The 72,089-nt window shown below is 40.4% G+C and overlaps 1 protein-coding gene, 2 long non-coding RNA genes and 1 pseudogene across 5 annotated transcripts; 3 read left to right on the forward strand and 1 right to left on the reverse strand.

Annotated features, from left to right (window-relative positions):
• Positions 1 to 672: 672 nt before the first annotated feature.
• LOC114409560 (general transcription factor IIE subunit 1-like) lies at positions 673 to 20,086 on the reverse strand. Of its 2 annotated transcripts, none has more exons than XM_028373051.1 (11): positions 19,821 to 20,086; positions 19,569 to 19,691; positions 19,085 to 19,205; positions 17,413 to 17,541; positions 17,120 to 17,229; positions 16,847 to 17,030; positions 5,583 to 5,777; positions 3,350 to 3,586; positions 3,025 to 3,220; positions 1,111 to 1,233; positions 673 to 1,022 (listed from the first exon to the last, which is right to left on the reverse strand). In XM_028373051.1, the coding sequence occupies exons 1-10, from the start codon at positions 19,838 to 19,840 to the stop codon at positions 1,139 to 1,141; spliced, it is 1,410 nt and encodes a 469-aa protein (XP_028228852.1). In that variant the 5' UTR covers positions 19,841 to 20,086; the 3' UTR covers positions 673 to 1,022; positions 1,111 to 1,138. The 2 variants fall into 2 exon arrangements, with proteins under 2 accessions (XP_028228852.1, XP_028228853.1); XM_028373052.1 differs by having other exon boundaries at positions 732 to 1,022; positions 17,458 to 17,541.
• A 2,350-nt stretch (positions 20,087 to 22,436) lies between these two features.
• Positions 22,437 to 23,953, forward strand: LOC114408152. Its single transcript, XR_003665832.1, has 5 exons — positions 22,437 to 22,610; positions 22,726 to 23,387; positions 23,533 to 23,598; positions 23,688 to 23,763; positions 23,912 to 23,953. It is a non-coding gene; the product is annotated as an uncharacterized LOC114408152 (long non-coding RNA).
• A 736-nt stretch (positions 23,954 to 24,689) lies between these two features.
• Positions 24,690 to 26,683, forward strand: LOC114409561. The gene is made up of 2 exons (XR_003666116.1): positions 24,690 to 24,975; positions 25,998 to 26,683. It is a non-coding gene; the product is annotated as an uncharacterized LOC114409561 (long non-coding RNA).
• A 4,106-nt stretch (positions 26,684 to 30,789) lies between these two features.
• On the forward strand, positions 30,790 to 32,500 carry LOC114410708 (annotated as a pseudogene). Its single transcript, XR_003666320.1, has 5 exons — positions 30,790 to 30,888; positions 31,185 to 31,402; positions 31,530 to 31,741; positions 31,819 to 31,907; positions 32,271 to 32,500. The product of XR_003666320.1 is annotated as an uncharacterized LOC114410708 (transcript).
• Positions 32,501 to 72,089: the final 39,589 nt, after the last annotated feature.

Consider the following 72,089-nt stretch of genomic DNA (forward strand, 5'->3'; position numbering starts at 1 on the left):
TATTATATTAATTAACATCAATAGTTAAAATAAATTGTCTAGTATAAATTATTATAAAATAAAATAAATTTAACATTTATTATTATCAATTTTGTAAAGTATATTGTTAAAATAATAAAGTAAATATTATAAATTGTACAATAATTTCGTAAAATAGAATGATTAAAATAAATAGTATAATATAAAAAACGTGTAGGAAGAATGATTAAAAAATAAATTAATAATAAAATCTTATTATATTTAAAAGGGATAATAAGAAGATTGATTAAATATTTTAAAAATAAAAAGATAATAAAATATAAAAAATTAAAAACTATTAAAAAATATAAAAAATTACTAATAAATATTTGTTTACTCAATGATCAAATAAGTTTTTCAATTACTTAAAAATTAATTAAAATATCTTACCGAAATCTATAAATCCTTACAGAAGAACATCATACTCTAATGGATAAGATCATATGAACAAAAGTACTTCTTTGTAATATTAAATGCAACCTTTTTCTCACGTTAATTAATTCCCGCATTCGGTGTTTATTTTTTAAATTATACACCATGAGATCCGGGCTTGGTTTATAGTATTTACCAGTACAAACATAATCATATCAATAAATCATGAACTAAGAATCTAACGCGGCAAACCAGCCAAACTACAGTTTTGGCTACCAGGAGTGAAATAAGAGAGAATTTCTCCATGAATGAAAAATAAATCTTACAGTGCATTATTTAAATGTGTATGGTAACGATTATTGCATTGATGAAGTATTTGAATTGGATAAGTGATGCCTTAGCCAAGTGTAGCACACATTCAACAGTACAACAAAACATTAGATTTTACTTCCCCAGAAGCACCAAATTGAAGTTCTGGTATAAAAAAAAAAAAAAATTGTAATGGAGTTTCCCACCGTTGAGGCCGCCGGAAATGAAACTGAATACTAGCATTATTGCGGAGATATCAGTTATATAACTGCTTCCATTTGTTGAATATAAATTCATGCCTTCAAAATTTATATTTTGTGAACCTGGAATAGAAGAATGATGAACCAAAATTAAAGGGATTAGCATACACATTATTTTGCAGAAGCATGATTGCAGTACGAGTCCTCTCACCTTACTGTGCTGAGAGATAATCTTTTCATCAACCTTCTTCCCAGTCCACATCTTCGTCGTCATCTGCTGGAGCATCATCCGCTTGAACATTCAAATCGACCTTGTAATTTTCATTTCCAGTACCTGTATGAAAGCACCCATATAAACAAATGTAGGAAACAAAAACAACATATTGTATACCAAGATGTCAAGCACAGGGGAGTAAAAATTCATAAAAACGAAATTCAGACGGGGACAATCAATGTTAGTGCTTCTGGTGACACATTCGGAAAAGTGAGAGGAGAAACAATAAACAAGCTTATATAGACCATCACCAACATTTTAACATTTGGCTCTAGAATATATATGATTTCTTGGCTTGGAGATGAAGAGGAAGGTTAGAAATTATAATATAATTCAGAGTAAATTACATTACTTTGCTGGAGGTCATGGGTTCAAATCCAAAAACAGCCTCTTTGCATATGCAAGGGTATGACTGAGAACAATATACCTCCCCCCATACCTTCGCATAGCAAGGAGCCTTCTGGCAATGGCATATGATAGTTTTAATTAACATTAAAGGCAAAGAATACTCTCCTGTGTGCTTTCATGATTTTATATTTAGATCGACTAAAAACATTTTTAAGTTTAAAAATCAATTTCACACATAAACAAGGAAAATTATTTAGATTCTCACCATACAAATTATTATTTTTCAACATGTATACTTTGATTCATGTTCAACCTATAATTACAGTCATTATCACCTCTATTGCCATCATCATCCGTAGCTACCTACCACTACAATTGTCTTGCCACCTCTAATCAAAACCATTAACAAGGATTGTATTACATCATCCCATTTTTATAGATCTGAAGTTTTCCTCTTACCTTTTTTACCATAGCCACATTGCCATTACACCATGCCAATGTTGCAACTGTCAATGTCACTTTGGTAATTCATCAACCCCAAAACTAATAATGAAAACCAAGCATAATAGTAACCCAAACCCAATAGGAACATTTAATTTTCACATTTACGAGTTCAGAAAATTGATACTCTTTAACCCCAATAATTCATGAATGCAAGCCATAAAATTGGTCCTCAATTGAATTAGCAAAGTCTCTTTTGTCCAAAAACAAAGAAAAGATTCTTCTATATTGTCCCATGCCCATCCTTAAAAGTGTATTAACAATTTGGGCAGCCTAATAAAACAAAGTCACAGCAAATTACAGCAATGCATCCCCTTACATAATTTATTAGACCACACTGGCAGGGTTCAACTGGTTTAGAAAACCAGCTACTATTATACAAGTCCATCTAACACCAGCCAGATGAATGTGGTCCAAAGTTCAAACCAGGAAAAGATTGGTAACCAACTGATTCAAAGAAAGCCAATTAGTTCTTTGGTTGACCCTGAGAACATGGATTGGAACATTGATAACCAACCATTGCCTGCTCTTTAATAAGGATTTAAACTATTCTAAAAAATTTATAAAAAGGGGTACAATAAAATAACATTCCAAATACACACAGAAAAACAGTTTGGCTTTTAACAGAACTGTCCTCCAAATTTTGAAGTTGGATAACCCTATTATTCTGTCATTGTGGTTGTCATTTGCAGTGTCTAATAATCTTAAATTGACACATAGCATAAAGGCCTGAAAGCTAAACATGAATATAAGGTGATAAGTTCCATATGAAGCACAAAAGGGTAGTTTTTTTTTTTTGGTATATTGGGAAAATATAAAAGGATAATCAATTGAATCAAATTTTCAATCAACAATATAATAAAAATCTCAATAAAACAGTCACGAAATCTCACAATGTAAAGTTATTCCTTTTGTTTTTACCAAGCATATATTTGTAGAAGGCACATATAAACTTTATTGATCCAAGGTGTTCTCTAATAACATTGAAAAGACACAAATTACCTGCAACTGGAGCCTCCTCCCATTCAGTACCATCATCATCTTCCTCAAGTTTTGATTTCATGCCAACTTGACGATTAGAAGCACTGCTAGAAGGATCATTTGCAGTGAGTGTATTTGACAATTCTTGTTTACTAGCAGCTTCCAATTCATGTTGTTGTTTAAGCAAAGCAGCATAATAAGCCTTAATATACTCATCCTAAAAATACACAAAAAACCCAGATCCTTAGTGAATATAATTTTCAGAACCTTCAGATAGAAAGAGCAAGTAACTGAAGTGAAAAAGATAAAAGAAAAAGAAAACAATTGCTCATCATATAGTATATGCCTGTATATTTCTCTTATCATCATGGTCAACTGTTGATTTCTTGTCGTCCAAGTACTGTGCTGATGTGGAAATTGAAGTCCCATCCATCTTCATTTCCTCCTTCACCTCTCCACGTTGTTCCTTTGTAAGAACCATCCCTGATTTAATCATCCATGGTGGCAAAACCTTTAGAGATGTACTTCCAGTTTCTGACTTAACATCCTTTGTGTCTTCAGTTCCATTGAAGTCCACCACAACCTGTTCAAATCCAGCAGTAGATTACAAAGCATTTTAGGTTAGTGATGCTCAGTGCCTAAATTTGAAATTCATATAAAAGATCCATTATAATCAACTTGAGAGCAACCAGGCATCACCCTTCATATTTGTTCATGTATCACTTATTTTTGAGAGAGCTACACAAGTGTTAAATAAACCTGTGATAGTGATATACTCCCTCCATTCCATAATAATTGTCGTGTAAAAAGAAAAAATAAGTCCCAAAATAATGGTTATTTTAGTTTTTCAATGTAATATTAATTAGTGTTTCCCACTTATATCCCTTATAATATTAAAGATGGGCAACAAAAACTATAAATGAATTAAAGATAAGAGGGTCAATTTTGTAAAATTCTCACTCTATTTCATCCATTTATTAGTGTTTCTTGATCTGTGTAAAAAAACATAGGACGACAAATATTATGGGACAGAGGGAGTACTTCATTAGAGTAATGCTACATATACAAAATCTAATGGACAGATCTGTTTATACATTATTAGATTTACCTATGAATGTCACATCACATTTTTTCTACACATCAATACACAATATAAACCTGCCTATGTTGTGCTTTGCTACAAATCTTTACATAGTCGATCCCAAAGCTCAAATATAAAACCAAAGAGGGTTGTGTTATGCAATTGACAGCTAATGTAGAACTTTGTTGAATTTCTATGACACGGATCAATGAGGTGATAGTGTTAGTGCTAAGTTATTTTATTTAACTAAGGACTCAGGTGGAAACAGTGACCATTGACCTAGCATCTCAACTGAGTCGATCACCAATCCAAGTTTAATAACATTGCATGGAGGGGTATATACTAATGCTGATTATACAAGATTAATTATTGAATGGAGATCAACTTCTAGGTATTGTATTCTTTTGATGGAAATTTAGTAACATGGAGGAGTAAGAAACAAATTGTGGTTGTTTACCCAAGCTCAGAGTCTGAATTTTGAGCTATGGAACAAGAGTTTTGGGAACTGCCTTTGTTGAAAATTATTAGACAGTTTTAGGAAGTAAGAAAGGCCTATGAGCTGTACTATAATAATAAATTACAGTTAGGATTGCTCATAAGTCATGAGCTGGTTCCAGAGGATGGAATAAAACACAATTAGATTGTTCGTCACTTCATCAAGGAGAATTTGGATAGTGAATTGGTTACTACTTCATATAAAGACATTAGATGGAAGATGTGTTAATCAAGAGGCTACCAACAAAGAGATTTCAAGACATCAATAACATGGTGGGAATTATAGACATCTATTCACCATCTTGGAGGGAAGTGATGTGAATATAAAATGAATAATTATGCAACTACTGTAGATTATTTTTATTAGTAGGACACATTTGTAGGACAGATATATTTCCTATTAGTTTCCTTAGATGCATGTACAGGCATAACTTACGCAAGTTAGCATTGATATAGGTCTATATAATGTACATACACCATACTGTTTATCGGATATAATTTTCAGAAATTTCAATCTTTCAATTACATATGAAAAAATTATGAGAGAAAAAGAAGGGAAAGTATAATTATGTGGATGATAAGATATCCTCTAGAAAAACAAGATAAAACAAAAATAATAAGAAAAAACAAGAATAAGAATTTTTTTTTTTTTTATCTGCAAAGGTAAATATATATATTAATGGGAGTACCAGAGGTACTAAATACATAGTTAGTCACCATAAAAATGGTTCCTCAATCAGACAGCATAAGTCTGATTGGGAACCAAGCTATGGTTAGAAAGTGTACATGTTTGTTGCACCTAAAATGTATTTCCTACTACTGCAAAAAATGATGTGGGAGATTACTCGACCATTGATTAAAATGCACTGCAAAATCCTTCTCTAAATTGTGAAGCCAAGTCCACATTAGGAAAAGCGCATCTTCAAACAATTTGTGACCATCAAATGTTGCATAGTTTATTTACATGCAAGAAATGATAACCCTTAAAATAGGAACCCCTTACCTTAGTATCTCCACTATAAGGCATTGCTGCTCCATTATATCCAAGCTGAGACATTTTAGAATCTCCAGAAATATCTCCGTTGGCTGCACGCCCCATAGCACTAGCCCGAGCTTCCCACGCTAGAAGACTGCCAAACTCTGGAACAGGCAAATCTTTCACCCGGCTGAGTTGGTCCATTAAAGGCTTCAGCTGTGCCTGCAACCAGTTCAATTTTTTTAACTCTTCGACACTAATGGAATTCAATCTATTGATTATCAATTACATGTAGTTTAACCAATATAACTAAAGAGAAAAAAAAGGTTCGAGTTTGACACACGGTACACAAGAAGTTTCAAAGTCATTGTTAGCAAGTAGTCCAATTGGGCTGAGCTTTTACCAGTTGTACTATCTAGTACTGATCTAGATATTACTTATTGGTATAAGTAGGTATACAAGGTTAGTGTTTTACAACATATCCCAGGGCTCACATCAATATTATTATTCACTTTCTCCTTTTTTACCCTCTATAATTTTAAAGATCATCAAACATTACATAGAAATTAAATCGCAGACCCGAAACACCAATAAATAAAGGCTAACACTGTTTAGTGTTTAGTAAAACTTAAAGAAATTCAAATGAGATTTGTGATACCTATAAGATATCTAGATGGAATTCATGAAATAGAAGATATTTGTATGGACGCTGAAGAAAGTGCATCACATCTCTTTCTGAATTGTGATTTCTCTTTCCAGTTATAGAATAGAGTGTTTCAGCGGTTGGGTGTTTGCATGGTGCAGCATAATTGAAGAGGCATTGTTTGCAGCATAATTTGATGTTTTCTGGTAAGAAGCTGCACAGATTTCATTAGTTTATATGGCATTTGACTAGTTGGAGTTTTTTTGCTTCATAGCAATAAGGTGATTTTTCAGAATGAAGCAGCTGATCTCCAGAGAGTTCTGGAAACTATTAAAGCACTCTCATGGGCCTGGTTTGGCTGCAGAAGTACACTCTCGGAAGGACTGTCATGCGCAAACTGGTGTACCAATCCTTGGCATGTTTAGGGATTTACATTTAGCTGTTGTTTGGCTTTATGTATGTTCTGTTTGTATATTCTTCTTGAGGTCGCACTTCATGGCTCTCTTTTAATAACATTCCTACTTTGCATTTCACAAAAAAAAAGAAATAAAAGATATTTTATAAGTCCTACACAAGAGGACACAAAAGCATAACATCCAGCCATCACTACTTTTCAATTTTTTAATGGATTTAAAGGACTATTGAGCTTTTATTACACAGTTATAACTGCGGAAAGATTTTCAAACACATTTTTTTAGATTAGAAAGCCACTTCAACTCTTTGAACACGAAAAGCAACAGGTTTGTCCGGGTTATTTATTTTAATTCTGCACCTTAAATTTAATTGGTGTAAGCAAAACAATTTTCATTCCATTATCTAAACATAAAATCAATTATAATTATTAAACATACTATCAGATGACAGTTTAAGAACCAGAAATAAGGATTCAGGTGTTGGATCTATGTCCCACATCGAGTTGGGATGCTTGAGGGAGTATCTAAGTGCTTGGTTCTCCCCCCTTAACAACTAGGGGTGACAGCAATTAAGGCGGCTTTCCAACACTCCCCCTCACGCTCAAGGCTACTCGCCTGGAGCATAATAAACACAAGTGGCCCACCAATGGATCTAGGATAGGCACTGATAGCAATTGATAACTTAAGCACTTGGAGAACCCGCCCTTAAAAACTAGATGATAAGGGGGGAGAGGAGAACCAAGCACTCAAATACTCCATCGAGCATCCCAACTCGATGTGGGACTTAGGCATCCCATAATACCTAGGTCCCAATCATAGCACCACTCGAGACCCGACATCTCAGTGGCTCACACTCTATGACACTTCACTCGATGATACTTTACTCAATTTCCATATTGGTCAGAACCTTCCACCGGTCAAAATCCTCCTTAGGTAGCCTTTTCCATAATACCGACAACCAGCTTCGATATTAATTGAGAAGCACTTAAGCACTTCAGGAACCCACCCTTAAAAGCTAGTTGTTAAGGAGAACCAAGCATAAATACTCCATCGAGCATCCCAACTTAATGTGGAACTAAGGGCACCCCATAATACCTAGGTCCCTATCAAAGAAACCAAGAGATGAAGCATGCAAATTATCCCTGCAATCACCACCTTCAACCTCAAGGGAAAAAAATGGTTTGGCATACTGAAAAGAAGAAAAAAAAGTTTGGTATATCCTTCCATCTTATACCTATAAAAAGATTTTGTCTTGACATTATTGATCAGTTAAACATACACATATGTCATTGTCAATATGTTGCTAATGTGAGTGGTATGTGATACATCAACATATGTATTAAAATAGATCTCTAATACCCATGACAGAGTGATGAGAGAGAGACAGAGAGAGAGAGAGAGAGAGGAAGAGCGAGACAGAGAGAGAGAGATAGAACCAGAGCTAGAGAGAGACAGAGAGAGAGCCATAGTGAGAGAGAGAATCAGAGAGAGAGAAAGACAGAGAGACCATCTGAGAGAGAGAGAAAGACCGAACGACAACCCTCTAGCGCACGTGTTCAACAAGGAGTGGAGGCCAGCAAAGTCAACCACCGTAGTCGGAACGATCAACACAGATGTGGAGTTGCGGAGGTCGCCAACACCGAGCTTATGGAGGACGATGGGCAACGAAACAGTCACGCCAACCAACATGAGGGGCAATGGATTCAGGTGACGGGCAGAAGAAAAGCATCTTTGAAGAGTGGCTCAACTTCTCGTGGGGGCAGTGGAGTTCTGAAACACTCTTACCAGCGCACTGAAATAGGAAGGCTCCACAGAGTAATGTGGCGGGATAGGTTGGATATAACCTCCTTCTATTTCTCCCACTTCCCCGATGGCACCAATGAAAAGGACCTCTGGAAGAAATTCCAGGAATGGGGAAGGGTGAGGGAGGTATTCATACCGCAGAAGAAGAACAAAATTGGCCACAGATATGGCTTCGTGCGTTTCAAAGGGGTGGAAGACGTAGCTTCACTAGAGAGACGGCTGGATAACAATATCTATATTCAGGGGATGAAGCTGTTTGTCAATCAGCCTAAATTTCACAGGGGTGGTAGCAGGGCAGCTAAACCATTTTCGGACCCTCATAATAGATTAAAAATCAGCCTCAGGGTGCCGGATGGGCCAGAACAGAAGGCACATCAAGTTCCAACGTCTACAAGACTGAAATCATTTGTCGAGGTTGTGAAACAGAGCAACAATGTAAACAATGGTAGCGTTCACTCAATCCCCGGGAAGGAGTTAAGAGTAGACAATGTGGAACCCATAAGCATTCAGACGTCGCCGGAGAAACTCAAATGGCTTGACAATGCGTGGGTCGGGGGCTTAAAGAATAAGGGTATGTTTGATAGGGTAGACATGGAGGTTCAGGGGGCGTTTGGACTGGAGCTGAAGACTGCGTATTGGGGAGATGACAAGATCATAATCTATGACATGGATGATGACACAGCTAACCAGCTTATCCACGACGAACAGCAACACGGAGGGACCCCTTTTTACTCCCTTCAGAGATGGTCGCCAGCGATGGAGCCTTCTCATCGTCTGACGTGGGTTTGCATTTGGGGGGTGCCATTAAAGGCATGGGACGCGGAGAATTTCGCACGTATTGTTTCGACTTTTGGTGACTTGGTTGAGCTTGACGCCATGACGGAGGAAAGGTCAAGGGTGAACATAGCGAGGGTCCTAATTCGCACAGAGGTTAAACCGGTCATAGATGGCACTGTAACGGTTGTCGTAGATGGAACCCACTACCGTATGAAGCTAAGAGAAGAGTTTGGGAGTCAATGGGGGAATCGCTCATGGTCGGAGAGGCTGGATCGGCTGCCAACCTCACCATTCTCTACGGAAATGGCAGGGTCACCCGGCGATGGCCACATGCATGGAGCGCGAAGCTCCATTTCCGGTAGCCCACTCAGCCTATCGACCACCTGGTTATCGCCGTGCACGGAAGAGCGTCGGGGGAGCTGGCGGCCAGCGGAATCGTACCTACGGTGCGATCGCAGTGTCAACCCCGAGGACGCACACGTGTCCCATCAAGTCTGTCAACGGTCACTGCCAACCTTTGAGGAACTGACACCTGGTATCGGGGGCCAACAGGGAGGCAACGGCTCTCAGCCTAGAATCTTGCACGAAAATGGTAGGACAGAACCTACCTCTCCTCACCCTAGACAGCAGCAGCATCCTCTTAGGGAAGAAGACGTTGGAGATAAAGCAAAAAGTGCTTCAGACCATGTACGGCCAAAAGAAGGTGATCCCCTGGACAATAACTCTCAGACTTTACTTGGAGTCAAACCTGGGTCATATGAAGGGGACTCTGCAGTGTGCAAAGGAAATACCTCTACCCACATCTTGGGCCTGGGAGGTACTGGCCCAAACAATACCAGAACCAAAGTAACCTCACCTCTCAAGGTCTACGTTAGAAAAAAAGGCAGGTACTCCAGCAACTTACGTGGGCCGTGTAATTAATAGCCCAGATCATCATGGGATAGAGGCTGACTTACGGAAGCTGGACATAGTTGATCATGGGAGGCACTCTCAGTCACCAGCAGCACAGGGAATGAGTCTTGAGAGGCCATGTTTGGATCATAGCCCTAATTCCAGCAACAGTTTCAAAAAAGGCCTTTTCGAAAATGAGGAGGCATTCCATAGGGATATCATTAGAGACCTGGGACTTTCCTTTGCTGAGATAAATACCTGTAAAGACCACACCGTGGCTGGTGAAATTCACAGCAGCATCCCCTCTACATCAGCAGGAGTGATGGGTAAAAAACCCAAGGAACCATGAATATCTTGTCTTTCAACTCTAGAGGTCTGGGAAGTGGGGTCAAAAGATCAGCCATTAGGAAGCTGACCTTGACTCATAAGGTTGATATTCTATGTATTCAAGAAACCAAAAAGGAGATTATTGATAAAAATCTATGCCAATATTTATGGGGGGACGCCAATGCATCATGGGAGTTTCTCCCCTCCATTAATGCAGCTGGAGGTCTTCTTTGTATCTGGAATAATGAAGCTTTTGTGGTGGATAGAAGGGTAGTAGGTAGAGGTTTTATTTTGCTGGAAGGTACCTGGATGAAAGATAACAAGAAGGTGTATGTCACTAATGTTTACGCCCCCTGTGACATTCAAGGAAAAAGAGACCAGTGGGAAGAGCTTAAAAACCTCAAAGCTGTTTATCAGGATGGCCCATGGTGTCTTTTGGGTGACTTTAATTCTATAAGACACCCTCAAGAGAGGATCAGCTCTTTTCAATCAGTGAGCAGTTCCAATAACTTTTCTGAATTTAATTCATGGATAGACGACATGGAAGTTGAGGAGGTTAGATCTGTTGGGAGGTGCTTCACTTGGTGTAGACCCAATGGAACTATCATGAGTAAATTGGATAGATTTCTATTGTCTGATGAATGGCTGTCCCAATGGCCATATACTACACAATTTGTTCTGGACAGAGACTTTTCAGACCACTGCCCCATCCTCTTGAGGTCTTCAATCATTGATTGGGGGCCCAAACCTTTCAAGGTAATGGATTGCTGGTTGAAGGACAAAGGCTTTCAGAATATGGTGGCTCATAGCTGGGGTAATTATCATCCTAGTGGCTGGGGTGGTTATGTCCTTAAACAGAAACTAAAGTCCCTCAAACATTGCAAAAGACAGTGGAGCTATCTAAACGGGTCTGTTACTGCAAGAAAAATCAATGATCTAAAAAAGCAGATCAATGACATGGAGGCAGGAGTTAATGCATCAACAATATCCCAATCTCAGGCTGATCTCAAGAAATCGCTGCAGGAGCAGCTTTGGAATACAGCCCTTGCCTATGAATCTATGTTGAGGCAAAAATCCAGAGTGAAGTGGCTGCGAGAAGGGGACAGAAATTCATCCTATTTCCACAGAATTATCAATCACAGAAGGAGGGTTAATGCCCTTCAAGGTCTGTGTATTGATGGAGGATGGATCCATGACCCTAATAGTGTCAAGACTGCAGTTTTTCAGCATTTTAAAGATAGATTCTCAGAGCAGAATTCTTGCAGACCAACCTTGGAAGGGATCCAGTTCTCTTCCCTTGATCAAAGGCAGAAGGAAAGCCTTGTGGATAGGTTCACTGAGCTGGAAATCAAGTCTGCAGTTTGGGCTTGCGGGGGAGACAAAAGTCCTGGCCCGGATGGATTGAATTTCAACTTCATCAAAAAGTTTTGGGATACTCTAAAACCTGAGTTTATTAGATTCTTTGATGAATTCTTCATTAATGGCAGATTCCCCAAAGGAAGTAATGCATCCTTCATAGCCCTCATTCCCAAAACCAACAGCCCCCAATCTCTTAATGACTATAGACCCATTTCTCTCATAGGGTGTGTTTATAAAATTTTGTCCAAAGTCCTGGCTAACAGGCTGGCTCTTGTGCTGCCTCGCTTAATTGATGAAAGGCAAACTGCTTTTCTCAAAGGCAGACATATCCTCCATGGTGTTATGATAGCCAATGAGGTCTTAGCTGAAGCTAAATTCAAAAATACTCCTTGTATGGTTTTCAAAGTCAACTTTGAAAAAGCTTATGACTCGGTTTCTTGGGGATTCCTAAACTATATGATGATGAGGATGGGATTTTGTGAAAAATGGAGAAAATGGATCTATGGATGCCTCTCTAGTGCAACTGTATCTATTTTGATCAATGGCAGCCCTACTAGAGAATTTGTGCCTGAGAAGGGGTTGAGGCAAGGAGATCCCCTTGCACCTTTCTTATTTAATATAGCAGCTGAGGGTCTCACTGGTTTGATGAGGACAATTGTTTCCAAAAATCTTTTCAGTAGTTATAAAGTGGGGAGGCAAAAGGAGGAGATCAACATCTTGCAGTATGCAGACGATACTCTGTTCTTTGGATCTGCAAATACAGCCAATGTTAGAGTCATGAAATCTATCCTCAGAATTTTTGAGCTGGTCTCAGGGCTCAAGATTAATTATACTAAAAGCAAATTTGGGTGCTTGGGTAAATCCTTAGACTGGTGCAGGGAAGCAGCTAGCTACCTTAATTGCGGACAGCTGGAATTTCCTTTTTCTTACCTTGGAATTCCAGTAGGGTCCACCTCTAAAAGATGGGATGTTTGGCAGCCTCTCATCAGCAAATTTGAATCTAAGCTATCCAAATGGAAGCAGAGATGTCTCTCCATGGGGGGCAGGATATCCCTTATTAATTCTGTCCTAACAGCCCTCCCTATCTATCTTTTGTCTTTCTTCAAAATTCCTAAAAAAGTGGTGCATAAGGTGGTATCTATTCAGAGGAATTTCCTATGGGGAGGAGGCCCGGAGGCAGCCAAGATAGCTTGGGTAAATTGGGACACTGTGTGCCTTTCCAAGAACAGAGGAGGGCTTGGGATTAAAGATTTGTCTATATTTAACGAAGCCTTGCTTGGCAAATGGGGATGGGAATTGGCAAACAATCACAATCAGCTATGGGCTAGAGTGTTGATTTCCAAATATGGAGGATGGAATGCTCTTTGTTATGATCGGGACAGTGCTCATCTTTCCCATTGGTGGAAGGACTTAAAGGCTGTGTTCCAGCAACATCATAGTAACAGCATAATTAACAATTTCACTTGGAAGGTGGGTGATGGATCAAAAATCAAGTTTTGGAAAGATAAGTGGAGGGATGGTGGTTTAAGTCTCCAAGATAAATACCCAAGTTTGTATCAAGTCAGCACACAGCAGAAGCAGTCCATTAAGGCAATGGGTCTCTTAGTTGACGATAGATGGGAATGGAAGTTCCAATGGAGAAGAAATCTCTTTGATCATGAAGTTGACATGGCAGCAGCTTTTCTGGCAGACATTGGTGAGGTTCAAATCCAACCTTCAAGCAGGGACCTTCTTCTTTGGGGGTCTAATTCTGATGGCTCATACTCCACAAAGTCAGCATATAACTTTCTGAAGAATGAAGACAGACAGCATATTGAAGACAGTGTTTTTAAGAATATTTGGAATCTCAAACTTCCACCTAGAGCATGTGCTTTCTCTTGGAGACTCTTCAAGAACAGAATACCTACCAAGGTTAACTTAAGGAGGAGACATGTGGCTCTGCCCTCTTCTAATTGTCCTCTTTGTGATGAGGAAGAGGAAACGGTTGGTCATGTAATGTATTCATGTATGAAAACTAGGTGCTTATGGTGGGAAACTTTGAGTTGGGTCAATAGAGTGGGTCCCTTCTCCATTGAGCCTCGAGATCACTTTAAGCAATTCTCTTTATGGAGGGGGAAAAGTTCAGTGGATAAAAGATGGCAGGTCCTTTGGGTAGCTCTATCTATGACTATTTGGAAGCATAGAAACTCTCTGGTATTCAACAACCAGATTTTTTGCTCCGAAAAAGTCATGGATGAAGCTCTATTTCACACTTGGTCCTGGTTAAATGGAATGGAGACAGACTTCCATCTTCATTTTAATCAGTGGTCCACTAGACTTAAGGAAGAAATGTCTTAGAATTTTGGTTGTATGGGTTCTCATCTTATGAGATTTTTTGCAGATGGGGTAGGCAGAATATGCCTTTGTAATTATACATCATTTCAGTACATCTAGTATTGAAGTTTTATTAATACTATCAGATTTTTGCAGTGCAAAAAAAAAAAATGTATTAAAATAGTCTAAGACATACAAACAAGATTATCAAACTCGAGAGTCTACGTAGACTTATGGGAGCTCCATAGACTCAGCTTATAGACTTGTAAGAGTCTACTTCATATAGAAATAATAACAAAATATCTATGAATAACATACCAATTAAACATTTCAATAAGATAATAAAGGAAAATAGTAAACCATACATTCCACAATACTTAAATAACTAAGTGCAGTAATGCATCACTACTAGATAATAACTTGCGGAGGTGATAGTAGTGGTAGAGGATTCCCATCGAGGGTTTGATGTTGTTAGAGAACAAGGGTTTGATGTTATTAGAAGTGAAGGTTCTTCGATTTAGGAACAACACACCAAATGAAGGTATGTTTAACCCTAAACGCATAGAAAACAATCTAAAATGACCTGTGTTTTGGTCTAATTTTTTTAATTTGCTGACTCAGTGATAAACTCGAGAGTCTACTGAGTTTAACACCGAGTCTACTAAAAAGAGAGTTTGCACACAAGTTAACTCACAGAGGGTAAGTAGACTCGTATACTTTTAAGCAGTAGCAAGTTAATGAGAGTTTGCAACCATGCATACAAACATAATATGCATCAAATATTAGCAATTGATATGATTGGTGTAAAATGAGATAAATTGGGGGATATTTGTGTGTAAACCGTGTAAGAGGACACAACGGATGTGTGTTTATATAGGTTTATAGCATTGATTACACATAAATACACAATATTTGGTTTCCTGTAAATCAGGGATTATATGCCTACAAACTACATTTATTACAATATCATTGATAATATCTTTCAGATTCTCAACACTCCCTCTAAAGCTGAAGCTTACTAAGCTGTCAGCTTGTTACAGGAAAATTTTATACCCAATCAAAAACATAAAACTTGAGTTCCACTAAAAAAACGATAGTTTGAAAAACAACTTAGGAATGTTGGTGAAGTTGGGGAATGTTGCTAGAAGGAGAGAGTTGGAATATCCACCAGCCTTAAAAAAGCAAGTTCCAACTTTCTTAAAACCAACATTTGGAAGTTTCAAACCAATATTTTGCAGACAACTCAGGGATCTTGGTGAAATCGGGGAATATTGCTTGAAAAAGAGAGAGCTAGAAAACAAATCAGTCTCAGAAGGTTCAAAGCAAGTTCCAACTTTCTTAAAACCTAGGTTCAAAGCAAGTTCCAACTTTCTTAAAACCTAGATTTGAAAGCTTTAGGATCAATTGTGGAGACCCAACAAAGGGATAGAGATGAAAAGAATGACATAAATGGAATCTGCAGGTGAAAAGAGCCAAAAACAATCAAACAACGAAAACTACGGTGGCGGCTGACTACATGGTCAGACTCACCGGAGGAAGACGAGCACCATGGTGGTAGTGGGTGCACCCAGATCACACCGGAGAGGAGTAGATTTGACAAGACGTTAAAAAGATTAGAAGAGATGGCCGGATAAGGTGGTGGTGCATGGCAGCTCCGATGGCGGCAAAGAAAGGAGGGCTTGACCAGAGATGAGGAGATGAGTCCAGTGATGGTGACAACTTCTACATAACAAAATATGGTTCACTAGATAAGACACTCGCTAGAAATGTTGTCGAAAAAACACAAACAATTTTCCAGAAGAAGGGAAATGAGTGGAATGGTCCACTGGAAACAGGAAAAAGAATGATAAAAGAAAGGCAGCAACTAAAAGGGCTCATCGGGGACAGTGGGTACCTGGTGAGGGATGGTTTTTCCTTATTCCTTCAACCTAGCTCTAATACCACCATGTCAGAAAGTAAGTTATGAGCCTAACTCAACCCTACAAAATCAGCTTATAAGGTGAGGATTGCTCCCCACTTCTATAGTCTATTTGGCACTATCTTTAGTCAATGTGGGACTTCAACATGTCTCCCTTTTCCCCACGCCTAGCTGCCATGTAGAACTTTCAACACACCCCTCTATCTAAGGGTGACCAAAATTTAGGTGGCTTTTCAACACCCTCCCTCGCGCTCAAGACTATTTGCGTGTAGCATGACAAACACAGGAGGCCCATCAATGGGTGTAGGATAGGCTCTAATACCATGTAAAATGAGATAAACTGAGGGATATCTGTTTGTAAACCGTGTGTAAGAGTACACAGTGGATGTGTGTTTATATAGGCTTATAACATTGATTACACAACCGATATTTGGTTTCCTGTAAATCAAGGATTATATGCCTACAAACTACATTTATTAAAATCATTTAGAATATCTTTCAGATTATCAACAATTGGAATATCAAACTAATTTCTGCTCCTGAATTTCTGTTTACAATAAACAGAAAAAAGTCTTAACGGTTTCCTTAAACTGAGATCAGCATAGGATAAGGAAACAGGACAAAAGCTTAAAAGCCAACAGATTGTTCAACAAGATCATGTTAACCTCTCAGCATTTTTTATTCATAAATGTGTGTCCTTACCCTATGAGCTCTAATGACACAGGAATTTCTCAGTTCTAGCAAATGGCAGTGATAATCATAACTAAGAATAACAAATCTTAAACAAAAGGATCCATAATATAAAGCCCAAAAAAGAAACAAATAACATAGTAAAATCATAAATGACCTCCATCTTCTGAAGCATGTCTTTTAACTTTTCATGCCGCCATCTTCTTGCATTTTCATCTCCATCACCCCCTTCTTGAGCAACAAATTTGTCACTTTCTACCTCAAGTTTTCCATTACAACTTTCACAATGGAAGTCATCATCTTCAAAAGATACTAATCGCAATGCATCCAGAGCATTATATCTAAAAGAATTCAAATCCCCAAGTATTATGGAAACATATAACAAATATTGATATTGAAATAAATTTGGAATTATAATGGATTCTGAAACCTTTTTCCACATTTTCTACAGATATATTCCTCAATTGTGTTCTTGTTGTCCAATTCATCTTTCAGCAGCTTCTTCATGCGATGTATTCTGTACCTAACCACATCATATATCTGCAACAAAATTCAACATAAGAATTTCTACATATGGAGGAGCCATAGTGTAGTTGGCAACTGACTCAAAAGTAGTGACAAAAAATCACACAAAATAACATCGATTTCCCCTCATCTCGGAAACAAAACCACAAGAATCATGGAAGGGTCATTCATAGAAATATATAGTGGGAAGAAATGGACCTGTGCATAATCTAGACAACAGTAAGAGTGTGTGTGCAACTTGACCTTTTCTTCTCCCTCTTTTCCAGTTAGTTGAACATCAACTGTAGCAGCTGTAGCAGCACTATACATTTTTGCTCCTTTTGCTGTCTTGTAAAATCAGATAATATAGAACATAAGAAGAAAATAAGTGCATGAATATTTACGTCATTAATAGCTAACATCCTAACACTTCAAGGTTCAAACCTAATGAGGAAAAATAATAAAACTCAACAAACATGAACGGAAGAAAACTTAAACAGAGACACTGAATGAAAACTTCTGCAAGGGAAACCTCTGAATAGTTTAAAATAGCCTAGCAGAAATATCAACAAAAACTGACAAAGATGCCCAAAGATATTTAATATAAGTGCAGCAACTATACTGGTTAGAACAACTGATAAGAACCTAGGGAGAACTACACGGCAAAAGCTAGCTGTTGTAGTTGGAGAGCCCAAGGCCCTATAAACCTGATAAGAACCCAAGCACTTGGGGAACCCTCCCTTTAAAGCCAACTATCAACGGGTAAGAACCAAGCCACTTAGGTACTCCCCGCATCCCATACTACTTTGAATCGATGTGGGACTTAAGCACCCAATAATGCCCAAAGTCCCTATCAAAACCCCAAACTAGAATCTCATAGTATCAATGCGGGACTCAAGTCCAATCCATTGCAATTGGATCCTAACAAAACACTACCAAGTGCTCCGAACAAAAGGTTCAAATAAGTGACAGGAGAATCATAATTCTAGGATAAGAAACATTAAACGAATAATCAAAATTTCTGAGGCAGAATAAAGGACTGATTAAGGCTTCAAGATGTGGGATTTGAAGCATCAACCATCAAGTCATGGGACAGGAACAAATGGCATGAGGGAATGAATAGACAACCACAATCCGCATGTTAAGGAGTTTGACACCAAAATGAGTTTTATTGGCAGTTCAGGGAACAGAAAATCCTATTATATCAAAATTTAAGATCTACCTATGAGCACAAATGGCATGGATGTGAAGATACAACAGATTTGAAATTACTAGACAACACTACTATGTTACAATAACAAACAACAGCAAAAACTTATCCCACTGGGCACTAGGTGAGATCGATTACACAAATTGCACAATGCCATTGTGCTCAGTTAAAGACCAAATTCTCAAGGATGTTAAAACTACAACAAACATTGATATTCATAACAACACTCCAGGGAGATTGTTACATCTTGTGAACTCTAATGAGCAGATAGTTTCAACAAGTCACTTAGAGGCCCAGGGATAGCTTATATATATGCAACAAGCTTGGTGAATACAATTTATGTACCGGCTTCAGGAGGAGTGTCGAAAAATTCTCTGTTTCCTTATTTTACCAAAGTAAATATTATTTGTTTCTATGTATTTCTAACAGCTGTGTACCAAGTAATTACAGGATGTAATTACTAGGTTCAATCCCTATAATCAAGGGATTTTGATTTTATATTGATGATTGAATTTTATCATATAAATTGACAAGGTTGAGCCAACCTCTCAAACATTTTAGAATCAATTTCAGTTTTATTTTTATAGTTCAGAAACACCCATTTGCATATGCATATAAGCCAGTGAAATTTGAAAAAGTATGTAGCACCAATGTAATGCACAGACAGATCTCAATAGTTACCTCTCTCCTATATTCTCGAGTAATGATCTTCTCCTCTTCAAAAAACCGGAGAGTTCGGCGAAGCTGTTTTGTGTGTAATTTGAGATCTTTTGCCAAGTCTTCTTCTCGGACCCATTGTCGCCTGAACAGAATTCCCAAAACACCAATAATGAACCCAAACAATCAAAGAAATGCACCCAAATTTCCTTCAAAAGTCATAAAAACCCAACTGTGCACAAGATTGCTGATTCTCCAAAAAGCTCAAATCTCAAATCCACACTTCAACTATACTCATCAAACATCCCCAACTTCACGTCACACTGATCTACCCCTATCAAATTAAGAAGCAATGCACATACAATAACCCTTTCATGCCCCCACGTTTATGCATAATTATTCCCTCAATTTTTCACTAAAGAACTCGAATAACTTCCATTCATTAATAATTCCTTTGCTATAACTTATTCTGCAATCAAAATCAAGGATAATGGGAGTGAGAGCAAACCTCGTGAGGGCATCGAGAATCACCACAGCGATTCCTCTGTTATCACTCCTTCCCGATTTGGGTTGATTCTCTCCTTTACTCGTCAGATCATCGTAGAAAGCCCTCGCCGCTAGTTTAACCAGCCTACACCAAAAATCAATAAATAAATATCCCAGTTTTCTGTGTTTATTGTTATTGTTATTATTGATTATTTGATGAAGAAATCGCAGAGTTTTTAAAAATCTGGAATTGGATTGGAAGAGAATGCCGTACTTGTTGTAGTGATCGACCATCGAAGCGATCTAAGAATAATCTTTGAAGTGGCTTCGATAGATCGTCTCGGGGTTTAAATCGAAATGGAAGGACAAGTCATGTTTGATTATTCGATTCGATTCGGTGATGTTCCACCAACGTAGCTCTCAACAACTCGCTTCTGTTGTCTGATCTTTCCTTCCGAAGTGGTGATCTTTCAGGAAGCGGAGGACATGAAGCCTGTTCATTGAGAGGGATTTTCACATTAGCACACAATACAATATTCAATCACACCTCTCTTCTAACATAATATTTAATCATTGTTTTTTTTTTTTTGACAGATTTAATAATTGTGAGTCAAACATTAAAAATTACTATTAAATTACACCTTTGTTTTTTCAGAACACCTCTTTTTTTAAAAAAAATATATAATCCCATGAATTTTGTCTTTGAAGATTTTTTTTTTCTCAACTATGCCTCTCAATTTATATAATATCATACATTTCACCTGTAAAAAAAACATGACAATTAAGACAATATTATAATAATTTTTCTTTAAAACGTCACAATAAAAACAAATCAAGAATTTTTTAAATTGGAGACAAATTTTGCCAAGCCAATCTTTTAAACAAAATTTGCAATATTGTACAATTTTGGGACAAAAAGTCACAATTAAACCTATTAAAAATTATAAAATTGTGAATGAAATGAGACTTATTAAATAAAAATTGAGATCCTTAACATTTTGTAATTTCTAATAATTTTAAATCAATAATAATAAAATATATTGTTAATATTTCTCTTCACATGAATGAGAGAGAACAATTTAGATGTTATTATGAATTATCAAACTCAAAATTATGTGAGTTTAGTGCATAGTTGTTATTATGAATAAAAAAAGATTAACTACATTTTTAATCCTTTAAAATGTAACAATAATATTCACTTTAGGTCTTATATTTAAAATATTTATCATCCTTCATTTTAACAAATAGACTAATTTTAGTTCCTCATAATAACTCAAATAAGTTAAATGCTAATGCTTAACAAATTGACATGTCATTACTTGTTATTAGTTCTTTTTATCCCACTTAGATGCAAGACATATTTTTTAGGAGATTAAAATTGAACTTTTACATATTAAAAGAATCAAAAACATATTTTATCATATTTATACGCACTAATCCTTGGGAGAATAAAAAGAAATGACACACAATTATATTAGTTTTTGCTACATTAATTACTAATTATTAGTTTTAAAAATTATCCTCAAGATTCATTCCACTTGCTTAACAACATGATAAACCTTGATTTATGCGTTTCAGGGAGTGTGTGTTGGTCTTGAAATGCTTTAGTTTTAAAAATGATCATCAAATCTATTCCACTTTATCTTTTGTTGGCAAAACTCATGTTTCTTTGTTAAGTGTGCAACAAGCAAACGCCCAGGAAAATTAGCGTGGAAAAGAGCCAAGAATAGGATTTTTTTTAATAACTTTAAGCATATCTTTGGATGCATATGATCCTGCTAATCTATAGCATGGTCGTGCTAGGCATAAAGTGGACTAACTACTTCTTGAGGAAGAAGAACGATTGTGTTGCATTTTGAAGGTCTTCGATTGGAATTCGAGCATGGTTATGTTGCACCACCGTGGACATGCTCTTTTTTAAAGGTCTTCTTTCAAAATCTGAGCATGTTTATGCTAACCACTAGCACAACCATGATGAACCTCAAAGGATTTCAACTGAAGAGCAGAGCATGCCCATGCTACCCTCCAGCAAGACCAGCATGCCTTTGGTGAAGAAGCATGATTGTGCTACACTTCGAGACGACCATGTTGAATTCAAATTATGAATTGATTGCTTTTGCAGCATAGTGGTGCTAAACTCCATGCCCCTAACCTAAAAAAGTTTTAAATAGAAAATGGGAAGTCCCAATTCTTTTATCTTTTATTAGATTAAATTTTTTTTTCACTTTTTGAAAGTAGGAATGTGTAGGATGAGGAGTTGAGATCTCAAAGGAGACATAGGAAGGGAAAGGGAACATCATTTGTTTTGGTTTCTTTCTTTTCCCTTACTATGTCTTTAATTGTAATTTATGCTCTATTTTTGTCATGACTAGGTAAATTACAAGCACTACTAAAAAAATATGAATTTAATGATGGTTGTTAACATTGATTTCAATAAAAACTGATGTTAACAAAATATAGTGACAATTTGGTAAATAAAGTATTTTTGTTAACATTGATTATTTTATAACCAATGTTGTGAGTTTTCCTTAACATAGGTTATTTTAAAATTAATGTTGTAAGCGCAAAGTTAACATCCATCTATATACTCTTAATAAAAGAGAATCCTCTAGAAATTTCTAAAATACCCCTGCCTAAGATTGTGACAGTTGTCCATTTTCTTGGTTTTTTGGTTTTTTAACCTTTTCATTTCTCACTCCCTTGGTTGCTCCACGTATTGTTCCAGGTGTCTTCTTTTCTAACCTTTTCATTTTCCACTCCCTTGGTTGCTCTCCACGTATTGTTCCAGTTTCTTCTTTTCCAATCTTCATCCCGTCTTTTCGGTTTTCTTTTTATTTTTCCATTTCTCTTTCTCCCATGACAAAAGGCTCCTTTCTCTTTCTCTCTCACTCACTTTCTTTCTCTGTACAACTTGGAAGCTTTCTCTCTCTCAAAGCAGCAAGGTCCTCCACCACCACCACCTTCAATCTTTGTCTTTCACACAGAGAGAGATACTGTGTGTGAGATCAGTTTTTGGTTCATGGATTCCTTTTCTCTTCTACACAATTCCAAGCATCTATTCTTGGTATTTGATATATTTCATTCCTTTCTGTCTCATATTTTTTTTTCTTCTTTTAATTTACTATTTTTTGGTTTATAAATGGTCACCCATGATGCGGATTGGATTTTGTGTTGTGCAGGTTTGAACAAGTTTTGGGCTTTTGGTGGTAATGTGGTGTCTCACTATATGAAAGTTGTGGGTTAATTCTTTTCTTAATTCATTGTGTTCACAATATCCCATAGAAGTATTTATAAAACAAACAAAAAGAAGAGACCCGTGATGCAGAGAAGAAAGCATATACACCCAGACCTCTCAAATATACCAATAAGAAATAAGAAAATATATCCTATTATTGGGTGTTGTACTCGCACGGATCTTTGTCTTGCGTTGTTGCCTCATGCACGGGTGTTTGATTTTGTTAATTTTGATCTTTTTGCGGTTTTTGCGATTTTTATTTGGATCGAGGTGTCTGTGGCCCAATGGTATTTCGGGTTCAATCGCTTACAATTGGTTTTTTTCTTATAATTTCTTATCTTTTCCAATACTGTTTTTTACCTAATTTAATTATCTGGATTTGCATGCAAGCTCTCCACCTCATTCACGGGTGTTTGATTTTGTTAATTTTGATCTAATAAAAGAGAAGTACCTGGAAAATCCTGTTGTACCTGGAAAATCCTTTTTGCAGTTTTTGCGATTTTTATTTGGATCAGAGTGTCTGTGGCCGAGTGGTATTTCGAGTTCAATCGCTTACAATTGGTCTCGGCTCAACATGAAAACTGGTGTTAAGATCATTCACGCAAGGTTTGTTTCTTATAATTTCTTATCTTTTCCAATATTGTTTTTTTACCTAATTTAATTATCTGGATTTGCATGCAAGCTCTCCACCTCATTCAAGGGTGTTTAATTTTGTTAATTTTGATCTTTTTGCGATTTTTATTTGGATCAGGGTGTTTGTGGCTTAGTGGTATTTTGGGTTCAATCGCATACAATTGGGGATATATTCTGATACAGGGTATGAACACATCAACCTTAAGCTTTGATCATGAGCATGCTGATGTTCATTTATTCAAGCCTTTCTGATCACTTATAGTTTCTTTGCAGAAATCAAACTTGCAGTAAACGTATGCCTGGATCACTAGGACATGAAGAACAAGATGCACAAACATTTGCTTCTTGGGTATATATGATTATACATTCATTTGAAAGTCATGCATTTTTGTCAGCTTATTTCTAACATAATGTTAACTAATATCTGAAAAAAATAATATTTATTGTCTACACAGCTAAAATATTGTTCTTATTATTTGGGTACACAATATTTGAAGGTTGTGTTGATGCAATCCTATCCCGCAAGGGCATTGGGTAGAAGACTCCAAGTAGATTGGGCTAGAGATCCAAGGGAAGGCCCTAGGGTTCTCATGAGCCTTAGGGTAGATTTCGAGCCCATGGGCTAAATATGAACCCGCTTATCTTTGTAAATATTAGAATAGGTTTTTCCTTCGTTTGGGCCTTGTATTTTGGCCATTCTAGTAGTATAGGGTTTTAGCCTTGTATTTCGGGGCATTTTGAGTAGTCTTTGTAGTAAGGACTTTTTTTTTGTATTTTCATGTTTTTTGTCATGGGGGTGAGCTTAGCTATTATAGGGGGTGTGTAGCTAAGTTCTAGTTTCTCATCTCAAGGAGGTGAGCTTAGCTATTAGAGATGTATGTGTAGCTAAGCTCTAGCTTCTTTAGGAATCTTCTTAAGGAAGCTTCTCAAGGAGGTGAGCTTAGTTATGAGAGGGGTGTGTGTAGCTAAGCTCTAGCTTCTCAAGGAAGTTTTCTCAAAGAAGCTTCTCAAGGAAGTTTTCTCAAGAAAGCTTCTCAAGGAAGCTACATAGTCTATAAATGGAAGCATGTGTAACACTTGTTGTAACTTTGATGAATGAGAGTCTTGTGAGACACAACTCAAAGTTCAACTTGTCTCCCTTTTTCTTCCTTCAATTTCGTGCTCCCCCCTCCCTCTTTCTCTCCCTCTTTCTTTTCCTCCATTGAAGCATCCTCTCCAAGCTTCTTATCCAAGGCTCATTTTGGTGGTGAAGCTCTTTCTTCCATGACTTATTCCTTAATGGATGGCGCGCCTCCTCTCACCTCTTTTCCTTTGTCTTCCGCTGCATCTCCATGGTGGAAAATCACCATTAAAGGACCCCATTGAAGCTCAAAGATCCAACCTCCATAGAAGTCCCACAAGCAAGTTTCCATCATGTGTTATTCTGAAAGAGAAGATAGGGAGGGCAGTTTGGTTTGGTGCAAATGGATTCCTTAGAAGACAGCGGCTATTGGGATTTTCTCGATTACTCTTTCATCGATCAAGCGCCCCCTGATTTCCTTTGGTCCAATAACAATAATAGGTTATTTATTCTCAATTTTTAATTGTTATTTTTTCCTTTTTTGATTACATGTTTCTTCTTTCTGGGTTTCATTGTTGATCTTTGTGGTATTGATTTGCTGATATATGGTGAAAAACAAGACAACGCTTTTGATATGGTAATCCATTTGATTGATTGTTCGTTGTATTATAGTGGTGGCTCAAGTTCATTTTTTTTTAATTAAAAATTAAATAAATCAATTGTTATTGATTTGGTGATGTATGATGAATTTTTATTTTGGTTTGCATGGTTGCTACTTGGAGTATGATAATTGTGAAAATGATGGCATATTAGCCACAAAAAGGTATGCATGATCTTTAAATGCAAACAATTAAATTGTTCCATATATGGAGTCTAAATCATTGCTGCACATAATTTGAGCATGCTTAATTTTTAGAAGAAAAAAAAGGGGGAATAAAGACAAATTCCTAAATCCAAATTTTCATGTTTAAACATGAGAAGAAAATGTGTAGCGTCAGATTTGCAGAACATCATGAAGAGTGTAAATTTAGCAGCAAAGTTAAAGTCAGAGTGGATTTGACAGATGATTATTGTATGATCATGTTTTGCTAGCTACATTATATAAACTAACCGATAGGTTAATTGTCTACCATAGTTTCTGAAAAGTGCCTTCGGTTTCCAGGAGTGAATATTGGCTTTGCTTATTTTTTATTTCATATATAGGCTGAGATGTTTTTAAGCCATTGTTGTCATTATTATTTTGTATCGACTGTTCGTATCTTTGGCATCATATTGTAACTTTTAATGAATCCAGTTTATGCACAGCTTGTGCTACGACCTGGTGTTAATAATACTATTTATTGGCTTCTAAAAAAAATTGTCTGCCATAGTTCTTTTAGGATTGACTCTCAAAGATCTTTAGCAGTTTCACCACTAAGGAGGCATTTAGATACTTTTGTTTAATAATTTATTGCGTCAATTTTAAACTAAGAACTAATACTTCAGATACAACCTTCATTAAACAAGTTGACTTTTCTCTGTAGATATTTTTTTATACACACAAACTTGAAGATTGAACTCTTGATCATAGAAGCTATGTGGACTGATGGATGTCCAAAAATTGACAGCAGGTGCTTCTGTGCATGCAGCAGAGCATGAACGCCTTCCTCTTCAAGTTATAGTGCATGTTCTCTTCTTTGATTATGTCAGGTCTTCTATCAGCTTTCGAACACCCGGTAACAATAGTGCATGCGACCCTTTATGCTCTCCAATGAACCGAGATGAGGGATATGAGACAACAACGGGAGATAGCTGCCAAGCCACCCTCAAGAATCATATCAGTCATTTGAGGATCAAGGATGAAGAGTTACATAAAAATGGGAAGTTGAGCAAGAAGAATAGCAAAAACAACAAAACTGACATTCAATTGTTGCCATTGCGGTCAAGGAGAATCTTTGACAAGTTATGGAGTGTGTGAAAAGCGCATGGAGAGAATAGGAGTTCAGAGGCTTCTGGGAGTTCCAGTAGCCCAACTTCTTTAGGCCAGGGAGATACCAAATCATATGGCCTATCTTTGAGACACCAGATGCATTCTATCTCTTAGGAAATTAGAAAATTATTTGCAACAAGTGAGATTGATTCAAATTGCTATCTAAGTATAAAGTGGTAGGATGTTAGCATTAGTGGAGCTTTAGCATGTTTGAAAAGTTGTATGATTCTTTTTCTTTTATGCTTTTTGATTAACTGGAAACAACATTATTTGCATCCTTGCTGCCATGTTGCTTTTTAGGTTCAGTTGTATTGCTTATTTCACTTCTTGAAAACTTATAATGAAAATACTTCAAGAAGGTCTTTGGGCTGAGATGTTTATCATTTTTTTAAGTGATGTGCTATTTATACATGTATGCATTCATTAATAATATTGATTATTTTATCATCAGCATAATAATAGCTACATACAAGAAAGTGTTTGATGCAGAGATATAATAGAACATAGAACATATAGTACATGTGGCACAATTCTGCAAATATCTCTATATAATATACAACTAATATGGAAATAGCCAACATTAACTGATATTAATTTTGAAATTTAATAACCACCTTATATGTATGTTTGTTGCAGGAAAACTTCAGAGAGGGTGTGAAGGAGAATGAAAATGCAGATGAAAATTTAAACAGAATTGAGGAAAAATAAATGAAGAAAATACACGCACAAATCCCCCCATGCACTAGAGTCTTTCCAGAGAAAGCAAACCACTTTGCTTTCCTGAACCGTTCATTTCTCCTATATAGTTTAGAATTATTTCTATTGAGTTGTGGTTGGTTGTTGATATTATTATTTGGAATGTAAAATTTTTATTTACTGGTGTGTTGATGCTTTCGGTCTTTGAAAAGCTTGCTTGGCATGCACATTTCCTTGAACTTGATTTCCAATATGTGCTTCCCTGTTGTTTATGACTTTATTTTTCATCATGATGTTGAATTCAAACATGATTTCTTATTTTCTTCAAAATATAGGATAAAAAGGCCACTGTTTCCGTTGAGTATTATGCAGGATTCAGCCATAATCATTTGAATTTGTTTTCCATAATTTGTTCATAAGTCATAGATCATAGTTTACAAATCTGATTTATAAAAGTTTCAAGTTTTCCACTTACCAATTCCTTCATCGTCGTTATGGCTAAAGTTTCAAGTTTTCAATATATTTGGTTGCAAACAAGGATTGTGCTAGACTGCTAGATTATTGGTGAGCTTCCACTCCTAGGTTGGAGAGGAGAAGGTTGAGTACATTAAGTATTCTGATCCTCAGAAAGGAGCTGTTGCTATGCTTCCACCAGCTAAAACTCTTTTGCCTGAAGGTTCTTACTCTCAATAGCATTAATGAAGCAAAGGGAGAAGCAACGATACAATATTATGTAGGATTCAACAATGAACAAATTAAATAAAAAATAAAATATTTAAAATTCACCACTATTTTTCACTGTTTTTTGCTTTATTTTCCCTCCTCACTTTTGATGGTGGAGCACAAAAGCATTATGAAATGCCTTTGTATTGCTCCTGACTCATGTTTGGTTTAACCACAATTATACAACTAATGAGATAATAAAACTTCCATATAGTATAGTAACTATGCCATGTGGAGAGGAAAAATGAAAATATCCCCAGACGTGAATGTGCCTATAATTATTATACCTTTCTTTTAATTCTTGCATCGAAAATTAATTGACGACTATAATGCTGAGATTCACACGGGAAACAAATCACGTCGGTAGTGCAATGAAAATTATAAATTTTCCTTACTTTCTCTTTTTGTATTTAATTAATTAATTTATTTATTTTGTTGTTGTTGTTATTATTATTATTATTATTATTACTATTATCATTATTATTATTATTATCATTATTATTTAGTTATTATTGTTTGTTTCATGTTTTTTCTTCCTTACTGATTTTTTCCTTTTTTTCCACTTTCTGATTTTCTTGCTTGCAAGGTTCTTTCTTTGTACTTTGTTTTATGCATGTTTATTATTATTATTATTATTATTATTATTTTTAAAAAAAATTATGGAAGGTTCAAGCTATTTGAGAGGTACTTCAACTTCAAATTTCATGCTATTGTGCAATGGATTTATGTCTTCTTTCTTCATTCTTATTAATTCGTCTTTAATTTTTTTCTTTACAATTGCAGTCATGCTATTATCATATTTTTTTGTTCGCTTCCCTGATCCCTTCTCTCCATCATGAGTAGGTCAGAACAATCACGGGATTTTAAAACATTAGCGTTCCTCTCATTTTTCACTTGAATTTTTTTTTTGGTGGTGAAGTGAATGACAATGAGAAAAATCTCATAGAAATGGTGGTGAGTTCTATTCTTTTGCATTGTCTTTAAAATTTAAGTTGATAAGACAGTGCAGTTAATAGAACATGAACATGGATTTGAAATTGCTAATTTTTCTCTATTATTGCAGGTAATTAGAGGCAATGGTGTGGTTACTGTTGAGGTGCTTCAAATTCAAGTATTTAAATGTAAATTAACAATTGTTAAGTGACCTGACAAATGTAAATATGAAGTAATTTATATTATAATTGACATGTTGTCATATATTTATAAAAATACTATTTTACTTATTTGAAATTTCAATTCTCAATTTAATTATACTTTTTTTATACTTTTTAACCCTTTTAGTTTTAAACATTTATTTTGTTTATTATGTTTAAGTCTTATGAGATTCATCTTAATATAGTTTGTTAATTTTGTGATCTGAAAAATTGTTTTGCATGAACATCAAGTGATCCATGCGTATACACAAGTTTTAAATTCGCATAAACATCAACCTTTGAAGTCCCTTAATCAAGTTACTCATACGTATGCACGGGTTTCAAATTCACATGAACATCAACCTTTGAAGTTTGGTTAATCAAGTGACTCAAACAATTAACTATTTAATATGAATGTTAGTTCTTTTATCTTTTTACAATCTCTTTCTTTTTATTCTTTCATCGAGTGACTCATATGTATGCACGAGTTTCAAATTCACATGAACATCAACCTTTGAAGTTTGGTTAATCAAGTGACTCAAATAATTTGACAATTGATCAACTGTACTATTTAGAACTATTTAATATGAATGTTAGTTCTTTTATCTTTTTACAATCTCTTTCTTTTTATTCTTCCATCGAGTGACTCATATGTATGCACGGGTTTCAAATTCACATGAACATCAACCTTTGAAGTTTGGTTAATCAAGTGACTCAAACAATTTGACAATTGATCAACTGTACTATTTAGAACTATTTAATATGAATGTTAGTTCTTTTATCTTTTTACAATCTTTCTTTTTATTCTTCCATCGAGTGACTCATATGTATGCACGGGTTTCAAATTCACATGAACATCAATCTTTGAAGTTTGGTTAATCAAGTGACTCAAACAATTTGACAATTGATCAACTGTACTATTTAGAACTATTTAATATGAATGTTAGTTCTTTTATCTTTTTATAATCTCTTTCTTTTTATTCTTCCATCGAAAATCATTTAGACAAAGACCCGTGCGTATGCACGGGTTACCGACTAATTTTTAATAAAGATGTTGTTTTTTCCACTTAACATTATTTTTATTAAAACTGATGTTGTTAATTGCATTTCTAATTAATATAAATTTTCAGTGACATTCCTCTCTCGCCCAAACCTCTCACACTCCCAAACCTCTTGAGGCTTAGCCTCTCGTCACTGTTGGCACTGTCATCATGTCGAAACTACTCTCAAGCCCTCGCCTCTCATCATCGTTGATGTTGAGTTTCCTTCAGCTTGGATCTCTGACAATCCACCTAAAATGGCGATGTATAGCGGGATCTGCAAGCATGGAGGGCGAGAACGCGAGCAAGGTGACCGAGTTGGTGAACGAGATAGCCAACATCTCCGAGTACATGCCTCCAATGAAGAAGCAGCATTGCAACTTGGCGTAGAGGCTGAAGCTTCTGATCCCAATGTTCAAGGAGATTAGGGATATGAACAAGGATGCACTTCCTGAGGACACTTCCAACTCAGTCCTCGCCTTCAAAGAAGCTCTCCAATCTGCGAGGGAACTCCTCAGATTCAAAAGCGATTATTATTATTGTTGTTTTTTTTTTCTGCTTTTTATTGAACTCATTACCAAAAGTAGTTTTAGCAGTAATGATTTTGAAGCTACATACACTGGATTATTTTTTATTTTTTAAGATTTTTTTGTATTTTTTTATAAATTTATTTTGGTTTTTGAACTGTTTTTGGTTTTTTGCCTCTTTTATATGATGATTGTTGATCGCATTGAGAAAGAAAATAGCCATGCAAATGGCTGAAGAAACAGTATCTGCTAAAGATAGGGATCCATATACTGCTTTTACAAACCGTGTAAAGGAGCTTAACTATGGAAACTCTTATTTCTTCTGGGTATGACTTTTGAAATCAGTTAACTCATCGGCTGAATGATCTACTTTTGACTTTCAGCATATTGTCTGTTTTGCAACCTATTAGAAAAAGTGACTTACAAAAGGTTGATCCATGGAAAGCTTGTGAATTCTTCAGCACATGTTTCAAAGATCCATCAACATTTCCTGTTGTGATTGTTGGGAACATTGATCCCATTATTGTGATGCCCTTGATATTGCATTTCAAAATTGTTGTGTATGTGGGACTTCTCTTTTTAATTAGTTTCTCTGCCATACTTGAACCGATTTATATGAATATTTTCCTTACTTAAAGAATGGCATGTGCAATGCAATTTTGCAGATACCAGACCGAAGCTGGTGGCAGGATCTGCTGAAGGGTATTCTGAACATGTTGAGGGAAGGCTTAGGGAGGCTAGGATGAATCACCCAAAGGGGATAACGGTTGATAACCGAGGAAATATCTATGTTGCAGATATAATGAAAATGACAATTAGGAAATTTAGTGATTCAAGCAAGCATTATGTTATACTCTGAGCAATCCTTTGTCCTCCTCAGTCCTCTCCCCCATAAGACTTTTTTTCTACTTCTCACATTAGAATCGTAAATTGGAGCCTTTATTTAGTTAAGGTTTTTGTTTCCAAGGATCACAACAATTGCTGGAGGAAAATGGAGCCGGGGAGGGGGCCATATTGATGATCCAAGTGAAGAAGCTAAATTTCCTAATGAGTTGGATGTGGTTTATGTTGGAAGTAGTTGTTCCCTACTTGTCATAGACAGGGGGAACCAAGCCATCAGGTAGATCCAACTACACTTTGATGATTGTGCTTATCAATGCGAAAATGGATTTACACTTGGTAAACTAAATCAATCCAGAGTCTCCTTTCTCTAGAAAACCTTTTGATCAATAAGATTGATTGTGGTCAATTTGCAGGAATTGCAATGCTTGTTGGGGCTGCCTTCTTTGGCTATATGCTTGCATTATTACAACGTAGACTCGGTACAATTGTAGCATCTCAAGATGTGAGTGCCTAGTATTGTCTTCTGCCTTCTGATTCATTGTAGTAAATCTGATATAGACCTCAAATAAATATCATTGTCCATTGATAGAACTTCAATTAATCTAGATGTAGTAGATATCTGGAGTTATTTTGGGAAGTTCAACTGTTCTCAACTTTCCAATATATCTCTCATTTCATGCTATGCTATACAGGTTCCAAATTATCATTTTTTTTTCTTTTTAACTCAAGATTACCTATAGATACACTTGCCACAGAATTTAAACTTGTCCTTTGTTCTCTAAAACTGTCTAGTCTAATGTTGCTAAAATTATTGTGTGAATATATGAGAAATCTTGAGTCATTTATTCATCTGCTGCTTCTATAGGTTGAGGGTGCAGCAATGTCTGGCATTTCACCAAGTCCATATCAAAAGTTCTTGAAGTCTGTTAGGCCTCCTTCAATTCCATCATATCTTGGAAAAGACTATATTTTCACTTCTCTATTGCATCTTTCTGACAATCTTAATGTTACAAACATTTTTCTACATTACCAATTGTGCATTGATGCTGATACACTTTTGAAGATTAATAATTAATAATATTTCATATTTTTAAATATAAGATAAGTATGTAACCAAAAAAAAATATAAGTTAAAAAATTTCTTTAATAATAAAATCATTCAAAATTAGGATTGCCTTTTATAATAAAATTATCAATTTTTTTAGAGAAATAATAAAATTATGGATTAAAAAGACCAAAATGCAAACTTTGTAACTTATAGTTTAAAAATTAGTGTGGTTGATAAAAAAAACGTTTTTTTTTTTACTAATGATATGCAAACAATTTAGAGATGAAAGTCATACTCGGATTTAATGGATATGAAAAAGTATAAGTAATGATTAAATTTTTTACCAATCCAAATATATAATAAGAAACTGTAGGAAAAATTTTAAGTCCAGGTATATAACCGCATCCAAAACCAAATCTCCACATCTACACATACATATTATAAATTTGTGATTTTATTTCTTTAAGATGAGGGAATCGTACTTTATATTATTTAACGCAATAATGGGTGAAAACAGACACGTGATTTATTAAAAATTTATATGACATATTTTAATTAATTTAATATTAGGTTTGAGTTATTAATTAAATAAAATAATTCGAAATACTAATAAAACAAATTATAAAAAAACACGAAGAAAGTTAATTTAGGCCTTAAAAAGTTATCTATGTCGGGTAAATATTCAACACTAAATTCAGTTATAATTATTAATTAGAAAATTCACTGTTAAAATTTTAATTTGGTAATGTAGTATATGTGCAAATCTTTTGAAGGTAGATATCACTCCTAAAAAAGGCCTTTTTATGACATACATACAAAGTTGGTTCTCCTAAACCGTCATAGTATAATACACGGTGACACTTTCGTAATTGCGAAGTTTGAAAACGAAGACGGTTATGTAACACACCATCGTAGAATGATGCACGTCATTTAGTCATGTGAACCCGTTTCATTAACTGAGTTAGTCTCGTGATCTCAGTTAGTGTATACACTCACCACTCACCCCTTAAGCGCTACCCTCACTCCAGTCACCCTCTCTATCAATCACCCTTTCGTGCCGGTCCGCCCCGTTGTCAAACGTATTCGACCACCGTTTTATTATTGCCGTCATCGTCCAAGGTCAGTATTTCGTTTCCCTTTTCTGACTATTTCAGCTAGGTCATCGTTGGAATGACTTATTTCGTTTCATTTAAAATTTCATTTTTGGTGGATTATTCAGCTAGCTGGAGGTTGTATTGATCCCTCGGGGGTTCTTTGATCTCTAGCTGACTATTAGCTTAATTTGAGGTTCATGCCCATTGCCTAATGGTGATTTAGGGTTTTCAGTGTAATATAGAAGCTAATTGAAGAATGGTTGATTAACTTTAGTACTTCGATTATTGATAGAATGACAAGTCTTTAGAGATGGTGAACGCCATTGCAGCAATGACATGTTTATGTGGCAAAATTTTGGCCTTCCGCCATTGATAATACTGCAATTAAGGCAGCTCCCAAAAGAGGCCACAACTAAGGTGAACTAAGGGTGACCGCAATTGAGGCGATTTTACAACAACAATTAATTTTTTATTTTGGGAAAATATTGGTGGATATTTTTAACTTGAAGCCAATATTTCCTAAAAGATGTTTTCAAGACAATTGAATGTTTTAACTATGAAAACTAGTGAAAGGGTGTGGGGTGAGTTCAAAGAGAGTAATATCAAATAGTCTGTTATTGTTTTCCTTGATCAATTACAAATTTCTAAAATAACCATGATAGAATTGCTTGTGGTTCAATAAAAAATATCTTAGAATGAGTTTTGGCCTAACTCAACATCAAATGTTAGCTCATGGAGGAAAGGTTGTTCCCTACATATACTATTTGACCCATTCCTTTAACCTTTAGTCTATCAAGCTTAATGAATAATGATAAATCACACTATGTTCACACACACACACACACACATTACTTTATCAAAGAGCTATTAGAAATTTGACAAAGTTTCCCCTTTATTTTCAATGTCCCAAATAACAAATTCTTGCCAATCACACAACTAAATGTACTAGATTCTATCACCCAAGTCTTGCATGATTCTCATACAATGATTATCATGTGTTCTCAAAAGATAGCAGCTATAATGTACTAACTCTGACTGACCAACTACAATCCAAAAAGAAAAGGAGAAATCCTATACTTATAGCTCCATCATGTTGAAGTCAACAATTACTAGTTGCCTCTAAAAATAGAATCCTACCAAAATATGAGAGAACTCCTTGGCAAACCTACAAACCCCAGTAACAATATTCTTGGCAACCTATGTATTTGAAGAATAGGGAAAGAAAATGGGGTGAGTTATGGAGACTAAATGAGAGCCTAATAAATAAAGTGGATAGGAAGTAGAAGCAAGCAAGCATCACATAAGTTTTCACATTTAAATATGAATTTAAGGTAACAAAGAGAGGAAAGAAATATAAGGTACAAGCTATATAACTTTTTAAAGTCAATGTTTCTCCTTGAGGCAACTCATTCATGGTGATAAGCATAACTGAAAACTAGTGTTATCAATTTTCTGTACAACTCATACCATGAATTTGTAGTGGTTACATATGAATAACTATATCAATACAAAAATGAGGAAACAATCTCAACTGGTTATGGCATATATCATGCATATGACATGTTAGAGGGCATGTCTCATTCGATATCTAATTATGGTATTTGCCCATCGGATACATTATCTCTTTGTTGCGACAAATGGTATTCCATCATTTATACCATTGGCACTAGGCCCATAAATCATATTATCTCAGTGATCGAGGCCGTACCCGAATCAAATAAACATGAAAATGCAGTAACTAGGAAGTGATCCTAGGTCGTTTCCCAACGAGCAATGATAAACCAATTGTTCGTAATATACTTGCAGTAACAGTAACGATTGGGGGGGGGTTGTTTGTTTTGTGATTTAAGGAGCAGAACAAGTAAACTGGAATACGAAACTAATAATATTAAAAATGGGTTGTTTCCTCTGATTCAGAAGCCATTCTCTTATCCTGGGTTATGGAGAATTCGTCCCTAACAGTTAACCACTTAATCCAACCCTATTTCAATTTACTAAGCAAAAATCAACCTAGGGTTGTCAATACGTGATTAGGCACCACATACACCAGTTAGCCCTTCGTCCATTAAGCATGAACGCAAGTTAGGCTCAGAGGCAATTAATCGAACACGAAGCGTGCACTGATTAATGTTCACGAATTCGGGTTAACTGGTGAAGGGAAAACTGAAACAAGAACGAAATTGTAATTAGAAGTAGGAAATCGAAAATTGCATTAAGAACGAAACAGTAGCATTAGAACAGAAAAACTTCAAAACCATAAACCCTAAGCTCTGAATAATAGTCTAACAGCATGCCCTGCACGAATCCCAAGGCTACTATTTAAAAAGAGTCACTCAAAGTCACTGGGCCCTATTACAATACTCTGGCCCAAAACGAAATAAACACTGAACCACATAAAATAAAATTGCAAAATTTCCTAATTAGAAATTAACTAAGGTAAGCGCTGCTTTATTTGCCCTCTTCAAGTCCACAACCAAAATTCGGATTAAGCCCAATGTTTCATTAATTCCTGAAATTAGATTAAAAACATCAAATTAGCTAAATGAGCCCAAATAATAAAACTGCCTAATTAATTGACAATTAAGACCATTTAGTAATTAAAATGGTGCAAAAAGGGTTTAGAAAATAGAAGAAAATGATGGCACATCAGTAACCATATGAACAAAAACAGAAAATAATAATGTCAACAACAATATAGACAATGACAAAAAACGTCAATAGCCAACTAACAAAAACAGTAATGTCAATAAAAAGGTGTGGCAACCTTGGTCACGTGGCTCCGCCTCCTCCTAAGAAACCGAGCAAGTTCGTGATCTCCTCATCCATACGGGCCTCCTCTGCATCACCGGGGGATCCGGCAGGCGCCTCCCCTGCCTGGGCCTCGGGCCAATCTCCGGGCCATGCGACCTCAGCCCTAAACTGCTCTGGAGTAGGGCACGCAAAAGGAGCGATACCCTGTCCCTGCTGACTGAGGCTGAGTTGGTAGAGACACTCATGTATCTACACCTGCCCCCGGTGGTTGGCCGCCTGCTGGCGAACCAAGTGCTGTAGATAACGCTCCATGCCTAGTGACCCAGTGAGATCAGCTTGATGAGGTGGTAGTGGTGCGTCTGCGGCCTGAGGTGCATCACCCTGTGCCTACCTAAGCGTGCAATACTTCTCAATGAAGGCCCGGGTGATCGGCGGTCGGATCACCTTTCTAGGGGTGACGGGAACCCCGAATGACTGGCAGAGGCCCGTGATCAATGCCGGAAACCCCAGGGCCCTGTTAGACTTATCCGGGTCTAGAGGGTGCCTGGTGGGTGGCATACCTGCAAATAAATAGATGGCGTCTGCAATCAACTGAGCCACATGGACGCTCATCCGTGTCAGGATGGCATACACCAGCTGACACTTCAGCAAAGGGAGATCGGAATTATGATCACTAGGCAAGACATTGTTGAGCAGCAATGTCATCCACATCTGGGTCAAGTGGTCATGCTGGTGTGCATGATCCGCACCCGCCTCCCTGTAGCGGTCCGGGAGAAATCCTGCCCCGGGGTGCATAACAGCTGGGCAATGGCCTCCTCGTCGAACCCATCGGCCCTGTTCCTCCTCTGACCAAACTTGCACTCCTGGCCTTCCTCCAACACTAGCGGGTCACCCAGGAATTGGCTGAGGGCATCTGCGTCAAAGGGAATCCACTGACCCCTCACACATGACCGCATGTCTCGCACTCCCTCTTTTTGTGGGCCAAGCATTAGCATAAAACTCCAGGACTATATCAGGGTCAAACTTAGCCATGGGAGTCACCAGCGACGTCCAATGTCGGCGAGCTATCTCCTCCTGAAAATCTGTGTACTCATCGTCCCTGAGCTAGACACGTCTCTCTCTGTGGAACGACCATCCTTTGATGTCCTCGAAGCGCTGCTGGTGCTCGGCGCTCCTGAAACGGTGGCTATCAAACTCGGGGGCGGCACTGGTCCCTTCAGTCGCGGCGTCCCTCCTAGATCTCTTTGCGGAAAGCTTTTTCAGAGCCAATTCCTGCGAGGACAAACATTTGGAAAGTTAATTTACAAGGAAATGCTATTTTAAAACAAAAACGGCATGCTAATCTTTTTGATTTAGAACAAACTTGTGCACACATTTCCTTAAAGAAGAACATTTATGAACGTGCATATGCGCAAAATGTCTTGCCATTTATATCAATATACAAGGATATTCAAAACATTCTAGCTACCACACATATTCTTTTGAAAAGAATTCATATATGCATGCTCAAGGTATTGTGCCAAAATTACACATGCCCATATTCAGAGTACTTTGCTACCAAAAATTACATACGCACATCTGAAGTATTTTATTAACATAAAAATTTTTGTCGCTTCATCCACATTTATTTATACTTATATGCACATTGGAGAGCCAATCTTATGTCATGCACACACTTGCATTTATTTGAAAAGGAATTTTCATGCCATCTATCTACACTTGAAAGGAAATTCCACATCATATATTCATTTTGGGAAGCATTCTCGTGCCACATTCAAACATGTGTACATTCATAAAGCGCTTGACCAGTTATTCAACATATACACGTTTTATTTGAAGGGTATTTGTCCCTAGCTACCTATTCTATATATACATGTACATGGTGAATAACATCTTTACACAAACTAGGCAAACATCATGGTGCAGCCCCAAAAATAAGCCGCTGGCCTAAAGGGAAATCCCTATCACAACGCCTTCATTTTTATGCTTTCTTGCACTGAAAACCAAAGGCTTGGATTCCTAGGTCTAAGTCCTTAATTTGGGTACTCATTTTAACTCCTACAAGTTTTCCGAACACTAAACAACAGCAGCCATATATGCACAAGTCAAATCCCCAAGCAAAAATTCACAAGCCCATACACAAATGTCATTGAGGCATTTCACCGAGCACTTGGTGGGTGCATGTTTAGGCATGAAAATCAAGGGAATGGGGGCAATGTGGCATGCCTCATTGCTTCAGAATGCACCATAGGCCTAGGGCCATCCCTTACAACCCCCTAACTCAAACCAATCAAGCATGAAACAAAGCCAAAATTGCCCCACAGATTTGGACACATTCACACAATTTAGAGCACCAAAAGAAGACCAAGATACATCAATGGAAAGCTAGAAAGCTCAAGAATGAGATAGTTACTTGTTGGAGTGAGTAGGAGTATAAAAAATGAAAGCAAAATGCAACCAAAGGTGGCTTGAGGGCGCAAAAACAGCAAGTCGTGGCTTTGCATTTTTTTAAAGTGGGGGGGGGGGGGGGGGGGAGTTTTGGGTGAAGAAAACGTTCCCCTCCCCCTCTTTTAACCCATCTCGTGCAGGGGTTGCTCCCCCAGGCGAGCTAACCTGCATTTTTTTTAGAGAAGACATAAGTATGACTCTCTACGGGTTGACGTTCACTTACTTGAACTCCATCAGGGTAGATTAGGCATCCAATATTTACTTTAAAGACACAACAGTAATAATTACTAGGAATTTAAAGGATACTAGGCTGCCTCCCAGCGGCGCTTTCCGTTTGTCCAGAGCTAGGCAAGGGACAACGATCTATCGGTCGTGACCCTAGCCTCTACTTGCGTCCGTCCCTATGTACCTAAAAGCAGGAAACAATATTGCACGACAAACTGTGGCCGCGTTACTGTTTTACCTTGATTGATTTCTGCCTTTAGCCCCATCCCGGCATTTGACCACTGCCTAAGATGATTCTGGTCCTGTCTTCACAAAATATGCATGCGTATGCGTATGCATGGGTGTTTTCAAATGCAACAATCTTTTTAGTGAAAGTTGGTTAGGTTCAGTTTTAATTAAGCGCTTGGGGCATCCCATGAACTGAGCGAAAAGGCTCAGGTTATCACAAACTGCACATGGTTTAAAGCACAAAGTGAGGACTGAAGCCTCAATCTCATGTTCTCTTCTTTTTAAAAGACTGTGACGAGAAAATTACAGCGGATAGGAGTCCCTGGGGCCATCCATATTGGTGAGCACCAGGGCCCCTCCAGAAAAAGCCCTTTTTACAACGAAAGGCCCTACGTAGTTCGGGGTCCACTTCCCTCGATTATCTTTAACAGCGTGGGACATCTTCTTCAGCACAAGGTCCCCCTCATGGAACTTGCGCAAGCGCACCTTCTTGTCGAACGCGTTCTTCATTCTTTGTTGATACAGGCGCCCATGGCTCATGGCCGTCAAGCGCTTACCTTCAATGAGGTTGAGTTGGTCGTAGCGTGTTTGAGCCTACTCTGACTCTTCTAAACCTGATTCTGCTAGTATCCTCTGGGAAGGGACCTCTACCTCAAACGGGAGTACCGCTTCCATTCCATAAACCAAGGAATACAGTGTTGCCCCAGTAGAAGTTCGTACCGAAGTTCGGTATCCATGCAGGGCAAAAGGCAACATCTCATGCCATCTCCTGCATCATTTTGTTATTCAAATTGGTGCCATTGTCAGTAATGATCTTCCTAGGGAGTCCGTACTGACAAATCAGCTCTCTCTTTATGAATCTGACCACTACACTCCTCGTGACATTGGTGTAGGAAGCCGCTTCGACCCATTTGGTGAAATAATCTATTGCCACGAGAATGAAGCGATGACCGTTCAAAGCCTTGGGTTCGATGGCCCCTATGACGTCTATCCCCCACATGGAAAAAGGCCAAGGGGCGGACATGACATTCAGAGGATGTGGCGGGGCATTGACATTGTCCGCGAACGCTTGACATTTATGGCATTTCCTTACATGGGTGCAGCAATCACTTTCCATGGTGAGCCAGTAATAACCTGCTCTAAGGATCTTCCGGGCCATAGCATGCCCATTGGCGTGCGTTCCAAACGAACCCTCGTGGACTTCCTCGATCATGTGATTCACCTCTTTGGCATCCACGCATCGTAGGAGGGTCATGTCGTGGTTTCTCTTATATAGTATGCTCCCGCTCATGAAGAAACCGGCCGCCAACCTCCTCAATGTCCTTTTGTCATTGTCGGAAGCCCCCGGTGGGTACTCTTTGCTTTTGACGTATCGCTTGATATCGAAATACCAAGGCTTACCGTCCCGTTCCTCTTCCACCTGACAACAATGCGCGGGCCTGCCACGACACCAGAACTCAATGTATGATAGGTCCCCGTGCGGTGTTAGTTGGAACATGGACGCAAAAGTAGCAAGCGCATCTGCCATTTGATTTTCCTCCCGGGGAACGTGATGGAAGGAGATCTCATCAAAGGAATAAGCCAAATCCTTGATATAGGCTTGGTAGGGTATCAACTTGGGGTCTCTAGTTTCCCATTCCCCTCTCAGCTGGTGAATCACCAGTGCTGAGTCCCTGTACACTTTGAGCAGTTTGACATTAGAGTCAATTGCCGCCTGGACGGCCAGGGCACACACTTCATACTCAGCCATATTGTTGGTGCAGTCAAACCCCATCCTGGCTGTGAAAGGTATACATTGATTGTCTGGAGAGACCAATACCGCTCCAATGCCATGGCCTAGAACGTTTGACGCTCCATCAAACCACATGGTCCACTTGTCCCGGTCCTCGTCTAGTTTTTCCTCAAACAAGGCCATGATGTCCTCATCCGGGAATTCGGGATGCATGGGCTGATAGTCGTTGAGAGGCTGCTGAGCCAAATAATCTGTCAAGGTGCTTCCATTTATCGCCTTTTGGGTGACATAAACTATATCAAACTCGGATAGCAAAACTTGCCACCGGGCGATCCGTCCTATGAGAGCAGGTTTCTCAAAGATATATTTGACCAGGTCCATCTTGGATATCAACCAGGTGGTATGGCTCAACATGTATTGTCTTAGACGGTGGGACGCCCAGACTAAAGCACAACATGTTCTTTCGAGCAAGGAGTAATTCATTTCACAGGCCGTGAACTTCTTACTCAAGTAGTAGACAATGCGCTCTCTCTTCCCGGACTCGTCATGTTGCCCTAGCATACATCCCATCGACTCGTCCAAAATTGTCATAAACAAGATGAGAGGCCTTCCGGGTACCGGCGGCATAAGCACAGGAGGGTTCATGAGACACTGTTTGATCCTTCCAAACACCTCTTAACAATCCTCGTTCCAGCGGACGGATTGGTTTTTCCGTAAGAGTTTGAACAACGGCTTACAAATAGCGGTGAGCTGTGATATGAATCTGGAAATATAATTCAAACGTCCCAAGAAACCTCGGACCTGCCTCTCGATACGGGGTTCCGGCATCTCAAGGATGGCTTTCACCTTTTCGGGGTCCACCTCTATCCCTTTCTGGCTCACGATGAAACATAGCAATTTCCCTGATTTGACCCCGAAGGTGCACTTAGCGGGGTTTAACCTCAATTGATATTTCCTGAGCCTTTCGAACAACTTCCGCAGGTTGACAAGGTGTTCCTCCTCAGTCTTAGACTTGGCAATTATGTCGTCCACATAGACTTCGATTTCTCGGTGCATCATATCATGGAACAAAGCCACCATAGCCCATTGATAAGTTGCCCCGACGTTCTTGAGTCCAAAGGACATTACCTTATAATAGAACGTTCCCCACAGGGTGACGAAGGTAGTCTTCTCCATATCCTCCAGCGCCATTTTTATCTGATTGTAACCAGAGAACCCATCCATGAAGTAAAACAAAGCGAAATTGGCCGTATTGTCCACGAGGATATCGATGTGCGGTAGAGGAAAATTGTCTTTGGGACTGGCTCGATTCAGGTCCCGATAATCCACACACATTCGTACCTTCCCATCCTTCTTAGGGACTGGTACAATGTTGGCAACCAATTCTGGGTACCGAGCGACAGCCAAAAAACCAGCGTCAAATTGTTTCTTTACCTCTTCTTTTATTTTCAAGGATGTCTCGGGCTTCATCCTCCTCAGTTTTTGTTTTACCAGGAAACACTCGGGATTTAGAGGTAATCTTTGTTGTACAATGTCAGAACTCAAACCGGGCATATCTTGGTACGACCAAGCAAAGATGTCTTGGTAGTCTTTTAGCAGGGCTGTCAATTCTTCACAGATGGGTGCGGTCATACCCGTGCCTATCTTTACTTCTTTTTTCCCATTGCCGGTTCCTAAGTCCACTATTTCCGTCTCTTCTTGATGAGACCCTATTTCTTGGTCCTCATGGGTGACTATCTTCTCCAAATCCGGGGGAAGTCCCACATCTTCGTTCTCTTCATCCTCCGTCTGATCCGTTTCTTGCTCGAAATCGATGGTCAGGTCCCAGGTATTAGTACCTTCGAGGGACTCGCCGTCAGATCTGACATTTCAAACGTAAAGAAATAAACATGCAAATGGATGAGAATGGGTAGAGATGTAGGAACAGATGAAGAAAGATCTTTATATTATAAATTCAGGAACAAAAGACATAAAGCCTTAACAAAAGGAAACTCTAAAGCCTAGGCCCAACTGTAGAGTTTAAAAGCCACAAAGGGTTACATTATGCTTGTCGTGTAAATGTCTGGGCGCTCCTCCACTCGCCAATTTCCTAGTTGGAAACCAAGAGGGCATGGTCGTACCAAATTCGACCCACTCGGAGAATCATCTTTGCATATCGCAACGACTTGGCCATCGTGTCCTAGACTCGCGCTTATAAAGCTCCTACTGATGTGGCAGGGCGGGCCCCCTTCGACTTCTTGTCCCAATTGCGAGCCTTGACTTCCGCTCTTTCTTCCCGCAACACTTTTCCTTATGTCCGGTTGTGTGGGTTTATAGCCTAACCCAAACTTCCCACGGTTTCCTCTGGCGCTTATCAGGCTGGTTCTGCCGTCGTTGTCCTTGCCTAAACCCATTCCGGGCTCGTAACCATTCCCTAACATCACCCGGGCCACCATTACTGCCGTATCGGACAGGCAAGGTTGCCCAGAGAAGGAATCTACGGAGGCAATGCTTACTACCTCAAAAGACTGGAAGGCTGTTTCTAATGACTCCTCCGCGGCTTCCACATATGGCATAGAGGACGGGTAACTCACCAAGATGTCTTCCTCGCTCGATACGATAACCAAATGCCCCACTATCACAAATTTCAATTTTTGGTGGAGTGTAGAGGGAAAGACTCCCACCGAGTGGATCCACGGGCGTCCCAAAAGGCAACTTTAAGCGGGGTTAATATCCATTATTTGAAAGGTAACCTGACAGGTATGGGGGCCTATCTGTACAAGGAGTTCGATCTCTCCCCTAACCTCTCGGCGGGTGCCGTCGAAGGCACAGACCACCATGGAACTTGACTTTAGATGGGAAGCATTAAACGGTAATTTCTCCAACGTGCTTTTGGGCGTTACGTTTAAACTAGAACCGTTATCGATGAGCACCTTGGCCACGACGTGGTCCATGCATTTGAATGATACATGCAAAGCCCTGCTATGCCCTCTCCCCTCGACAGGGATTTCTTCTTCGATGAAGGCGAGATAGTTGTTGGCGATGATATTATTGACGAGTCCCCCAAAGCCTTCTACAGAGATATCTTGGGCCACATGAGCTTCATTCAAGACCTTTACTAGCAAAGCCCGATGAGGCTCAGAGCTCATGAGTAGTTCCAAAAGAGATACCCTGGCCGGGGTTTTGTTGAGCTGCTCAATGACCTTGAACTCGCTTTGCTGAATAACGCGGAGAAACTTGCTTGCTTCCTCTAGCGACACTTCCTTCTTGCCACAACCATCCCTTTTCTCCGGAAGACCTTTCACTGGAATATCCTCGTTCGGAGTGAGGGTCGTTTTGTCATTTTGTTCTTCCACCACCTTTTCCTTCCCCTTAACGTTTGCGGGTTGTGTCGGCAGGTCGGGGGGTGCAAACACGCGATTGCTGCGGGTCACGCCGCTCAGCCTCGTGATATTGGCCACCTTGGCTGACAACGAGCTGATGTTGGTGGCCTCTTCTTTCCCTTCACTTGGCGGTGCATACCTCCACGGGACTGCGTGGCCGTTTCGGTATGGGAAAGGAACAGGTTTAACTACCAAGGGGTATCAGGGCTTTGGTGAAGCTGTGTCCTTGGTGAGATATATCACCAAAGGTTTAGGCCTTCCAAAACTTCTCTCGTCTACGGACTGCATACATATATGCTGCTTTTCCCTCCCCTCATCGCCGACTTCCAGTCGACCTTGATCTATCATCTGTTGCAAAAGGTCCTCCACTGCTAAACATGTTTCCATGTTATGTAGCTCGTCGGGATGCATCAAACAAGAATCTTCCCCGTGCCCAACATAGGGAATTACACCCCACTTTTGTAGGGCCTCATAGATAAACCTCCTGGGGGTCGTCACCCCCTTTAAAGGCTTAGACCTGCGCGGCCTATCTGACTCTACGGCATTAACTGCTCCCCCTCCATGATTGGCGAGCGGGTTTGTTTTCACGTTGGGCCGATCCTCTTGAAACGTCAGCCATCCGGCGTCTATCAAATGTTGGATCTTGTATTTAAGGGCCAGGCATTTTTCGGTGGAGTGGCCCGGGGTTTTCCCATGGTACGCGCAAGTTGCGTCAGGGTCATACCACTTTGGGAAAGGATGTTGGTAGATCTTCCCGGGAGTTATTACGGCCATTTGGTTGGTGATGAGGGACGGCAAGAGGTCTTCGTACGTCATTGGGATCGGGGTGAATTCTGGAATCGGCCTCAGGGGAAGTTCCTCATCGTGTTGGAACCGACACCAAAGTGGGCATTGCCGACCGGGCGAGTCGTGGTTGGAGCCGGAGCTTGGGGGGCCTCCCTCTGGATGGGGGCGGGCGCTCTAGGCTGTACGGGTGCTGAATTGGAGGAGTTCCCAGCGCGAGCTGAGAAGCTCGGATGATGTTGTGCGTACTGATGGGTATCATGAGAGGTCTGTGGGGGTTTGACCCATGCGGGCACTGAAGTGACGGCATGGGTATCCCTTTCCTTCCTTTTTGCCCCAGTTGCTCAAATTCTCCTAGCATTGGTACTTGTGGAGGAAACGTAATCGAACTTCCCTCTCTTCAACCCTACTTCGATTCTTCCCCCGGCGAATACCAAGTCCACGAAGCTGGAAGGCATGTAGCCTACCAACTTCTCATAGTAAAACACTGGCAAGGTGTCTACCATCATGGTAATCATCTCCTTTTCGACCATGGGAGGGGCCACTTGTGCTGCTAGGTCTCTCCACCGCTGAGCGTACTCTTTAAAGGTCTCACTTTCCTTCTTAACCATGTTCTACAGCTAAGTGCGATCGAGAGCCATATCAGAATTATACTGATACTGCCTAAGGAAGGCAGTAATCAGATCCTTCCAAGTACGGATGCGGGAAGCTTCCAGATTAGTGTACCAAATAACCGCGGCTCCAGCCAAGCTATCTTGGAAAAAGTGCATTAACAACTTTTCATCCCTAGAATGTGCCCCCATCTTGCGACAATACATCTTGAGATGGTTCTTAGGACAAGTCGTCCCTTTGTACTTGTCGAAATCAGGTACCTTGAATTTTGGGGAGATGACGACATCCGGTACCAAGCAAAGATCCATCATGTTCGTGAACGGATAGTCACCAAAGCCTTCAACAGCTCTCAATCTCTCCTCGATGAGATCGAGTTTGCTTCTTTCTTCCGCCGCCGGGGGTGGTCCTTCTGTGGACAAGAATATTGGTTGTGCTGTGAGGTTGTGCTGAGGCAATGTGTTGGACGCCGGCCCCTCGACGGGGATTGGGGGGTAGAAATCGACATCCCCTTGGGCATACTCTCGATGATCTTCGTGGACCTCGTCGGGCTGTCAAGGAGGCTCCCCTTCATGGATGGGGGAAGAGACATGACCCGCGTCATCATGCATGACTAGCAGCGTGTAATTAGGCGGTAATCCATAAGGGTAAGCCACCCGGTTGTATCCCAAATGGGGGTTGCTGCTGTGCCCCAGTGTGTTCCTTTCTCGTCCTCCCGCGTTTGGGGGAGGATGGTGCGCGGTAGCAAGGAGAGTTGGGTCTGCTTTGGCAGCCGAACTAACAGCGGCAGTGGTGGCCACGTTTTTCTCCATGAGTTGTCTCATTCCTAACATGGCCTCCATCATGGAAGCCATTGGTTCTTTCAAAGCCGACATGTCAGCTCTCATCTGTTCCTTGTCTCCTCTTGATCGCCCATTGTTCTAGATTTGGATGTGATGCGATAGGGATGCCTTGGGGCACGTTTAGTTATGGTGCTTTTCCTTAAAACCCAAACGTCAGGAGTAGGTAAAGAAAAATGAATGCATGCTAGAGATAAAATGCGGGAGTGATTTGATTCGCACTGACTTTGGAGTAAAAACATGGGATAAACTCATTTTATTCAGAAAGTTATAACTAGTCAAGATCTGAGTGACAATACAAGTTTCCTAGCGGTTTCTAATTATATGGGCCATTAAATCTATCATATGCTGACAATAGCCGAGAAGTCCGTGGATCTCCTCGGGGGCGGAGTAGGTGTTCGCCATTGCTTTGGCCTTGGCTAGCAATCAAGGAAGTTCTTGACTCCCGTTCAAGGTAAGAGCAAATCGGTCCATCCACATTGTTGCCTCTTGATGTAACGAGTCGATCACCTTTCCTCTAGCCTCTTTTTCCACGTACACTCGGGCATACTCATCCGCCACTTTATGCTCGTGGGCCATGGCTAGATTTAGCTCTTCTTGGTATTTGCTGACGATAGCTAACATGTTGGTCTCTGTCTTGCATAACCGCTGAGACAAGTTTCTTTTGGACCTTGAGCAAACCTTCAACTCATCTTTCAAGATCAAACCGTCTACTCGTGATTGGTCCCTTTCCTCTCTCTGGAGCTTAAGCTCGCTGTTACTGCCCCACAGAGCCCCTCGGAACTTGTTCCGGCCGTGCTCTTCCCTACGAGCCCTCTTGGTTTCTTGTTCCAAGGCCTTGGTGGAAGCGATATTTATATCTCTCAGTTCGGCATTCTCCTTTCAAATCTTTAGAGCTTCTGATTTGAACCTTTCTTTGACTATTTGGGCTTGCTTGAGTTCTGCCCTAAGGGCTTGCACCTCTTCGTCTTCCTCCGGTGCCTCAACTTCCTCCCTTTTAGCGGTTCTCAAACTTGGGAGCCAATCCAAACCTTGCACGTGGGCTTTCAACCACTTACGGTAGCCACCGATGGGCACATTGTTACTGCTCCTGAGTTCTTTGTCCTTCTTTTGTAGCACCGCCTATGCCTTGCGGACCTTCTGAAGTGTCTCCACGTTGGTCTTATTGAAACCTCGTGAAATGACAGGCGCGAGCTCTTCCTCTAGTGGTGCCCCTCTCATAGGGTAGCCAAGTTGCCTTATAGCAAGAACGAGATTGTAACTGATGCAACCCCTTGTCCCCATCATGGGAACATTCGGAAATCCTCCACACGAAATAAGAACCCCGGTTCTTCCTTCTTTCCATCGAGGAAACCAGTTGACAGACGCTCCTTCTTTGTTTGCTAAGAGTCGGTCCCAATTTGCCCCTCCTTTCTCTGTGCATGAACGGTGGCTTTCTAGCGGGCAAGCATGCCTCACCTCTTGGCGAAAAAGGTGTGAAACCAACCATACATAAAGAGTCAGAGTACAGCAAACAATCCTCGTACTACTCTTCTCACATCTTTGGTCGAAGGTGTCATATAGGTCGGCTAACATAGCAACAACCGGGCTTTCCTTGTGGTCATGATAGGCGAGAAAAGCGTCGATCGCTGCTAGGTCCACCAACCCATCCACATTTGGAAAGAGGAATCCTCCGAAGATCAACAGTGCGAGAATGTCTATGAACGGGGCTCATTCGCCTCTACCTGCCAAGATTCTTGCTTTTGCCTCCAAACATTTTCTCGGTATTCCAACCACCCCATTTTCGACTTTCTTTCTGTGGCCTAATTCCTACGCCGAGATTTGGACTATCTCAGAAATTCTAGCTAATGAGGGATAGAACCCTGAGAAGAGGTATGGTCTCCTTCCCCCTAGAGGACATCCTAGGGTCTCTTCAAATTCTTCCACCATGGGTGATAGCTGGAAGTCCCCAAAAGTGAAGCATCTCAACGGCTGATCATAATACTGGGCGAGGGAGGCAATGGCCTCTGTGGAGACTTCTGCCATGGCTAGGTCCCAGATTTTACCGTAAGCTTTGCGAAAAGCTTGTCGTTGGAGCTGACCCATCAACTGCCCTAACTCCTTTAGACTGGTGATTCCTAGGCTCTTGACCTTGACTTGATAGAACCTCTTTTTAAGCGAAGGTGTTTGACTTGATCCCATGTTTTACTAAATTGAAACAAAATCTAGTGCGAATCAAAACTCTGACATCTATCATGGGTGGAATGGATGAATGCATGAAGAAATGCATATGATATAGATGCAATTCATGAATACGGGAGCCCGGGAAATTGTCTCCTTCTTAGATACAACGTCTTGGGGTAGCACAGTGCCCGACGTATGTATTTAAGAAGGTGACACGACCCTCCGTTGGTTTTCCAAAGAGAGGGGATCAAGACAGAACCCGTGCATGATGCATATGCGAAAGGCACAACACGGGGATGTACATAGTACGACAATATTCACAACCAAATATAAGCAAAGGGGTACATGACACTTAGGACTACATGTATGGCAGTGTGAAAAGTGGCACGCAGCGTGTTTGCTCCGTGCCCCTATTTTAGGGACCTACATGGGAGGGAGCTAAAAGGGCTTTTTAGTGATAATTCCCATGGTGGTTATATCTCTCTTGATGGTCTCTAGAGGTATCATCCCCTTCGAAGAACATATTGCAGTAGTAGGGACTACTAGCAACAATATGTTATCAAAGAGAAAAGCTCTAGATGAGTGTTCAATGTAATCAAGCAAGTCGGAGACCTAGCATGACCACAGATTCACCTCCACTCCTTATGTTCCCATGGACCCCGGTATAGGGCCGCTTTTTCAACTCACCTTGTGTGCAAATAGTGTTGGTGCTTGTGTGCACCAAATGAATAAATATTTACCTCATGCATACATTTTAAGACACACTAAAAGCATCAAAGAGTTATATATATAAGAACATAAGAAAAATAAAGGGAAACCAACAAAGGAGAAAGTCATGATAAAACATTGCACAAGATAAAATGGCCTAACTTTCTAAAAACAGTCCCCAGTGGAGTCGCCAACAGTCGCAATCTACCCTTCGGCGGGAGGGCGACACGAGACTCACGGGATGCGTCTTCCAAGAAAGGAATACGTGCAGAGTCGCCACCAAAGTTTAAACGTCGGAAAAACCGGAAAAGACGTGGTCTACGAACTTTAAGTGAAAGGTTCAGGAGTTGTATTTATGCACGGGGAAGGTATTAGCACCCCACACGTCTGTCACAAGAGACGACAACCTTTAATCAAATATGCAAATATGACTTCAATTTATGTTATCTTCCCCTTTTTCACGTTTCTATGCCTTTTTATGCCTTTTATATATTTTTTATATTTTTATGGTCGACAAGGGTGTTTCCCTTGCTCCTTCGTATTCCTCAATTGTGATAAGGAAATTAGACCTACGTAGTTCTTTGAGAACCAAACGTTGGTTAAATTGTTTTTATCTTTTTTGCAAAATATGTTTTTATTGAATGAAGGGTCATTTAAGGCGTTGGACCATTAAACAATCTTTTGATTCTTTTGAAAGGAGAGAAAACATTAAGGCATTGGACCATTAATGATCTCTTGTTATTTTGAAAGAGGTAACAAAGCTATGTGTTGTTTTTAGGCTTTTTAGAAATCTACATTTAACCAATAAAAGCGGAAAAGACCATTTCAAGGCGTTGGACCTTAAAAATGGCTTTTTAGGTGATGACAAAAGTTTGATTTATGAATTGATTTTAGCCTTAGTTTCACTTTGGTTATTAGTCAATTCGATTAAGAAAGAAAAATCCCAAAGAAAAACATCTGATTGATTATTTTGATTATTTTACTAAAAGATATTTTTTTGATTATTATATTATTATTTTGCCTCTTTTTTGGTTTTAAACGTGGTTACGGCATGACCGAACGGTCGGATTTCATTTTAACATAAATTAAAAGATGTTACAATACGAATGATCGGTGGAAATTTATTTTATTTTTGATTAGGCGTTGTCATACCCTAATTTCGTCCGGGGACCTTTGCTCGATGACGTGCGACCATTCTTTGGTCCTCGTGAGGTGCTTGGCACCCATCATTAGGCAATTTGTGAAATTCCAGGACATGCCGAAAAAAACCAAAAAAAATATTGATGCACAATCCGTAAGTTTCCGTGACACACCGGAAATCAAATGGAAGCATCGTTGCATAATTAAGTGAGGTTCCGTAACATTCCGTAAGTCAAAAAGGGGATGATTATGTAATCCGCAAGGTTCCGTAACATTACGGAAAGAAAACAAGTATCGTTACGAAATTCGTAAGTTTCCGTAACTTTACGAAAAAAGAATCACCAAAAAACAGCAGAGGGGGGTGTACTTAGTAAAAATGGGGGTGCAAATAGCACCCAGGCCCATTTGGGCCCTCCAGAAGATTCCTCCAGAAGGCGGTTGCTTCTGGAGGAAGCAACCCTGCTCGCCTGGGCGAGCTGGGCGGCAACCACCTCCCCTATTTTGCTATAAATAGGGGAGGAAATGAAGAAGGAAGGGGTCCAGCCCCTTAGGCACTTCTCTCTCTTTCGAATTTGCTTGAAAAAATTATTTCCGTGAAGAAAATCTAAGCCGAGGCGCTTCCGAAACGTTTCCGTAACGTTTTCCGTGAGGAATCTCGCAAAGGTTTGAACCGTTCTTCGACGTTCTTCATTCGTTCTTCATCGTTCTTCGATCTTCAACGGGTAAGTACCTCGAACCAAGCTTTTCGATTCATTCTATGTACCCGTAGTGGTCCACATTGTGTTTCGTGCATTTTTATTCTCGTTTTGTTTACTTTTTATACCCCCTGTTGACGTGCTTAAGCCATTTTACTTAAGTCATTTCTCGCTTAACTTAAAAATAAAATAAATTTCCACCGAACGTTTGAATTATATTATCCGTTAACTTCGGTTAAAATCAATTCCGACCGTTCGGTCGTGCCGTAACCACGTTGGAAATCAAAAAGAGGTAAAAAATAATATAATAATCAAAAAAACATCTTTTTAGTAAAATAAAGCGGAAAATCAATCGGACGTTTTCTCTTTGGGATTTCTCATTCTTAATCGAATTGATTAATAACTAAAGTGAAACTAAGGCTAAAATCAACTCGCCTAGTCAAGCTCGTCCACAAAAATAGGCTTTTGAAGTTTGTCATTTCAATTTCTCACTAAGTAAAATGGATCATTTTTAAGGTCCAACGCCTTAAAATGATCACCACTTAAGTAAAAAAGAATCACTTGACAAAAAGAAAGAACTACGTAGGTCTGATTTCCTCATCGCAATTGAGGATAAGTAGGAGCAAAAGCCCCGCTTTTGTCGACCACCCCAAGAGATCGTTAATGGTCCAAATGCCTTAACGTTTCTCTCCTTTCAAAAACAAGAGATCGTTAATGGTCCAACGCCTTAACGTTTCTCCCCTTTCAAAATCAAAAAACCGTTTAATGGTTCAACACCTTAAAAGACCTTTTGTTCAATAAAAACATATTTTGCAAAAAGACAAAAACAACTTAACCAAACACTTTGTTCCGAAAGAACTACGTAGGCCTGATTTTCTCATCCCAAATTGAGGAATACGTAGGAGCAAAGGGAAACACCCTTGTCGACCACAAAAAAGAAAAAAATATAAAAAGGGTATAAAGGATATAAGAACATAAAAGGGAACATAAAAATCAAAGTCATGTTTGCACATTCGACTAAAGGCTGCCGTCCCTTGGGACGGACGTGTGGGGTGCTAATACCTTCCCCGTGCGTAAATACAACTCCCGAACCTTTCACTAAAAAGTTCGTAGATCGCGTCTTTTCCGGTTTTTCCGACGTTTTCCTCAAATAAACGTTGGTGGCGACTCCGCGCGTATTCCTTTCTTGGAACACGCATCCCGCGAGTCTCGCGTCGCCCTCCCGCCGAAGGGTAGGTTGCGACAGTTGGCGACTCCACTGGGGACTATTTTTTAGAGAGTTAGGCCATTTAATCTTGTGCAATGTTTTATCATGACTTTCTCCTTTGTTGGTTTCCTTTCATTATGTTCTTGTGTATATAAACTCTTTGTTGCTTTTAGTGCGTTTTAAATGTATGCATGAAGTAAATATTTATTCATTTTGATGCACACAAACACCAACACTATTTGCACACACTGTGAGTGAAAAAGGGCCCTATACCCGGGTTCATGGGAGCATAAGGAGTGGAGGTGAATCTGTGATCATGCTAGGTCTCCGACTTGCTTGATTACAGTGAACCCTCATCTAGAGCTTTTCTCTTTGAAAACCTATTGTTGCTAGTAGTCCCTACTGCTACAAAATGTTCTTCAAAGGGGATGATACCTCTAGAAACCATCAAGAGAGATATAACTACCTTGGGGATTATTGCTAAAAGCCTAGTTAGTTCTCTCCCTTATATGTCCCTTAAATAGGGGCACGAAGCAAACACGCTGCGTGCCATTTTTCACACTGCCATGCATGAGTATCATATACCCTTTTGCTTATGTTCGGTAAATATTGTCATACTGTGCACATTCCCGCATTGTGTCTTTTGCGTAGGCATTGCATATGGGTTCTGTCTTGATCCCTACTGTAAACAAACCAACGGAGGGTCCGTGTCGCCTTCTTAAAAACGTGCGTTGGGGCATTTCGTTGCCCCTAGACGCCGTATCTAAGAAGGGGACAAATTCCCCGGACCCCCGCATTCCTAGATTGCATCTGTGTCATATGCATTCCGTCATGCATTCATCCATCCCACCCATGAGATATCGGAGTTTTGATTTGCACCAGCTTTTATCTCACTTTGGTAAGCATGGGAACAAATCAAACCGGCAAGAGGTTCTACCAAGTCAAGGTCAAAAGCCTAGATACCACCAGCATCAAGGAATTAGGGCAGTTGATGGAACCCCTCCAAATGCAAACCTTCCGCAAGACTTACGGAAAGATCTTAGAGTTGATCATAGCAGAGGTGTCCATAGAAGCCATTGTATCACTTACCCAATACTACGACCAGCCTTTGAGGTGCTTCACATTCGGAGACTTCCAATTAGTACCAACCATTGAAGAATTTGAGGAAATTCTAGGATGTCCCCTCGGGGGAAGAAAACCATATCTTTCCTCCGGGTGTCTCCCCTCTTTGAGCAGAATTGCAACTGTGGTCAAGGATTCAGCAAGAGGTTTGGACCGCATAAAACAGATTCGGAACGGCATAGCGGGCCTACCACAGAAGTACCTAGAAGACAAGGCGAGGGGTATGGCCCATCAAGGAGACTGGATCCCGTTTATGGATGTGTTAGCTTTGCTAATTTTTGGGGTCGTCCTCTTTCCAAACGTGGATGGTTTGGTAGACCTAGCAGCAATCGACGCTTTCCTTGCCTACCACCATAGCAAGGAAAGTCCGGTGGTAGCTGTCTTGGCAGATCTATTTGACACGTTTGACCGAAGGTGCGAAAAGAGTAGCGCACGGACCATCTGTTGCTTACCCGCTCTCTGTGTTTGGTTGGTTTCGCACTTGTTCCAACAAGACACAAGACATCCATGTCCGCTCCTGAGCCATCGCTCGTGTACTGAAAAGAGGAGAATAGATTGGGACCGGCTCTTGGCCGGGATAGGAGGTAGAACAATCAGTTGGTTCCCCCGATGGAAGGAGGGAAAAGAAGGAGTCCTTTTCTCATGTGGAAGATACCCAAACATTCCGCTGGTAGGAACGAGGGGTTGTATTAACTACAATCCCGCGCTCGCTATAAGACGACTAGGGTACCCCATGAGGGGAGCATCGACGGAAGAAAGCATGTCTCCTTTCCTTGTGAGGGATTTCGGCGCACGAAATTCCAAGACTATACAAAGAATCCATAAGGCGTGGGAAACCCCGTTAAGGAAAGATCAAGAGCTTAGAGGCATTCGTAATGGCATCATTGGTGGGTACCACGAATGGCTGAAAGTTCATATACGAGGTTTAGATTGGCTCGCCAAGTTAAAAGTCGTCAGCGAAGAGAATTTTGAAGCACCGGAAGAAGACAAAGAAGTCCAAGCTCTCAAAAGCGAGTTAGGAAAGGCAAAACTTGCCAAGGAGAAGTTCAAGTTGGCCGCTACACACGTTCGGAAGGAGTGTGCCGGGTTACGGGAAGAGAATGCAATTACCGCAAGAGCCCTTGAACAAGAGACCAAGAGGGCTCGCAAGGAAGAGTATGGCCGGAACAAATTTCGCGGAGCTCTATGGGGTAGCAATAGTGAACTCAAGTTGCGAAGGGAAGAAAGGGACCAGTCGCGAGCACATGGCATGGTTTTGAAAGAGGAGTTAGTTGCCTGTTCAAGGTCCAAAAGAAGCTTGTCTCAGCGTTTATGCGAGACGGAGACCAACATGCTAGCTATCATCGCCAAGTACCAAGAAGAGTTAGGTCTAGCCACGGCCCACGAGCATAGAATCGCGGATGAGTATGCTCAAGTGTATGCGGAAAAAGAGGCTAGAGGAAGGGTGATCGACTCTTTACACCAAGAGGCAACCATGTGGATGGATCGGTTTGCTCTTACTTTGAACGGGAGTCAAGAACTTCCCCGATTGTTAGCCAAGGCCAAGGCGATGGCAGACACCTACTCCGCCCCCGAAGAGATTCATGGGCTTCTCGGCTATTGTCAGCATATGATAGACTTAATGGCCCACATAATTAGAAATCGTTAGGAAACTTGTATGGTCTCTCAGACCTTGACTAGATACGACTTCCTTTTTGAAATAAAATGAGTTGGTCCCATGTTTCTACTCCAAAAAGCTTGTGCAAATCAAGTCACTCCCGCATTTTATCTCTAGCATGCATTGTATGTTGGTCTCGTCCTTTGTCACGGGAAGCCGGAAGGTCCATATCACCTTCTTAATTGTACACATGGGGCACTGCGCCCCCAAATGCGCAAGTAAGAAGAGATAATTTTCCGGGCTCTCGTGTCCGTAAAATGCATTCATATCATGCATCGCATAAGCATCTCTTCATAACATCATAATGGACATATCCTGCATTTGTCCGTTATCATATTCCGGCCTCACATTTTGCATGAGTCATGGCATCATCATGCATATGCGTTCAACAAACTTTTTGATCTGCAAAATTGCATACCATTTGTTTTCATGTTTGCTCATCCTTGTGTTTTCCTCTACAAAACAAAAACAAAAAAGGGGGAAGCGTGAAACTTCACACTACATTCTTAGTTTCATGTGTTAGGCACCACGAGCCAACCATGTTGGGATCATAAACCCATTTCACTTAAAAACAAAATAATTGAACATGGTACCTAATGCATGGTTAACTAGGAAATGGTGTTTCTTCGGGCATCTCAATTTCATAATTACATTTTCCATGCATAAGCTTAAAGTATGCCCGAGTCATTCATCCCTATGAGATGTTGTTGAAGTATTGGCGATCAGAATTGCCATTCCTTGGATTATAGAGTTGAACCAAGCTCATGCTTTTACAAAAAGGTTCATCAAGTCAAGTTGAAATATGGAAGTAACCGTCTTGCAAAATTGGGGCAAAAGATGAATCGAGTCACATCACTGCTTCGTCTACTGCCAAACATATTTAGGATTATTGATGTCCTTGTTACTTCCAGTTTCACCTTGACAAAGATGTCATGGACCATGTTGAAAATCTAAATTGATTCAACCCCCATATCTTGCGTAAAAATTCGCAATACTTCAACTGTACATCATTCGCATGCATCCATGCTTTTCATTGGTTGCATTGCTCATTGCATTCTTTCCTTGAAAAATAAAATAAAATGAACTTAATCATTGTTACAAAAAAAAAAAAAAAAAAAAAAAACATGCTTTACGGCGTCCTCACCGAACTTGTGCTAGAGCTAGAGTAATGGGTGAAGTAGAGGAGATACAAGAGAAGATGAAGGCCGACATGGAGGCCATTAAAGAGAAAATGGCCACAATGATGGAGGCCATGATGAGCGTGAAGAAGATAATGGAAGCCAATGCGGTTGCAATTGCTGCTACCAGCGTTGTTGCTAAGGTGAACCTGATGTCCCCATCCGGCCTCAAGCAAATGAATCATCCAACCTCAAATATGGTAGGCAAAGATTTGGGAAGTACGGATGACCCCATGATGTGCAAATTCAAAACGAGCACGCCTTCCCATCATATGGCTTGCCTCCCAACTATACACCACCCAATGTGGCATACACTCTCAATGAAAATCTCAATAACTCCACTCCGATACTCATTGAGAACAAATAACCTCATCAGGCACATATCTCTCAAACCATGGGGGAGACACATGAAATTCCCCACCACAATCTAGCTGACTTCGAGCCTTGGCTCGGATATGCCACTGAAGGGCAAGCAGTTAGTGGTATACCCTTTGAAAACACTTTGGAGGGCCCTCAGTTTCGCCCACAACCACAACCATTGCATTTTGCGGTGGGAAGAGCCCCTCCTGCTATGGCCGAAAAGGGAAAGGCGGATCATCTAAAGGAAAGGCTCAGGGCCATTGAAGGAGGTGAAGATTATGCCTTTGCTAACCTAGAAGAGTTGTTCCTAATACCCAAACATGGTCATTCCCAAGTTCAAGGTGCTGGACTTTGACAAGTACAAGGGGACTACTTGTCTCAAGAACCATCTAAAGATGTATTGTCAGAAGATGGGGGAATACGCAAAAGATGAGGAATTGCTGATACATTCCTTCCAAGAAAGTCTTACTGGGGTAGCTGTTACCTGGTACACTAACTTCGAACCTTCCCGAGTCCATTCTTGGAAGGACCTAATGGTTGCCTTTGTTAGGCAGTATCAGTATAATTTTGATATGGTTCCGGATAGGATGCAACTACAGAACATGTGCAAAAAGGGGGACGGATCATTCAAAGAACATGCCCAAAAGGTGGAGGGATCTGGCGGCCCAGGTGGTACCCCCAATAATGGAAAGGGAGACGATAATCGCGATGGTAGACACATTATCGGTACTCTACTATGAAAAGATGGTGGGCTGCGCACCCTCAAAGCTTTGCAGATTTGGTCTTCGCCAGTGAAAGGATCAATGTGGGTCCGAAAAGAGGCAAATTTGATCATCCTACTAGGACGACTGAGAAAACTGGGGCAAATGAAGAGGGTGAGAAAGAGGGAGAAACCCATGCTGTGACTGCCATTCCTATACGGCCAAGTTTCCCACCAACCCAACAATGTCATTACTCAGCCAATAACAAACCTCCTCCTTACCCACCACCCAGTTATCCACAAAGGCCATCCCTAAATCAACCACAAAGCCTGTCTACCGCACTTCCAATGACGAACACCACCTTTAGCACAAACCAAAAAAAACACCAACAAAAAGGAATTTTGCAGCAAAAAGCCTGTAGGGTTCACCCCAAATTCCGTTGTCATATGCTAAACTTGATCCCATATCTACTTGATAATTCAATGGTAGCCATAACCCTAGCCAAGGTTCATCAAACTCCATTTCTCCGAGAATACGACTCGAACGCAACATGTGCTTGTCACGGAGAAGCCCTGGGGCATTCCATTGAGCATTGTATGACCCCGAAGCATAAAGTGTGAAGTCTAATTGATACGGGCTGGCTGAAATTTGAGGAGAATTGCGTGTAAATCCTGACATTGACAAGAGATGCCACACATGGGGCAATTTTGAAAGCTGTTGTTAGGTGTCCCTAATGACTCATCAGGGTTTCCAAGTTTATGCCATTATTGTAAACCACAGCTACAATGTTAAATGAAATGGATAAAGTTGATATCTTTGTCCCTCATCCTCTCACAAACGTATGTTTGCTTATTCAACTTTCACCGGAATGTGGGTGTAAGCCATTGGTCTGTTTGCTCAAGCAACCTGCGCTCCTGAGTGTTGACTTCCAAGACCGTTCAATCAGAGATTACTCATCTTGCACGTTGGTAGGGGTGCCGTAAAACAACGAGCAAAGTTCAAAACAAATAAGTTTCAAAATAAAAAATAAGTTTCAAAATAAAAAATAAAAAGGCATTTAATTGACTGTGTTTTCAAGTAAAAATATAGACGTTCATGTGACCTCATTTTGTCTTTTTTAGAGAGAAGTGAGTTATCAAGAATAGGATGTTGGACAAATGGCCTCAGTTACCTTAAGAAAAAGGGGGGTTGAATTAAGATGCAAAGACTATTCCCCAATTGAACTATCAATCTCTCTTTTCGGATTAACAATGCACACAGGGATAACCCTTCCCTTGTGTTCAGGAATCCTCTACAACAAGAGACCCACGGTCTCTTAATCCCTTTTCAGAAATAAGAAGAAGAGAAGAAGAGGTCTCTCGTAAAAGAGGTAGATTGTAAAATGAAGATCAATCAAAAATTCCTTATTGAATATGCAAGTGGTTGACCAAGGAATCTTTTGAGAGGATAAGACATTTCAGTTCAGAAAAACTCTTGATCTTTCGAGAGGATAAAACTGTTTGGGCAATAAAAACTCTCTTTAAAACATTTGAATGGCCGTTCATAAAACATTTGAATAGATATGTCTCTTGGAAATTATTTTCTGAAAATCCCCTCTGGTAATCAATTACAAGACTTATGTAATCGATTACAGGTTTTAAAAATTTGAATTAAAACATTTTCAAACTGCTGGTAATCGATTACCAGAGAGCAAATCTCAATTTGAAAGGATAGAATTCCTTGGTCAAACCTTTTGCTTCTTCAATTTGGAAACTTCTTCCTAAGATTCTAGAGATCAACTTGATCATATATCTTGATTTTCTTGGATTCTTGTCTTGAATAAAACTTGGAAGCACTTGATCCTTTGGCATCATCAAAACATCAAAACATCTTGCTTCTACATTGGAGTCATTTGACTTAATCCATCGAAAGATCCTTCAACTATTTCTCGTCCTTGGAAAATTCTTTTTGCAAGAATCAACTGCTTCTTTCATTCTTCCTCACTACGAGGTCGTGAAAACAAGACAACACTTGGTACCTCAAAGCCTTACACTGGGGCAATGAGGGGCACCGTGCATGAGCCTCAAGTGAACCTAGGGGCAGATTAGAAGTTCTCACCCAATAGGTTCCCTCCTACAAGGTCATGACGAAAGACAACGATTGGTACCTCAAAGCCTTACACTGGGGCAATGAGGGGCATCGTGCATGAGCCTCAAGTGAACATAGGGGCAGATCAAAAGTTCTCACCTGTCGATGTTTTTAAAAGAAAAGGGGGGACAAACCCTAGGATTTCAATGGATTGATCAAACATCAAACGACTCCATTGCCGTCACTCCAAAATGGTCAAGTGACTAAATCAAACAGAACACACACTCTGAGGGAGTTCCCGGAGAGATTTGCAAAAAAGATAGGATGAGGTTGCATGAATTATCACCTCTTTCAAAAGGACAGTCAATCTATGTTTTCCAAAAAAAATCAAATCAAAATCAAAATCACAAAATAGGGAAAGAATGTCATGAACATTGTACAACTTTCCATTACATTGCATTGTTTCAAATGAAGTCCGCATTTACCAAATTTCACGACAAAGGTTGCATGCATCTGCATCCCTAAAAATCATGTTAACTGCATAGATTTCCTACATCTAATGTCCAAATCTTGTGGATTTGGGATGACCGGCCCTCTCGATGAGTCGATCTCTTGCTTTCTCATAAGGGTGGACCCTTGGGTACTTGTACCTATCACCTCTAGAGGACTATAAGTCCTCGCCTTGAGAGGGCTACACGCCCTCACCTTGGGTACTAGTTACCCTCACCGTTGAGAGGACTACACGTCCTCGCCTTGAGAGGACTACACGTCCTCACCATCAGAGGGCTGCACGCCCTCACCTCCAGAGGACTACATGTCCTTGCCTTGAGAGGGCTGCACGCCCTCACCTTGGGTACTAGTTACCCTCACCGTCAGAGGACTACACGTCCTCGCCTTGAGAGGACGACACGTCCTCACCATCAGAGGGCTGCACGCCCTTACCTCCAGAGGACTACATGTCCTCGCCTTGAGAGGGCTACACGCCCTCACCTTGGGTACTAGTTACCCTCACCGTCAGAGGACTACACGTCCTCGCCTTGAGAGGACTACACGTCCTCACCACCAGAGGGCTGCACGCCCTCACCTCCAGAAGACTATAAGTCCTCGCCTTGAGAGGGCTACACGCCCTCACCTTGGGTACTAGTTACCTTCACCTTCAGAGGACTACACGTCCTCGCCTTCAAAGGGTCATGTACCTTCAACTTCAGAGGACTACACGTCCTCGCCGTCAAAGGGTCATGTGCCTTCACCTTTGTAGGGCTACACGCCCTCACCTCTAGAGGAATACATGTCCTCGCCTTGAGAGGGCTACACGCCCTCATCTTGGGTACTAGTTACCCTCACCGTTGAGAGGACTACACGTCTTCGCCTTGAGAGGACGACACGTCCTCACCATCAGAGGGCTGCACGCCCTTACCTCCAGAGGACTACATGTCCTCGCCTTGAGAGGGCTACACGCCCTCACCTTGGGTACTAGTTACCCTCACCGTCAGAGGACTACACGTCCTCGCCTTGAGAGGACTACACGTCCTCACCACCAGAGGGCTGCACGCCCTCACCTCCAGAAGACTATAAGTCCTCGCCTTGAGAGGGCTACACGCCCTCACCTTGGGTACTAGTTACCTTCACCTTCAGAGGACTACACGTCCTCGCCTTCAAAGGGTCATGTACCTTCAACTTCAGAGGACTACACGTCCTCGCCGTCAAAGGGTCATGTGCCTTCACCTTTGTAGGGCTACACGCCCTCACCTCTAGAGGAATACATGTCCTCGCCTTGAGAGGGCTACACGCCCTCATCTTGGGTACTAGTTACCCTCACCGTTGAGAGGACTACACGTCTTCACCTTGAGAGGACTACACGTCCTCACCATCAGAGGGCTGCACGCCTTCACCTCCAGAGGACTATACGTCCTCGCCTTGAGAGGGCTACACGCCCTCACCTTGGGTACTAGTTACCCTCACCGTTAGAGGACTACACGTCCTCGCCTTGAGAGGACTACGCGTCCTCACCACCAGAGGGCTGCACGCCCTCACCTCCAGAGGACTATAAGTCCTCGCCTTGAGAGGGCTACACGCCCTCACCTTGGGTACTAGGTACCCTCACCTTCAGAGGACTACATGTCCTCACCTTCGTAGGGCTACATGCCCTCACCTTTAAGAGGACTACACATCCTCGCCTTCAGAGGACTACACGTCCTCACCTTGAGAGGACTAAACGTCCTCGCCTTGAGAGGACTACATGTCCTCACCATCAGAGGGCTGCACGCCCTCACCTCCAGAGGACTACACGTCCTCGCCTTGAGAGGGCTACTCGCCCTCGCCTTGGGTACTAGTTACCCTCACCTTCAGAGGACTACATGTCCTCACCTTCGTAGGGCTACACGCCCTCACCTTTAGAGGACCACACGTCCTCACCTTCAGAGGGCTACACGCCCTCGCCATCAGAGGACTGCATGTCCTCACCTTCGTAGGGCTACATGCCCTCACCTTTAGAGGACTACACATCCTCGCCTTCAGAGGACTGCACGTCCTCACCTTGAGAGGACTAAACGTCCTCGCCTTGAGAGGACTACATGTCCTCACCATCAGAGGGCTGCACGCCCTCACCTCCAGAGGGTTGCACGCCCTCACCGTCAGAGGGCTACACGCCCTCACCTTGAAAGGACTACACGTCCTCGCCAGCAGAGGGCTGCATGCCCTCATCTCCAGAGGACTGCACCTCCTCGCCTTGAGAGGGCTGCACGCCCTCACCTTTTGAGGGCTACGTGTCCTCATTTTCAGTGTGCTCGACATCCACACCTTAAAAGAATTTAAGGTCCTCTGCCCTTAAATGCTTAACCGAGACTTGCACTTCCGGTTAAGGGGCCAGTAGTTTCCTTTTAACGGTTCCTGGGCCACCCCCTGATATTGGAGGAGGGCCAACTGTGCGAGCACAACCAGAGAGGGAGGCTATCACACAGCTACTATGCATACCGGGGCAAGATTTCACCCGTGCCTGCAAAGAGACGAGTGCGGATCATGCGCACTAACATGACCACTCTTACACAGATATAGATGACATTGCTACTTAGCAACATTCTGCCCAGCGACCGCAATGCCAATCTCCCCCTGCAAAAGTATCAGTTGGTCTGTGTCGTCCCAACATGGGTAAGTATGCATATAGTTCAACTGATTTCTGATACCATCTATTGTTTGCAGGGATCGCACCCAAGAGACACCCAGTGGACCCGGAAAAGTCCAACAGGGCCCTGGGGTTTCCAGCTCTGGTTACGGGCCTCTATCAGTCCTACACGGTGCTCGTACCCCCCCGGACAAGGTCACATCATCATAGGTAAGTATGCACATCGCTCAACTGATTTCTGATTTCATCTATTGTTTGCAGGGATCGCGCCTGCAAGACACCCAGTGGACCCGAAGAAGTCCAACAGGGTCTTGGGGTTGTCAAGCTCTAATTACGGGTCTCTGTCAGTTCTACGGAGTACCTGTCACCTCCAGCAAGGGCATCAGGCCCCCTACTAATCGAGCTTTCATCAAGAAGTACTGCGCCCCCAGGCAGGCGCAGGGCGAAACACCACAGTAGCATTGGGATGGCCGGTAGCGGGCAATAGACACACCGCCACCACCTCTAGAGTTAACCTCAGCTCATCCGCAAAAAGGTTAGAGCGTTGCCTACAACACATGGCCGACCAGCAGGCGACCAAATCCAAAGCCAAAGGTAAGCAAAGTACTAGGTCCGTGACCTACAAGCCATCATGCGTCCAGCTAAAGACGTTAAAGAAGCGCTACTAGGAGGCAACCTAGTACCTTTTGAATCTATGCTTGTTATTTGATCACTTTTTATAGTAGGATGCACCTAGTTGCTCATGATCCTGGGGATTTAAATAAAACAAGCGCAAGCTCGGAGGGTAGTCATACCTCACAAAATATATATATGTATGTTTAGGTAGTGAAAATACCTTAGATATGCATGTATGTAAACAAAAAAAAACACTTCACAAAATATATATGTATGTTTAGGTAGTGAAAATACCTTAGATATGCATGTATGTAAACAAAAAAAACACTTCACAAAATATATATGTATGTTTAGGTAGAAAGATACCTTAAATATGCATGTATGTAAACAAAAAAAATACTTCACAAAATATATATATGTATGTTTAGGTAGAGAGATACCTTAGATGTGCGTGTATGTAAACAAAAAAATACCTCACAAAACATATATATGTATGTTTAGGTGGCAAGATACCTTGGATATGCATGTATATAGCAAAAATACCTCACAAAAATATGCACATGTTTAGGTAGCAAAATACCTCATGAAAAAAAAAAAAAAAAAAAAGAAGAAAAAAAAAAACAAGAAAAAGAAATAAACAAATGATAATGATAAAAAAAAAGGAAGGAGAAAAAAGAAAAAATAAGTTGTCTAGCTAAAAAACGACATGCTTTTGAAAAGAGACGATTTCCAACTTTTCTTTGAAAAAATTCATTGATCATAACCAATTTTTGGAAAATGTGTCTACACCTGAAGGGTGAATGCTGTGAAATTTCCCCGGACGCCCGAAATGGACTCGGATGAATGCACAAATTGATAAAAGAACATATTTTGGAAACATTGGGTTGATTAAAATAGAGGAAATGAATCCTGAGCCCTAGCATCACATGACCATAAAAATTTGACATTTGAGTGTCCGCATAGGTGCATGCATGACCAGTTTTGCATAAAATTTCCAAATCATCATTTTTGCATTTTGTGTCATGGAAATAATGTAAGGCAACCCTTTTATCCTTGAGCCAAACCAAACCCCGACATGTATCATGTCTAGCCATTCTACAAACCTTGAGCCAAAATCCTGACTCACCATAATCCTTACCCTCGGAAGCAAAAAGAAAGAGAAAGGAAACTCCCAATCAAAGAGTGGGAGAAAGCAAAAAGAAAGAGAAAGGAAATTCCCAATCAAAGAGTGGGAGAAAGCAAAAAGAAAAGAAAGGAAATTCCCAATCAAAGAGTGGGAGAAAGCAAAAAGAAAAGAAAGAAGTTCCCAATCAAAGAATGGGGGAGAAAAGAAGGAAAGAAAGCTCCTGATCAAGGATCGAAAGAAAACAGAAGAAATGTGCAGAGAGGTCTTTGGACCGGACAATATCTGAACAATACAGAATTGTCACCAAATGAACAAAAGAGGAAGGAAAGGAAACCACGACCTAAAATGGTCTTCTCCCTTTAATTACCAACCAAAATCCCGTGCGCTAGCAACCCTTTTTTCTCGCCCCGCACTAAAAAAAAAAAAAACAGAAAAAGGAAAAGCCAGGAAAATCAAAAGCCAAAAACACACAAAAGCCGAAAGAAGAAACCACCAAAAGAACACGTTCCCAAGGGAAGCCCTATTGATCCATGATCACGCATGTAATTTTTGGTTTGATAGGAAATAATTTGCAAAGTCAAGTCATGACATATCTATGGTTCGGAATTAGGATGAAACACTTACCTGTGCGAGATTGATACACTTTGAGTGGATTTCTTCTATTTTTGTCGAACCCAGCGTTTCCTCTAAATGGTCATTTAGAAACGGAATGCTAACATCCAAGATCTCATTTATGGTTATGGGAGATTTCATCAGCGGACTCTCCTTCCCCGGTAGGCGCATTGTTTTTTTACTCAAAAAAGCATATGCTGCTCTAAATCAGTTGGAATATTTGTCTCTTTGCTAAAGCATGTTTGCATTTTAGTGGAGAAAACACCGAGACTTTTTCAAGTCTCACAAGTTATCCAGAACTACGTAGGTCTGAGTTCCTCATTGGAGGATACGTAGGAGCAAGAGCTTTGCTTTTGTCGGCCGCCCCATAATCTTTGTCATACTGACCCTGAGGTCATGTGACGCGCACCCTTTTGTCATCCAGAGGCGGCGGGCCCGATGACAAGCAGAGACCAAGTTTGGTCATTCTGCACCCATGATACGCGGAGATACCTTATGGTTATTCGCACCCTTTTGTCATCCAGAGGCGGCGGGCCCGATGACAAGCAGAGACCAAGTTTGGTCATTCTGCACCCATGATACGCGGAGATACCTTATGGTTATTCGCACCCTTTTGTCATCCAGAGGCGGCGGGCCCGATGACAAGCAGAGACCAAGTTTGGTCATTCTGCACCCATGATACGCGGAGATACCTTATGGTTATTCGCACCCTTTTGTCATCCAGAGGCGGCGGGCCCGATGACAAGCAGAGACCAAGTTTGGTCATTCTGCACCCTTGTATCATCCAGAGGCGGCGGGCCCGATGATACGCGGAAATACCCGAGTGGTTATCCGTATAAACATTCTTTTGCTATCTGTAAGACAGAACGCTTGATAGCATGCAGAGACGGACATAGTCTTCTGCACCTTTTGTTCCTCCGGGAACAACAAGTCATTTACATGCGGAAATTTCATGGTCGCCCGCGACTCTCGTCAACCGAGAGGAGCGAAATTAGTGTCATACACTGATTTTCGGGGACCTTTGCTTGATGACATGCGACCATTCTTTGGTCCTTGTGAGGTGCTTGGCACCCATCATTAGGCAATTTGTGAAATTTTGGGAACAACAAGTCATTTGCATGTGGAGATTTTATGGTCACCCGCGACTCTCGCCAAATCGAGAGGAACGAAATTAGTGTCTTATCTTTACTTTCCTTTTATCTCCAATAAAAGACAAGTAAAGAGGGGCAACTGTCATACCCTAATTTCGTCCGGGGACCTTTGCTCGATGACGTGCGACCATTCTTTGGTCCTCGTGAGGTGCTTGGCACCCATCATTAGGCAATTTGTGAAATTCCAGGACATGCCGAAAAAAACCAAAAAAAATATTGATGCACAATCCGTAAGTTTCCGTGACACACCGGAAATCAAATGGAAGCATCGTTGCATAATTAAGTGAGGTTCCGTAACATTCCGTAAGTCAAAAAGGGGATGATTATGTAATCCGCAAGGTTCCGTAACATTACGGAAAGAAAACAAGTATCGTTACGAAATTCGTAAGTTTCCGTAACTTTACGAAAAAAGAATCACCAAAAAACAGCAGAGGGGGGTGTACTTAGTAAAAATGGGGGTGCAAATAGCACCCAGGCCCATTTGGGCCCTCCAGAAGATTCCTCCAGAAGGCGGTTGCTTCTGGAGGAAGCATCCCTGCTCGCCTGGGCGAGCTGGGCGGCAACCACCTCCCCTATTTTGCTATAAATAGGGGAGGAAATGAAGAAGGAAGGGGTCCAGCCCCTTAGGCACTTCTCTCTCTTTCGAATTTGCTTGAAAAAATTATTTCCGTGAAGAAAATCTAAGCCGAGGCGCTTCCGAAACGTTTCCGTAACGTTTTCCGTGAGGAATCTCGCAAAGGTTTGAACCGTTCTTCGACGTTCTTCATTCGTTCTTCATCGTTCTTCGATCTTCAACGGGTAAGTACCTCGAACCAAGCTTTTCGATTCATTCTATGTACCCGTAGTGGTCCACATTGTGTTTCGTGCATTTTTATTCTCGTTTTGTTTACTTTTTATACCCCCTGTTGACGTTCTTAAGCCATTTTACTTAAGTCATTTCTCGCTTAACTTAAAAATAAAATAAATTTCCACCGAACGTTTGAATTATATTATCCGTTAACTTCGGTTAAAATCAATTCCGACCGTTCGGTCGTGCCGTAACCACGTTGGAAATCAAAAAGAGGTAAAAAATAATATAATAATCAAAAAAACATCTTTTTAGTAAAATAAAGCGGAAAATCAATCGGACGTTTTCTCTTTGGGATTTCTCATTCTTAATCGAATTGATTAATAACTAAAGTGAAACTAAGGCTAAAATCAACTCGCCTAGTCAAGCTCGTCCACAAAAATAGGCTTTTGAAGTTTGTCATTTCAATTTCTCACTAAGTAAAATGGATCATTTTTAAGGTCCAACGCCTTAAAATGATCACCACTTAAGTAAAAAAGAATCACTTGACAAAAAGAAAGAACTACGTAGGTCTGATTTCCTCATCGCAATTGAGGATACGTAGGAGCAAAAGCCCCGCTTTTGTCGACCACCCCAAGAGATCGTTAATGGTCCAAATGCCTTAACGTTTCTCTCCTTTCAAAAACAAGAGATCGTTAATGGTCCAACGCCTTAACGTTTCTCCCCTTTCAAAATCAAAAAACCGTTTAATGGTTCAACACCTTAAAAGACCTTTTGTTCAATAAAAACATATTTTGCAAAAAGACAAAAACAACTTAACCAAACACTTTGTTCCGAAAGAACTACGTAGGTCTGATTTTCTCATCCCAAATTGAGGAATACGTAGGAGCAAAGGGAAACACCCTTGTCGACCACAAAAAAGAAAAAAATATAAAAAGGGTATAAAGGATATAAGAACATAAAAGGGAACATAAAAATCAAAGTCATGTTTGCACATTCGACTAAAGGCTGCCGTCCCTTGGGACGGACGTGTGGGGTGCTAATACCTTCCCCGTGCGTAAATACAACTCCCGAACCTTTCACTAAAAAGTTCGTAGATCGCGTCTTTTCCGGTTTTTCCGACGTTTTCCTCAAATAAACGTTGGTGGCGACTCCGCGCGTATTCCTTTCTTGGAACACGCATCCCGCGAGTCTCGCGTCGCCCTCCCGCCGAAGGGTAGGTTGCGACAGGCGTGAAAATGACTTAAATAAATGACTAAAGCACGTCAAAAGGGGGTACGGAAAGCAAATGAAATAAAAATAAAAGCACGCGAAACAAATGAGGACCACTAAGGGTACATAGAATGAATTGAAAAGTTCGATTTTGGGAACTTATCGGTTGGAGACTGAAGAACGACGAAGAACGGCGGAAAATCTTCGCGAAATCACCCATGGAAACGTCTCGGAAGCGTTACGGAAGCGCTTCGGCTTGGATTTTCTTCACGGAAACAATTTTTCTCACTAATTTTAAGTGATTCTCAGATACCAGGAAAAGAGGGAGAAGAGGGAGAAGCTTGCCACCCAGCTCGCCTAGGCGAGCTAGGTTGCTTCCTCCAGAAGGCACCGCCTTCTAGGGAACTTCCTGGAAGGCCCAAGTGAGCCTGGTTGCTATTTGAACCCCCCTGTTTACTAAATATTCCCCCTGCCTTTTTTTGCTGATTCTTTTTTTCGTAACGTTACGGAACTTTACGAATTTCGCAACGATGCTCATTTTCTTTCCGTAATGTTACGGAACCTTACGGATTACGTAATCATCCCTTTTTTGGCTTCCAGAATGTTACGGAACTTCACGAATTGCGCATTAACACTTCCTTTTTACTTCCGACATGTCACGAAACTTTACAGATTGTGCAACAATGCTTTCTTTTGACTTCCGGCTTGTCACGGAACTTCACGGATTGCCTAATGATGGGTGACAAGTATCTCGAAGTGGTCAAAAGAGGGTTGCATCCCAACAAATAGATGGTCCCCAGACGAAATTAGGGTATGACAGCGCCGTTGCCGGGGAACTATATTCATTAGAAGAGTTTAGTTCAGTTTTACGACATTGCTTTTTATCATTTTCTATTTGATTCATTGATTCTTTTGTGTATACTTTTGTTACTATAAATTCATTTTTCTTTTGAATTGGATAATTGTTCTGTTTTCTTGTATGAAAAGAAGATCCACTGCAGGTGATTTGATCCCCATTGATTTGGAGATTAACGCCACTTGTAGAAGGCGTAATTCAAAGAGAATCAGAATTTTTTTGCAGTATTTAGAAGCAGCAGCAGCTCCAAAAGAAGAACCTCGATCTTTCAAGGCATCACTATTTTTCCTATTACAGGGCATTCTCATGTAGAACCTGTTGAAGACCCAATCATGGATGAAGAGCCAAGAAGAGTAACCCTGAAGGATTATTCAAGTTCAAATGTGCCACAATTTTTCACCAGTATTGCACAGCCAACAGTTCAAGCTCAGACAATTACTTATCCTTCCTCTTTGATATAGCTGATTCAAAATAATCTGTTTCATGGTCTACCCAATCAAGACCCTTATGCTCACTTGGCCACCTACATATGCAATACTATTAGGCTGGCGGGTGTGCTTGCAGATGCAATCAGGTTGAGTCTGTTCTCATTTTCTTTAGCTGGAGAAGCTTAGAGATGGCTTCATTCTTTTAAAGGAAACAGTCTGAAGTCATGGGATGAAGTAGTGGAAAATTTCTTGAAGAAGTACTTTCCTGAATCGAAGACTACAGAAGGCAAAGCTGCCATATCTTCCTTCCACCAGTTTCCAAATGAATCATTGAGTGAGGCACTTGAAAGATTCAGAGGTTTATTGCAGAAGACTCCCACTCATGGTTTTTCAGAACCAATACAGCTCAACATCTTCATAGATGGGTTGAGACCACAATCTAAACAGCTCTTGAATGCTTCAGCTGGGGGTAAGATCAAAATGAAGACCCCCGAGGAAGCAATGGACTTAATTGAAAGCATGGTTGCTAGTGACATTGCCATTCTGAGAGACCGAGCCCACACTCTTACTAAGAAGAGCTTATTGGAGCTAACCTCACAGGACGCTATGTTGGCACAAAACAAGTTGCTATCTAAGCAACTAGAGGCATTAACAGAAACACTCAGTAACTTGCCAACTCAGCTTCATTCTGCACAAACTTCACATTCTTCTATTTTGTAGGTTGCTGGATGTACAATTTGTGGTGGAGCTCATGAATCTGGATGTTGTATCCTAAATGAAGAGCAAATTGCAGATGAAGTTAATTATATGGGGAATCAGCCCAGAGGAAATTTCAATACAAGTGGATTTCTAGGATTTCAGAACAACCAGCAATATCAACAGCAGAGACAGTGGCAAAATCACCCTGGTAACCAATTCAACAGAGATCTGGGTGGTTCATCTACAAGGCCACAACAATAGATGCCAAGTCTCTATGACCGAACCACAAAGCTGGAAGAAACTCTAGCTCAATTCATGCAAGTGTTAATGTCTAACCAAAAGAGCACGGAGTCTGCAATTAAGAATCTGGAAGTTTAGGTGGGCCAGCTTGCAAAGCAGTTAGCTGAAATACCATCCAACAGCTTTATAGCAAACACAGAGAAAAATCCTAAGGAAGAGTGTAAAGCTGTGATGACTAGAAGCAGAATGGCGATTCAAGCTGAGGAAGGAAGAGTTGATTAGAAGTTCGAGGGATTTAAACAATAGTTGGCTGATCAACCGGCACTGGAACCGATTGATGATTTAGTTGAACTTGAAGAAATTGTTAAGGAAGTATAAGGTGATGTAGAAAAAGAGACACCAATAAGAGACTGTCAAGAGAGAATAAAGAAGATGGAAGAAAAAGATAAAGAAAATGAAGAAGAAGAAGAAAAAGAAAAAAAGTTGAAAAATGAAAAACAAAAAGAAAAGGTTGTTGAGATTGAGAAGAAGAAGGGCAAGAGTGAGGCCAATAGAGAAAAGAAGAAAGAGGCTACTCCTATTGAATGCAAGGACGTACCTTATCCATTGGTACCCTCCCGGAAAGATAAAGAGCAACATTTGGCCAGATTTCTTAATATCTTCAAGAAACTGGAAATTACTTTGCCTTTTGGAGAAGCACTTCAGCAAATGCCCCTCTATGCCAAATTTTTGAAGGATATGCTAACCAAGAAGAACCGGTACATCCATAGTGAAAAAATTGTTGTGGAAGGTAACTGTAGTGCTGTCATTCAACACATCCTTCCACCCAAGCACAAAGATCCTAGAGTTGTCACGATACTGTGTTCTATCGGTGAGGTTGTTGTAGGCAAAGCTCTCATAGACTTGGGAGCCAATATCAATTTAATGCCTCTCTCCATGTGCCGACAAATTGGAGAGATGGAAATAATGCCTACATGCATGACCCTCCAATTAGCTGACCGCTCCATCACAAGGCCGTATGGAGTCATTGAAGATGTTTTGGTGAAGGTTAAACACCTTATATTTCTAGCTGATTTCGTTCTCATAGATATAGAAGAGGATGCTGACATTCCTCTCATTCTTGGCCGCCCATTCATGTCTACTGCAAGCTGCGTGGTAAACATGGGAAAGAAGATGCTACAGATGGGCATAGAAGATCAAAAGATCAGCTTTGATTTGTTCTATGAGGACAAAGATCCTCCTAGCCAAAATGTTTGTCTAAAAGTACATGTGATGGAGGAAAGGAGACCTGAGAAGAAGGTCCTTGAAGTAGGAACCTTGTTAGATCCTGGATAACAGGATGATGCGTCAAGCTAGTGACGTTAAAATAGCGCTTACTGGGAGGCAACCCAGCTTTTCTTTCCCTTTTCTCTTTTTCATTCTTATCTCTTGTACGTAGTTAGGTTACCTTGCTTGCGATTGTGATTAATTATCATCTTGTTTAGTAATGAACAAGGGGTTTTAAGCTTGTGTGAAGAGATAGACAGAAAAGACTCAGAATTTTTTTTGAAATTGTCTATTTGCTAAGCGCAGACCTTGCGCTAAGCGCGCAGTCTTCACGCGCTAAGCTCGAGCTTGCTCGCGCTAAGTGCACAGACCCCTGATTGGTTGGTTGAATAGTTCAGCTAAGTGCACATCACTGCGCTAAGCCTAACATCTTCACTGTAATTGAACCTTAATC

This window comes from Glycine soja, chromosome 4 (assembly GCF_004193775.1).
Source record: "Glycine soja cultivar W05 chromosome 4, ASM419377v2, whole genome shotgun sequence".
NCBI lineage: Eukaryota > Viridiplantae > Streptophyta > Magnoliopsida > Fabales > Fabaceae > Glycine > Glycine soja.

Excerpts from the sequence above, each read along its gene's own strand:
- LOC114409560 (XM_028373051.1), bottom strand. The coding sequence starts at position 19,840 with ATGGTCGATCACTACAACAA. Across the intron at positions 5,778-16,846 it reads ACATGCTTCAGAAGATGGAG|GCACAGCTGAAGCCTTTAAT; the intron begins GTCATTTATGAT and ends AACTGGTTGCAG. Across the intron at positions 3,221-3,349 it reads ATGATAAGAGAAATATACAG|GATGAGTATATTAAGGCTTA; the intron begins GCATATACTATA and ends GTGTATTTTTAG.